The sequence below is a fragment of the Vombatus ursinus genome, unplaced genomic scaffold, assembly GCF_900497805.2.
Source record: "Vombatus ursinus unplaced genomic scaffold, bare-nosed wombat genome assembly UNPS02014811.1, whole genome shotgun sequence".
In the NCBI taxonomy this organism is placed as follows: domain Eukaryota; kingdom Metazoa; phylum Chordata; class Mammalia; order Diprotodontia; family Vombatidae; genus Vombatus; species Vombatus ursinus.
Window position 1 is genome coordinate 3,840,512 of NW_020954589.1, and position 72,089 is coordinate 3,912,600.

At 41.6% G+C, this 72,089-nt stretch overlaps 1 long non-coding RNA gene across 2 annotated transcripts; it reads left to right on the forward strand.

Annotated features, from left to right (window-relative positions):
- Positions 1-26,203: 26,203 nt before the first annotated feature.
- On the forward strand, positions 26,204-38,092 carry LOC114053637. 2 transcript variants are annotated; one of them, XR_003570392.1, is made up of 4 exons: positions 26,204-26,254; positions 31,645-31,754; positions 36,115-36,226; positions 36,757-37,298. It is a non-coding gene; the product is annotated as an uncharacterized LOC114053637 (long non-coding RNA). The 2 variants fall into 2 exon arrangements; XR_003570391.1 differs by lacking the exons at positions 36,115-36,226; positions 36,757-37,298 and adding an exon at positions 37,994-38,092.
- The last annotated feature ends 33,997 nt before the right edge of the window (positions 38,093-72,089 follow it).

The following is a 72,089-nucleotide window of genomic DNA, read 5'->3' on the forward strand; positions in this document are numbered from 1 at the left end:
GTGACCCAGCATTTTGGGGTTGGAATATGGTGAGATACTGGCTCCCCAGTAAAAGGGACCATGCTCACACAGCCATGTTGGGTGGTAGTATGAAGCATGGGACTGAGGGAAAGAAAGCAAATATCTCTCGTCTGGTTATTTTCCTCCCTCATATTTCTCAGTCATTCCTTCTCTTCCATTCCCTACAACCCTGCCTCTCTTGAATCAAGGCCTAGATCATTGCCATTAGATCCTTGTCTCTAGTCACTCTCAATATCCAATCTGTCCAGAAACCCACAAACAATAAGGACATAATAAATGCTTTTTCATTCATTTTTTCATTCGCTATATGACCCAGCTGCTTGTCCCCTCTCCCAAAAGAAATTACTTTGCATTCAATTTGAATGTATTTCTATTTGGGTAAATGTATAAGTTAAGAAGATCATAGAATCATAGATTTAGACCTAGAAGAGACCTTAGAAGCCACTGAGTCTAACTCTCTTACTCTACAAATGAAGAAATGAGGTTAAGAAGTTAAATGAGTTGTCCATGGTCACATAGTTATTAAGTATCTGAGACAGGATTTGAACTCGGTTCTTCTAAACAAGAGGTATCAAACTCCAAGACCACGACCACCTGTGGCCAGCAAACTCCTTCATTCATCTAGAATCACATTAAAATGTAATTGGAAAAAGCTTAACAAAATAAATTAAAATGCAATATAACATGTGTTGCTGTCCCTCATTCTTTTTCAGTTACGTCTGACTGTTTCTGACCCCATTTAGAGTTTTCTTGGCAGAGATACTGGAGTGGTTTACCTTTTCCTTCTCCAGTTCATTTTGCAGGTGAAGAAACTGAGGCAAACAGGCTTAAATGACTTGCCTTAAGTGACTTGTCACATAGCTAATAAGTGTCTGAGGCCAGTTTTGAACTCAGGAAGAGGAGTCTTCTTGACTCCAGGCCTGGTCCTCTACCCACTGACAATACAACTTTGATAATGTTAATTTGTAGTTTTCTAAGGCAATAGGCAGGTAACCTGTAGGGATCAGTTTCTAACTGAATTTGACACCACTGTTGCAGACTCCCAGTCCAGCACTCTGGAAACTATTGCGTTTTTCTGCCTTTGTCTGGAAAGACTTACATGAACTGATGCATAGTGAAGTAAACAGAACCAGAACGTTATTACACAGTAACAACAATACTGTTCAATGAAGAATTGTGAATGACTTATCTATTCTTAGCAATACAATGATCCAAGACAATCCCAAAGAACGAATGATGAAACATACTAACCACCTCCAGAGAAAGAACTGATATTGATTGAATACAGACTGAAGCATGCTATTTTTCACTCTTTCATTTTTTTCTTTTATTTGAGTCTTGTACAAAATGACTAATAAGGAAATGTTTTACGTAATTGCATATATATAACCTATATCTGATTGCTTGCCATTTCAGGGAGAGGGGAGGGGTGGGAGGGAAGGAGGAATAAAATTTGGAACCCAAAACTTTAAATAAAAATGTTTTAAAAATTTTAAGAGGAAAAAAATAATTCAGTGGGTAGCATTCAAACTATTCATCAGTTATCTTACATTCTTACTACATGACATATCTATATCCTTTTCCAATCATACACCTCCTGGATAACGTATTTTACACCATTTCTTGAAGGCTCATTGTCCATCTACAGTATCAGTAGAGTACAGTATCATCATATACAGGTACTATATATATGTATGTGTATGTATATGTGTATATGTATAATATACAATAATATATAAGATAATATAGTTATATATTATATATACACAAATGCAGGTACTGTATATATACACATATATTAATATATATACATTAATGGACTATCTCATAGGTAGGCCATTCTTCATCCATTTGGTTTTTCCTGTATGGCTTGTTAAGACAAGCTTTTCTGAGGGATCATGAAACTGAAGAGATTCTATAGTACTGGGGAGCTTGATGCAATCAGCATGTCCTTGCAAAGAGGAGTCTGTGAAGGCCTTCACCACTTTAAATGATTCTTTTTTCCACTTGTACTCTACACATTATACAATTCTTCCACCTCTTCATCTACTACTCAAAGAAAAACAGACATCCTCAGGATACCTAAGTCTCTATTTTGTGCCTTGATTGATATTGATAGATAATCATGATCTGCTATGATCCTAACATTTGCATGGGCGACATTGTCGCTTTTTCCAATTACAGGTTGGAGAAAAGTCTTTTAAGGATGAATTTTATTCTGTCAAAACATCTTTTTTAAATCAACAAACAATAAATGCAGCAGGGTCTTGCATTTTTTGCGCCTTTCAGTCAATTGTGTGACTGTGAAGATGTGATCAGCTATAGAAAATTATTTCTGAAAGTTGGCCTGCTCCCTTCTCCTATTTCTCATGCTGTTAGTGCATATGTTACACTCATATATATAACATACACATAACATGCTAGTGCACAGATAGAGTGGATGTAAGCCTTAGCCATTTAATGAGTTATATGACTCCTAGGCAAGTCATTTAACCTCTCTCAGCCTCAGTTTCTTCATCTTTAAGATGGGAATAATAACACATTCCTCCCAGGGTGGTTGTTGGATTCAAGTAAAATATTACATATAAAGCACTTTGTAAAACTTAAAGGGCTACATAAATGCTGGCAATTATTATTTTCATCAAATATATGGATATGTGTATATGTGTATACTCTCTTAATATTATAGAAGAGGAACTGGGCATATGCATTATTAGTTATTGATCACAGGATCACAGATTTAGAGCTGGTATCTTCTTGACTGCCTTTTTTATTTTGTCAATAACAACCTTATGGTTTTTTCCCAGTTTTTTTTTTTTTGGTATCTTCCTCTCTTTTTAATAGCCTGAAAAAAATTTTTGACCCCTCAAGATTTTCAAACTGTGGTGTTGGCAGAACTGACACAGTCTGTGTGGATTCTGCCTGCTCTAGCTGCTCTTCCTGACTTTGTTTCCTTCAGTGCCATTTTAACATCCTCACGTTCCACATCAGGAACAGAAATTGTCAAATGTTTCCCTTTTCATTTATTTGTGGTCCCGCTTGAAGTTTAATCAATATGTTGCTCAGACAGGTCTCTTACCAGTCTTTCTAAAGACTCAGTTTCTTTGCTATTCTATGAAGTGATACTGTAGCACTTATCCCCGAAGTCAGTTGAAAGGATCAAATAAGATAATACATTATAAAATCACTTACAAATTTTATCAACGCAATTGTTTCTATTATTACTATTTCCCATAACATTTTGTAAATTTTTGCTCTCTAAACTGACATTGCTTTGGCCGCCATCAACCTCTACTTGGTAAGGGTAGGGAGGGTAGAAGGGGAAGGGAATAAGTATTTATTCAGTACTTACACCAGGCACTGTGCCAAGTGCTTTATAATAGGATCTTGTTTGATCCTCACAACAACCTTGGAAGTTAGGTGGTATTATTATTCCCATTTTACACTTAAGGAAACTGAGGCAGAAGTTAAATGACTTTCACAGAAGTGTCTGAGGTCACATTTAAACTCAGATCTTCCTGACTCCAGGTCCAGTGGTCCATCCACTAAGCCACCTAGCTGTTTCTTAGGAGATCAAGTGTATGTTGGTTGAAGTTATTTATGGGCTCTTTGGACCTCCTCCTTCTGGTATTTGCTTTACAATTCAACTTCCATGGAAATGGTAATAATCTGAGTTGGTCTCTTTTCCTTTATCCATTTCTCATTTTTCTTTGTTAGTAGTTTATTTGAATGGGTTAGGTTGGAACTGCAATTGACTATGGTTTCATCTTCTTTCTTTCTTCTCTTGATGTTGATTTTAATTGTCATATTGGTAAATAGTCATTTCCTGTGTATAAAGATGTAGTCAATTTCATATTTTTGTGTTATTCCTTGCTTACTATGTCCAGTCCTTCCCAATTCTTTTATTAAAGAAAAAGGTCATGGTATAGAGCAGCAATCCTCAAACTGTGACCCGAGGACTCCAAGGGGTCCCCAAGACCCTTTAAGGGACTCTAAGAGGTCAAAACTATTTTCATAATAATTCTAAGAGGTTATTTGCTTATTAAAATATTCCTCCTTTTTCCAACTACATATCTGTATGAGGCTGGATTCTCTTCCTATATGTCAAGCCAAACAATATATGGAAATGGAATGAACGCAGAAGCAGACAGAAGAATCCAGCTATCTTCTGTTATCAGATATTAAAGAGATTTATACAAAAATATAAAACAATGTTACTTTCTCACTAATTCTTTTTGTTTTAGAAAAGTTATTTTTCATAAAAATATATTGCTGTGATTTATTTATTATTATTTAATTAATATTTGAAAATTTTATCAGTTTTAATTTTTAATATTGATAATATAACCCACATAATCAAAAGCTCTTTGGGGTCCTCAATAATTTTGAAGAATATAAAAGGATTCTGAGACCAAAAAATTTGAGAACTGCTAGTATAGAGAGATAAGGTATATGATCTGCCTTCTTGTTCTTAATCTTTTTTTTTTTGAGGCAATAGGGTGAAGTGACTTGCCCAAGGTCACTAGTGTCTGAAGTCGAATTTGAACTCAGGTCCTTTTGACTCCAGGGCCAGTTCTTGTTCTTCATCTTGAAACATAATTTCCAACATAGTTTTCATTGTTCCTCCTTGTACCAACCTTCACTCTGAAGGCATCGTATATCAATGTATGCATTTTAACTTGGCTTGAAGGATTTTTGTTAAGTTCTTTATAGAATTCCTCTACCTTTTCACTTTCTGTAATGAATGTCGACCATTATTATCTTCAGGGTAGTCTTCTGGCTCATATTCATTGGAAGCATTGCAAAGCAAATGCCCAAGTAGACCATGAAATGATATTTCTTGTTGCCTTCAAATGAATGGTGAAAACAACTCAACCAATTCCTTTATTTGCTTCTCTGTGGATAATCAGGGAGCCATCCCTCCATTTAGCCACAACTCTCTTATGTCTCCTGCTTTCATGTATAGTGTGAATGTTGATGCACATAAGGTCCAGTTCTTTCAGGAATATAACAACTCAACGGTCACTTAACCTGCCTGGGCATCAGTTTACTCATTTGTAAAATTAAAGCATTGAGCTAGATGGCCTCAGAGGTCCCTTCCAGCCCCAGATCTCTGATCCTCTGTTGCAGGATATTTTGCTGAGCTCTATGACCTTGGGTAAGTCATTTCCCCTCTTTAAGCTTTCATATTTTCACCTATAAAGTAGAGATAATATACTCCCACCTGACATATATGTATATACATATATGTATGTGCATACATATGTGTATATATATATATGTAAAACCATTCTATAAATACTTTAATTTATTAGTTCTTTCTCTGGATGCAGATAGCACCTGGAATAGCAAGTTGTACATAATATATGTAATTTATACCCCCATTTTACAGCTGAGGGAAATGAGGCTAAGGTAAGTAAAACGACTTGCCTAGGATCACATTGCTACTAAATATCTGAGGCAAGATTTGAACTAAGTTCTTCCAGACTCCAAGTGTACCATGCTATCCACTACACCCCCTAGTTATCTCTAAATGAATAGTTTTAAGAACAAGGAGTAGACCAGTCTTGCAGGGACAAAGGTTTCACTGCAGGCGGTTGGTGAGAAATAAGGCTAGAAAGATAAGTTGAAACTGTGTCTTAGCATGCTTTGATTGCCAAGTGAAGGAATTTGGAAACCCTAGTCCTTCTGGCTTGTCGAAGATGTCCCTGAGTAAAGCAGAAGCCCTTCAGCAATCAGGAAGGTGAGTCCAGGAGAAATGGGGGTGTGGTGGGGGTAGGGGTGCAGTTCAGATGCTCTGCCAAGCAGTCCTACCTTCATGTGGCCTCTTTTGCCTGCCCAGCTGCCCAGGCTTCCCTGGGTCCCCAGGGTCATGACTTCCCCATTACAGGGTGAGAATTATCATGGGCAGGTGTGCTGTAGGACGGTATATTATCCAGGATTATGAACTGTAACAGGATAATCTCTCTAATGTAATTCAAGCTCTCGACATGGCTTATGGCTCCTTAATGTACCTCAGACTGAAGAATTACAAGAACATTCCCCCCATAGCCTCGCCACCCCCTATCCCCCTCCCTATCTTGTCAGGCCATAAATGATTTAGGCAATTGCCTGAAGCCAGATCTTGGCTTTTAGTCATAATTCAGCACAGTTCAGTAAATACAATGGGCATGGAGTTTTCCCTTGTCTTCCTCCTCTCCCCCAGTGGTTCTCCTTCTGCACTGCAGCCCACCCCCACAAGACATGGGGTACATTAGCCAATGACTTCTCTAGTTTATATCAGCTTTACAATTCAGCAAGGGCTTTTCACACCCAGTCTCTCATCTGATCCTCCCAACAACCCCTGGAGGGAGGCTGAGCAGAGGTTGTTGCTCCCATTTAGCAGACGAAGAAACAAACAGAGAGGAAGTAACTTTTCCAGGGTCACAAAGCTTATTACAGAGAGGTGGGACGGCGGAGGTGGAGGGGAAATGAACTTGCTTCCAGAGGACCCAGGTTTGGAATACAGACCTCATATACTTACTAGGTGTGTGACCTTAAGCAAGTTCTGAGCTTCAGTTTTCTCATTTTTAAAATGAGACTATATCAGTTAATCAACCAACAAGCATTTAAGTGCTAGCCTATACAGCAACAACAAGGCCAGCCACTGGGAATACAAAGACAATAAATGAAATAATCCATACTCATGAGGATCTTATATTCTAACGAAAGGAGACAAAAAAGACATATATAGTATGTCCCAAAATTCTTAGTGCGTTTTCAAGGATGGACCAATGGGAGGTGGAGGAGCAAAGGGGTCTTTATGCTACTGTTTGCCCAGTAATATATTTTTCAAAAAGAATTTGTATTATTTTTCATACAGGAGCTGTAGGGGTAAGAGGCAGCTAGGAGATGTTGTTTTGAAGGGAGAAGGGGTATCTTGTTCTTTCATTTGGGGGCCATTTTTTTTCCTACTCTGCCTCAGTTGAGCTTACAGGAAAGTATTAAAACCGTGACACATTTCTCAGTGCATTTTCTCTGAAAGGAAAAAAAAATACAAAACCTAGAAATGGGATATTTCTTTAAGGAGGTGGGAAGTGTGCCTTCCAGACCTATGATAACATACAATAAAATCCATACTCTCCTCCCACCAATAAATGAATGAATGAATGAATAGATAGATAAATTAATGAATGAATGAATGTATAAATAAATACATTTTTTAAAACTGAAAATGGCACTAAGAATTTTGGGACACCCTGTGTAAATATATACAGAATAAAAAGAAATACAATAAATACAAAATAACTGAATGCACTTTACTTCACAAGGCTGTTAAGAGGAAAGTTCTTTGTAAATTGCTAAGTGTCATATAAATCTAATACTATTTTTTGTAGAGCTTGGCCTAGAATCTGTCTTTCAATACCAATCAATCAATCAAGAAGCATTTATTAAGTGTTCCTGATGTACCAGGTATTGGGCTAGGTACCCAATACCTAATCTAGGTCTCCTTCTATAAAACTACAGTGAGACTAGCAAACGTTATTAGCTAGGGCCAAATTGGTCTCTCCTGGAGTCATGATTTTAATCTCTCTCCTTGCCCCACCCCCACCTTTAGCCTTAACATACCATTATCCAGAGATTCCTTTCCTGACACCAACCTTCCTTCAGAATAGATATCTCTCCTGCCCATGGATGTATCTGAGAAGAAATTATGTTTCCTGGATTAATGCAGATATAATATGCAGAAATAGGAACATGGGATTTAGAGGTGGAGGAACCTTAGAGACAACCTCATTTTATATAGCAGACAACTGATAGGCCTAGAGGACAGTTAACAAAGTCAGAAGTGCCTAAGGTCATACAGAAAATCTGATAGGTTCTAATCAATAGAACTAAGACTGGAACATAGGTCCCCTGGTACCAAACCCAGTGTTCTTTCCAACATGCCACACTGCATGTATGACTTGGTTGTTCCCATCAGTCCTGAGGAATGTACCAGCCTCTTTCCAAAGGTTCTTTAACTGAGATAGGAGAATCTGCCCTGCTACTATATTCGTGATATTTATAACTTTCATTTTTCATAAAGTTGATACTTTGGATAGGGTTTGCACTAGGTAATCCCTGAGGCACCTTCTAGCTCTGTGATTCTACAAATCTAACCCAGATAGTAAGAGTTGGGCTACTTAAAATCTATCCTTAAATACTTGACCCTATTAAAATCCAATCTCTCTGGAGAGATCCTGCTAATTGCCCCCAAATTACTAGAAGAAAGTTTCTTTGTGGCCACTGGTGACTATGAAAATGGTCAGGGAAGTTTTGTAGCTAAGAGAAGGATGAAAACAAATTTCCCAGCTGATGAGCTGGGTAGGTAGGCAGCTCAGTGACACAGTGGATAGCATGCTGCGCCTGGAGTCAGGAAGATTCATCTTCCTGAGTTCAAATCTGGCCTCAGACACTTACTAGCTGTGTGATCCTGGGCAAGTCACTTCATCCTGTTTGCCTCAGTTTTCTCATCTGTAAAATGAGCTGGAGAAGGAAATGGCAAACCACTCCAGTATCTTTACCAAAAACAAACAAACAAAAAAACCAAATGGGGTCACAAAGAGTGGGACACAACTGAACAACAACAAAAAATACCTATAGATGTGGAGCAAGAAGGTAGATGTTCAGGTCTTCTGGATCAAATGTTGAATACTTTTGGTTAAACTCACCCAAGATTCTTTCTGCAGAAGACACCATAGGAAATTCCCTAATCCTGGTCAAAGCCACCCTGGACCTATTTCTAGATAACAGAAAATTCCTTTCTATGGAGTAAATGCAAGGGATGTAAAGGGCAGACACCACTGCTAAAATGGAGGGGAATGGACCAAGACTGAAGAAAACCAAAAGACCTGCACAAGGGGAGGCTAAGGAAGTGGAGGGAGACCCAGAGGATTTCCAAGCCAACTCCATGATCCACAGGTGCAGCAGGTCTAATAGGAAGAACTAATGGACAGCCAAGTCCATTTATTTCCAGAGCTCCATCCAGGTGTCAGTGTTATATATTCCTGGATACTCAGTTATCTTCCTTCCACTGAAACTCATTCGTTCTGTACCCTCATTCTCCTGCAGGCTTGGGTTTTGGAGTCCTGCAAGATGATAAGCCCTGCTCATCTGACAAACTAATTATAAAATCATAGAATGTCAGAGCTGGAAGGGACCTGAGGAATCATGTAAATCAGAGTTCATAACCTGGGGTCTGTGAAATTTTTTTAAATTTTTGGTATTTTTATCATTGCATTTCAATATAATTGGTTTCCTTTATAATTCTATGCTTTTATTTTATGCTTGTAAGATATTTTTTCTGAGAAGGGGTCCATAAGCTTCACCAACTGCCAAAAGAGCACATGACACACACAAAAAAGTTAATAACCTCTGATCTAGACCAACTCCTTCAGTTTAGAAATGATAAAACTAAGGCCCAAGAAAAGGACATACATGAGAGGCAGTATGGTACAAGGGTTAGAGGCTGATTTTGGAGTTTAAGTCCTGAGTTCAAATTCTGCCTCTGGGTGATCATGAATAATTCACTTAACATTTCAGTGGCCCAAGCTATGAGTTGCAAAGAAGATGCTGATCTGAAATGAGGAAAGAAAGCCCTCACCAGGAACTCCCTATACTGACAACATCGTAAGTCTCATTAAAAATATATATGTTTGCATATGTTTGTATCTGTGATTTCATCATAGAGGGGAGCTCCCGCCATAGATTCAGACCAACAATTCTAATTTACTGTCTTTAAGAATTGTCTGAGCATTTCAGTGATTTGTCGCTCTTTCTCAGCTATCATACATCAAAGGGAGAACTTGAACCCAGGTCTTGACCCCAAGGTCATCCCTCTATCCACTATGTGATACTTGCTTCTCACAGCTAATTATAATAGCTATTCTCTCCGCTAGGTGGCAAAGTGACTCTGAGCCTGGAGTTGAGAAGACCTGAGTTCAAAACTGACCCAGCTATGTGACCTGGGCAAGTCACTTCACCTCATTCTGCCTCAGTTTCCTTAACTGTAAGATGGAGATAATGATAGCATCTACTTCACAGGGTTGTTGTGAGGATCAAATGAGATATTTGTAAAAATGCCTAGCACATAATAGGTGCTTAATAAATGTTTGTTCCCTCCCTCTCATTTGACCTTGACAATAACCATGCAAGATAACTATTACTATCTCTGTTTTACAAATGGGGAAACTAAGACTTAAAGAGTTTACATGACTTGATCATGGTTTGTTCATTGTTGTTCAGTCATATCTGACTCTTCATGACCCCATATGGGGTTTTCTTGGCAAAGGTACTGGAGTGGTTTGCCATTTCCTTCTCTAGTAAATTAGGCAAAGAGAGGTTAAGTGACTTGCCCAGGGTCAAATAGCTAGTAAGTGCCTGAGGCTGGATTTGAACTCAGTCTTCCTAACTCCAGGTCCAGAGCTCTATCCACTGAGCCACTGGGCTGCCTCCTATCATGGTTACACAGCTAGAATATCTCAAAGGTGGGATTCACACCCAGGTCTTTCTGATTCATGGTCCAGCACTTTATTCAGAGGATGTGGTAATGTTCCTAAGCTAAGACAAGTGATCCATTCAGTGACCAATCCTCTGTATGACACATTTGTAAATTCTCCTTCCACTTCCCACTTACCATAGTTTATTTTCACAAGGGACTTGGGGAGACTGAAGTAAAAAGTCTTTGTCATCAAATTTTCTGGGTCATTCTAAAGGTAAGAATTTCAGAGAAAATAAAAGAGAAGTAACACCTAATTTGGAGGTAGGTTAGGCCTTACTGCACCATTTAGATGTTACTATGTAGATAAGCGGCTATTTGCTCTGCTTATCTTGACCAGGTTATAAATCATCCATTTCCATTAGATAGCCATGATGCATAGTGGGAAGAGTCAAGTTAGAGGACCCAGGGTTTCAGAAACCTAGTTCTGGTACTTAACTAACTATATGACCTTTGACAAGGCATTTGTTCTCACTGGGATGCAGTGAGGCTCCTTACCTCCTGGGTAAGGTAAGGAGTTTGGACTAGACAACCTCTAAGATCCACTGAAATTTCAAATCTCATAATCCCATCTTCCCCAGTGTTCCCCAATGTTTTTTTCTGCCATCAGTCCCTCTTCTCCCCATTTTTCTCTCCAGTTACACGGATGTAATTGACTCCTTTGGACTGCCAGGACCAAAGAAAGTATATTGAACCCCAAGAGTCTTACTAGGTAGGGTTTCAACTGGGCCACTGAGAATGGGCCAGGTTGTTAGGCAAAAAGATATTCTTCAGAGGTGGTTCCTGGGCCAGGACAAGGCCTGATGGAAGGGAAGTCATGGAAGGAGACAGTAATAGACAAGAGGAAATGGAGAGAGGAAAAATTTCCTCCACTTTCCCCTGCCTCCCATCGCACCCCTAGATCTCTACCACCAAGTGTACAAAGTCAAACCATAGAGAAACAACTCATTTTGTGCCTAATTCTAACTCTAAAAATATTACCACTCTTTTTTTTTCTTTTTTAGGCTATTGGGGTTAAGTGACTTGCCCAGGGTCACACAGCTAGTGTCAAGTGTTTGATCTGAGGCCAGATTTGAACTTAGGTCTTCCTGACTTCAGGGCCGTGCTCCTTCCACTGTGCCACCTAGCTACCCCATATTACCACTCTTACCATACGCCCACAACACTTAGTGGCATTTATTGAGCATGCTCTGTAAAGAACCTTGGACAGGAAGAGGGATGGCACTTGAAGTTCAACCCCAGCCCCAGTCCCACCTGTCACACAGAGAATGGGACAATCCCCAGCCTAGGATAGAGCCCAGAGGAAAAGGTCAACACCACAATTTATTTTGAGAGAGTAAAGTAGGGGAAATAGCTTTAAAAGGTAAGACTAAGGGAAGTAGACAGAGAAAGAAAGACGTGGTCAGACACAACCAGAAACCAACACATCCCTAATGACAAAGACACAACTAGGCATTTATACACCCTTACAGAGACACAGACAGACACAACCAGACACCAATATGTCCACAGACAAATCCAGTCAAGTAAATACAACCAGAAACCAACACATACACACAGAGACAGAAACAGAGACAGAGGCAACCAAATATCAGCACATGCTCACAGTCAGAGAAAGACACAAATAACAAAACACCCACACACACAACCAGACACTAACACACACCCACAGATACTTCACTCAGTAGTTTACCCCTTAGTTGCTAAAATGATAGATCCCTCCTTTCCACAGTTACCATTTTATCTCTAGCCTTTGAAGATCCTAAATCTTCCCATGTATGACTGAACTGTGGACACACGCCATGCTTCCATTTAGTTCCGCTAAGACACCTGTTGAGATTTTTTTTTAAATAATTTTACTAGTATAATGCCAGCTTCAATATCCCCTTCCCATACATACTATGGATAATATTACTGTAGCTTTAAGAGGAAATAGAATCTTGGGAGAAAAATAGCTTAATTGTTATCTTAAAAACTAGCTGTCATGACTGGAAAGATACTGTGAGTTAGAGAAAGAACTAAAACAACTTCTTTCCTGAGAGACTGACAGAAGAGAGTTAATTGTCATTTTTGAGAAAGACTGAAGAGGTAGTTCCAGAGAACTGAATTTCACTTATGCTGTGGAGAAAGTATACTAACTAGAATTCTTGAGAGACTTTGACCACCATTCTGAGCTAGTAAAGTGGTGGGACTATATTTCCACAGTTGAGGAGAAGTAAGCAGTTGAGGTTGATGGTTAGAAGTGAATCTGACTGTAATACATTATAACTAATTTATGTCTTTGTTTTATAATTTGTTACTGTGAATAAGTTATATACCTGGTTAACACTGATATTCATTAAGCTTATGAATCTAAGAGATTATTAAAAGCTTATGGGAAAAGAGGGTTTTCCAGTTTATTTGATAAACTGGGATGGGGAAGCAAGAAGTAATCAATGAGAAATTCTACATTTCTATTCATTTGTGAGGTGATATCAGAACATATAGTTTGGTTACATTAAAACCTGGATGAGAATTAAGAAGGCAGTCAAATATCAGGTTGAGGGGGTGGAGGTTTGGTGTAGTTGTCAACTAACATAGGATATGCCATACCTCACATAGGCTACATGTAGAATCATCAGTCTCAAAACTATGCTACACAAACAACAAAGGAGAAAAGTTGAAATCATCTAGAATTGATGAGTTATAGAATACTCCCTCTTGTCCTAACATATCTCTAAACTGGCTACAGAGACAGGAACAGTTTGTGGATTTGATTTGTTCCTACCCCACTCCATTCCTGCCTCCATTTTTCTATTATGAAGGTCTATTCTTCCTTATAGAAGGAAATGGCAAACCACTCTAATATCTTTGCCAAGAAAACCCCAAATGGGGTCACGGCTCAGAGTCAGACACCACTGAAAATGACAGGAACAACAACAACAACAACAATTCTTCTTATACACCAACCCCTGTTCTCCCTGTAGACAGGGTTGGAGCTAGTGTCCTTCCCTAGCATAGAATGACAATTATGCGATGTTAGAGCTGGAAGGGATCTCAGAAACCACCTAATCCAACACTCTCATTTTATGCTCCAATAAAATGTATTTTCTTAATAATGTCTCAATGATGACAGTTAACTCCCTCCACAATGCAGATCACCACACATTCTTGTCTTTTCATCCTGTGCGAGTGACTCTTGTCCACGTCTTTCCAGAAACTCAACCCAGGAGATCCACCCAACATGGCAGGGTCTTCCTCTTGTTCTTTATACATTGCAATGATACCAATGGGACACATCATCTTTCCATCGGCTCTCACCATGTGATTGGCCCATCTTTTTTCTCTGGCCATAAATTTCATTGATAACATCTCTCACAATGTTTCCCTTGCCTTATTCCTTAGTTGTGATATTTTACAGCCTACGCAATATTCACTATGCATCTTTCCACTGACCTTTGGGTAATCCTCTCAATTGTGTAGGAACTGTAGCATTCCATGAGTACCTCCCTCATTTAACAGATAAAGAAACTCAGTCCTAGAGAGAAAAAGCATCTTGGCCAAGATCACAAAATTAGTTGGTAGCAGTCAGGATTTAAAAATAGGTCTTCAGTTTCCAATTCTAGTATTCTTTCCACTACAACATGCTTCCTTAATCCAGGTTTTTCTCTCTTGGCTTCAAAGTTGGCACCCCTCATTGAGAGATGGCATTGTATAGTGGAAAGAGTAATTGAATATGGGGCCAAAAGACCTGGATTTGCATCATAGCTCTGAAGTATCTTACTAACTATGTGAACTTAGGTGAGTCATATAAACTTTCTGAACTTCTGTCTTCTCATCTGTAAAATGAGGAGCACTTAGTAAATCTTAAAGCCATTTTCATGTGGCTCCTTTTATCTTTCAATTCAGTTTACTTTGTTGTTGTTGTTGTTGTTGTTGTGTTGTGTCCAACTCTTTGTGACCCCATGTGCGGTTTTCTTGGCAAAGATACTGGAGTGGTTTGCCATTTCCTTCTCCAGTTCATTTTACAGATGAGGAACTGAGGCAAACAGGATTGAGTGACTTGCACAGGGGATTTGAACTCAGGGAGATGAGCCTTCCTGACTCCAAGCCTGTCATTCTATCCATCGCACCACCCGGCTGCCCTCAGGTTACTTTAGGTAAAGGGTATGTAGCTGATTGGGGCAGCTAAGTGATGAAGTAGATAGAGCCCAGGAGTCAGGAGGACTTGAGTTCAATTTCAGCCTCAGATACCTACTAGCTTTGTGACTCTGGGTAAGTCATTTAACCTTGTTTGTCTCAGTTGCTCAATCTGTAAAATGAGCTGGAGAAGGAAATGGCAAACCACTCCAGTATCTTTGCCAAGAAAACCTCAAATGGGGTCACAAAGAGTCGGACACAACTGAACTAACTCACTGACAAACAACAAATGTAGCTGATGGCTTAAATAATTTGTGTACATTTCTATTATATCTATCATGGTGTAATGAAGACAGGACTTGGCTACCAAATCTTTTCCAGATCATCATAGGCTTATAATAATAATAGCCAACATTCCACAGCACTCCAAAGTTTTCAATATACTTTACATATATTACCTCATTAACCCTGTGAGATGAATGCTATAGAATCATAAAATTTGAGAGTTGGAAAGGGCCACAGAACCAATACAAATGGAATCCATCCTATAACGCACACAAGTCATCACTCAGCCTCTGATGGAAGACCTTCAAGGTGGGGAAGCAACCACTTTTAGAAGCTCTTCATTTCACTCTTAGAGTCCCAAATTATTACAAGTTTTTCCAGTCTAAATTGGCCCCTTTGCAATTTCCACCCATGTTTCCTGGTTCTGCCCTCTGGGACAAAACAGGGCAAGTCTCCTCCCTCCTCCACTGGACAGTCCTTTAAACATGTGAAGCCAGCTATTATTCCCACCCTTTTCCCCTAACCTTGAATCTTCTCTAGTCCCAAAATGCTCAGTCCCTTCAATGGATCCTCATATTTCCTGGACTCAAGTACCTACACTACCATGACGCTTTCCAGTTTAGCAATGTCCTTCTTAAACCGTGGTGTCTAAAACTAAACACAATACTCTAGATCAGGGGTGGGGAACCACAGCCTTGAGGCCACATATGGCCCTCTAGGTTCTCAAGTATGGCCCTTTAATGGAATTCTTGAAGTTTGAATTCAGTCAAAGGGCTGCACTTGAGGACCTAGATAGCCACATGTGGCCTCAAGGCCACATCTACTCTAGATGAAGTCTGATGAGGACAATGTATAGCAAGGGGGACTTCTTCCTCTCTGTTACTGAAAGCTGTACCCCTCTTAATGCAACCCAAGATCGTTAGCTGCCACATCACACTGCCAATTCATATTGAGTTAGTAGCCCACCGAAATCACTGGAACTTTTTCAGACAATTGCTATCTAACCATGTTTCCTCCTTCCATATTATACTTGTTAAGTTGATTTTTTTTAATACTAAAGTATAAGGGGCAGCAAGGTGGTGCAGTGGATAGAGCACCAGTCCTGGATTCAGGAGGACCTGAGTACAAATCCGGCCTCAAACACATAACACTTACTAGCCGTGTGACCCTGGGCAAGTCACTTAACCCCATTGCCTAGCCAAAAAAAAATACTAAAGTATAAGACTTTACTTTTATCCTTATTGAGTTTCATCTTACTATAGTCAATTCAATGCTCTAGCCTATCAAGATCCTTTTGAATCCTGGCTATGTCACCCACAGAAAAGAAAGACACTTTCCAAGGTTGTTAATTTTAAAGATATAGCCTCTTCTAACTACACAGCCAGAGGAAAAGGTGACTTCCACCCACAGGGGAATGCAAAACGTCTTCTCCCAAAATTAGTTCCTTGACAGTTCCCACTAGGGTGCCTCCATGTTAAGTGATCTGGGCATGTACAAAACCAAGCCCTGTTACACTCTCAAGAAAGGAAATAAAGTTAGTCTGGAATAATCTGCTCTTGATGAAGCCATGCTGGCTCTTTATCATCACTGCTGCTCTTTCTAGACATTTGCCATCCAACTCTTTAATGACCCATTCTAGGACCTTCCAAGGAATTAAAGTCAAATTCATTGGCCTATAGTTTGAAGATTCTGTTTTTCCATTTTTGAAAATTTAGACATTTGTCCTACAACCTTGAGTAACCTTCCCATTTTCCATAATCCTTCAAATATCACTGACAATATCTCAGCAATCATATCTGCCAGTTCTTTTAGGACTTGAAGATGTAGATATTATCATTCCCATTTTACAGATAAGAAAAGTGAGGCTTAGAGAGGATAAGTGATTTACCCATGGTCATCTAGTTAGTAGGTAGGATTTAGTATTTAGATAGTAAGTAGCCCAAGGTAGGATTTCAAACCCAGGTCTTTCTGATTCCATATTCAGTACTTTAGCCACTGTGCCATATTGCATACTCTTCAGTGCTAAAAGGAAGAGTGAATCCTTACCAGCTCCCCTTTTGACTCTCCATAATTCTCTACAATTCCAGGCAGTCTTCTCACCCTGGAAAGCCTTCCTTATATTGGTGAGTTCCTTCTAAAGCTGTGATTTTAAGGAAGTGCCCAGGCCAGCCCTGCTTTTTCATTCCTTTTCCAGTGCTGCTCATGACTCTTCCTTGTCTCCCATACCTTCCCAACCCCCAGGCTCTATGAATCCTTTTTCCTTGCATTTGTATCCTCAGGCATTAGCATAGTACCCACTACACTTAATAAATATCTGTTGACTTGACTTGACCCAAGCCAATTTTTCATATTATTACTAAATGCTGAGATCAGCCAAGACCAGAAAAGAGATAAGTGCCTCTGAAGAGTTTGAGAAAGGGTGTGGTTGACAGAGTTGACTCCTTCTCCCCCAAAATCTGATCATCTTCAATCTGTCCATAGGGTCACAGATCTGGAAGGGACTTCAAAGGGCATCTATTTCAACCTCCTCATTTTGCACATCAAGAAACTGTAGTCACTTAACCAAAGAGGTTGAGAGACTTGCCCAAGGTCACACGGGTAATAAGCATCACATTTTACTGGACTATACAACAGATTAAAAACTTTTCAAAATGGTTCAAATAGCAACACTCACGCAGCCCTGGACTGGGAGGGGAAAATGGGCTCTAGATACAGTTTATCCCCTAACCTTGGGCAAGTCATTTCTTTTCTCTGGGCCTCAGTTTACTAATCCACAAAAATATGTATATTGAACCACAGCTCGAGTTCTGACATATCATCCTAGGATCTGCCTAATTCACAATGCTGTCTAAGGCTATACCCCCCTTCCTTATATTCGTTCCTACTTCCTTTTGTTTTTTTCTCCCCTTCTGTTTCTCAGATATGGTCCTTAAGATGGAAAGGTCTGCTCTTCTGGTCAGGGCCACTAGGGGGAGCAGATATCCCTCTGCCCAAAGTTCTGCCTGGGTTTGGAATATGGGGGGAGAGTTGAAGAATCCTGGGGCTTGCCTCCCTTTACCCCACCCCACCCCAGCCCTAAATATGACTCTCCTCAGCCTGGAATGGAGCTCAGGAGAGGAGAGAGGTAGGAGCTTCATCTAGGCAGGGAAACTACAATTCAGAAATCTAAGAAGGAATGGAGGGCCAAAGGGGCAAGAAAAGTTGTGGATTTTTTTTTTTAAACAGATACTTAACCTTTTTTGTGTCATGGTCCCCTTTGAAATTTCGGTACAACCTAAGAACTTCTTGTCAGAATATTATTTTTATATATATAAAGTCAAATACAAAGGAAATCAATTATATTGAAAATATGTCCATATTGGTTACACTTAAAATATTTTTTAAAAACAAATTCATGGACCCCAGGTTAAGAAACCCTGCTCTAGAGTCAACAGAGAGGGAAAAAGATGAGAAAGATGCACTACAGCACAACCTTACACTAACAACATCCTCTACACAGAAATATACACAACCACTCTGGAGCACATTTCCAAAGACACAGAGATGACACATTCCACATAAACAAAACATAACCCAATACTATACACACCCATAGACCCACTGCCACAACGAGACACCAATACCACATACCTATAAAGACAGAGACACAAAAAGACAAAGACACGAATACTCTTTCAGAGAAATAGAGACACAAACCTTGCCTTTGCCTGGGATGTACCCCACCCCCATCTCTACTTCAGGTAATTCTACTCTTCTTTCAAGACTCAGCTTAAATGTTTTCTCCTTCCAGAAAACCCTCTTTGATAGAGGAACATAGGATTTAGTGCTGGGAAGGGACTTAGAAATCATCTTTTGCAACTATCTTATTTTCAGAGAAAGAAACTGAGGCCCAGGGAAAGGAAATGAACTGTTTCCTTAGTTGAAAAATTATTGCTTTTTTTGTTTTGTTTTGTTTGTCTTATGTTCATATTATATTCTATTTTGCCCTATAGAATCTGTGTATTTATTACATGGTATTGCATAATTTACATGTATCATATCCCTTCTTCAAGATTTTAAGCTCCATGAGGGCAAGACAACATCTTAATTATCTTTGTAGTTTTCCAAGCACAAAATAAAAGTTTGAGAAGTGGTTGAATAAACGTATGAATCAACTAGATATCAATAGACACATAGACACAATCAGACACCAACACATACCTACAGACAAATGTGATCTCAGATACTTTCTAGTTGTGTGACCCTGGGCAAGTCACTTAACCTCCATTTGCCTCAGTTTCCTCAAATGTAAAAGGGGAATAATAATAAAACCTACCTTCCAGGGTTGCTGTAAGGATTAAATGAAATAATTGTAAGGCACTAAGTACAGTGCCTGGCACATAGTAAACACTTGGCAAAGAAATGGAAATCGAGGGGATGCCTATTAACTGGGGAATGGCTGAACAAGTTGTGGTATATGATTGTAATGGAATACCATTGTTCTATAAGAAATTATGAACAGGATGGTTTCAGAAAACCTTGGGAATTCTTATATGAGTCGATGCAAAGTTAAGTGAGCAGAATCAGGAGAACACTGTAAACAGAACAGCAATACTGTAACGATGATCAACTGTGAAAGACTTAGCTCTTCTGATTAAGACAGTGATCTAAGGCAATTCCAAAAGACCAATGATGAAAAATGATATCCACCTCCAGAGAGAGAACTGATGAACTCTGATTGCAGATTAACATATACTTTTAAAAACTTTTTTCCATATTTTTTTTGTTTTCTTTTGCAACATGGCTAATATAGAAATATGTTTTGCATGATTTCATATGTATAATCAATATCATATTGCTTGCCCTCTCAAGGGGTAGAGGAGAGGCAGAAGGAAGAGAGGTAGAGAATTTGGAACTCAAAATTTTAAAAAATGAATGTTTAAAAAATAGTATGTAATTGGGAAATATTTAATGAAATAAATAAAACTATATTTAAAAAGCAAATGTTATTATATATGTGTATATCCCATACACACACTGAGGCCATGGAGGCGGAAGACACGGGCTGAAATCTGACCTCTGACATTGTATAAGTGACTTTGAACAAGCCTTTGGACATGTTCAGTTCTCTTGGCCTCAGTTTCCTCCTCATTTGTGAAATAAGGAGACTGGACTGGCTAATCTCTAAAGTTTCCTCCTGTTCTAACCCCTTCTTGGATTCCAGAGGAAGTACGGGAGTAGCGCATCTCTCTCTTTTCCATGGGTTACCCATAATGGGGGGTTTGGGGGCACCAGGCAAAGAAACAGCTAAAACATCAGACTTAGTGCTTTACTGGGGATATAGGGTCTGAGCCACTGCCCAGTGGTCTCATCCCCACCTCCTCCAACTCTGCTTAGCACAGTGCCTGGCACACAATAACCACTTAATGCGTTTTTTGTCGATTAATTCCTATCGTCTTTTTCTCCCACCCCAAGCTCCACAGATGTCATAGGACATAGGAAGGGACCTCCACAGATCTAGAGGCCCAAGAGTCATCAGATCTCACCTTTTCATTTTACAGTTGAGACTGAGGCCTAGGGAGAATCAGTGATTTGCCCAAGGTCACCCAGTTCAGTCTGGCTATCCTTGGGATCCCTGTCCTCAATATCTCTCTTTAGCCCTGTGCCTTCAATAGTGACAGGTGTTTATGATTCAGGTGACAAGGTCTTCTGCCTTGGCCCTTGATTTGGAAAGAAGATGGAAGAAGGAACTACTCAGGACTCAATTCAAGGCATAATCTGACACCCCATCCCCCAATCCAACTTCATACTTAGAATTCGAGGGCTGGAAGGAACCTTAGAATGGAGAATAGTAGAACACAGAACATAGAATGTCAGAGCTGAGAGGAACTGAAGAAATCATCTGAGTCTAATCTCATCATGTTACAGAGGAGGCAACTGAGGCCCCAAAATAGGAAGCCACCTGATCAAGATTATGTGGCTAGCTAGCAGAAGAAGTGCAATGAAGACATTTGTCTTTTTTTTTTAAAAAAAAAAAAGGAAAAAATACCTTCGCTTTAAAATCTCTGCTACATAAAGACATCATTTGTGCCACCATGAGATTTGACACAGGTGCCAACTAACAAAGGATGGCCAACAAGAAAAATAAACACAATTGAAAATAAAACCCTGAAGGAAGAGTAGAAATAAAACCTTCAGAGTTTTTTCTCCCTCCCTCCTGACACCCTACAATAACTGTACAATATTATAGTCCTAGATACATTTAAAAATAATTGATTATCAAAAGGTAGATTCAAATGGAAACAACTTTTTGGCTTCTTAAATTGTGATAGAAACATATAATACATATGTAATGTATATATCCTGTGTGTGTGCACATAGATTTTTTAAAAAACAAAATATCTCCTTCTCCCTGTCCTTTTGATATCTGGTACCAGGGTGAAAAGAAGGGGAGAGGAGAGGCCAAGTCAATATGACATTCCCCCCCCCACAGCCTCCCCAAGGTCATCTTTGTTTTCAAGACACCTATAACTACATTAAGAACATCTTGTCCTTAATAACTTAGCCTTGTAATTAAAAACTGGCCTGAGCCAAGAACAAACACTGATGTCACTTCACTGCTTGTGACCTAAGGCTCAAAAGTCATAGTAGTAACCTATATCCTCAGAGGGCTACATTAATTGTTAAGAACTCCTGTTTGATATGGGCTCCTACCCATCTACCATATAGTATTATTATATTTATACCCACTTGACACTTCCTACTCCCAGCAAAAATTAAGACATTTGTCTCTTGACATGTGCTAGTGAACAAAGGTACAGAAAATCATGCAAAGGTTCTGACTAGGTTTTTTACAAATCTATGTTACACAACCTCAGTGATACTCCCTTATCAACTCACTAAGCGCCACACCACAGTGGCTCTTCCAAACTTTTTCATCCCTCCTCAAACCTCCCATGGCTCCCTCTTCCACGCTCTCAGATGAGAAAATTGCTTATTTTACAGAAAAAAATGGAAACCTTTCACTATGAGTTCTTTCTTCTCCCCTCTTCCTTATCTCAGATCACTCAGATGCCTTCTGCCACAATTTCTTCCTTCACCTGTCTCATATAAAAACGTGGTTCTACCCCTTGCCAAGGCAAATTACTCTCCCTACAAAAGCAATCCCATTCCATTCTATCTCCTGCAATAAATGGTCCTCTCTATCATACCCACTTTATCACTTATCTTCAATTTCTCTCTATTGGCTCATTCCCTACTGCCTACAAATATGCCTATATCTCCTTTATCCTCAAAGAAAAAACCCTCTCACTTGATCCTTCCATCCTCCCTGTTGGTCTATATCTCTTCTGCCCTTTATGGCTCAACTCTTTGAGAAAAGGCTGTCTACAATAGGCACCTCAACTTCCTCTCCTCTTACTCCCTTCTCAACAATCCAGTTGATAATCCTGCTTCCAACCTCATCTTTCCAGCAAAATTTCTCTCTCCAAAGTTACCAGTGATCCATTAACTGCCAAATCAAATGGCCTTTTCTCAGTCTTCACTCTTCTTGACCTCTCCACAGCCTTTGACACTGTTGATCACCCACTTCTCCTTGATGCTTTCTTCTCTCTAGGTTTTCGGGACACCCATCTCTCCTGGTTCTCCTACCAATCTGAGCACTCCTCAGTTTCCTTTGCTAGGTTCTCATCCAAGTCAGGATACTTTGGGTATCCTACAGGACTCTGTTCTGGGTCCTCTTCTCCTTCTATACTACTTCACTTGGTGATCTCATCAGCTCCCACGGATTTAATTACCATCTCCAAACTGACGGGTCTCAAATCTGCCTATCCAGCCCTAAATTCCCTGCTGACCTCTAATCTTGCATCTCCAATTGCCTTTCAGACATCTCTAACTATCCTATAGACATCTTAAACTCAACATGTCCAAAACTGAACTCATTACCTTCCCTCCTAAATCCTCACCCCTCCCAATCTCCCTATTACTGTTGATGGCACCACCATCCTCCCAGTCCCCTGGCCTTGCAACCTAGGAATCCTTCTTGAGTCCTCACCATCTCTAACACACCATATCCAATCTGTTGTCAAGGTCTATAGATTTCACCTTTGCAACAATTCTCTAATATGCCCCCTTTTCTCTTCTGATACCCGCCACTACTCTGGTACTGGCGTTCATCACATCAAGCTTAGACTATAGTAATAGCCTGCTGCTGGATCTGTCTGTCTCGAGTCTCTCCCCATCCAACCCACCCTCCATTCAGCCACGAAAAATGATTTTCCTTTTTAAAAATTTGGTTTGACCATGTCACCCTCCCCCTTCCCCAACTCAATGAACTCCAGCGGGTCCCTATCTCCAGAATCAAATATGAAATCTTCTGTTTGGCATTTGAAACCCTTCATAACCTAATCTCTCCTTTTCTGGTCCTTACTCCCCAACATATACTTTGTGATCCAGTGAAACTGGCCTCATTGCTGTTTCATAAACAAGACACTCCATCACTTGAATCTGAGTATTTTCTGTAGCTGTCCCCCATGCCTGAAATGCTCTTCTTCCGTCTTCTGGCATTCTTCAATTCCCAACTAAAATCCTACCTTCTACAGGAAGCCTTTCCCAATCTTTCTTAACTCTAATGCCTTCCCTCTGTTATTCCTATTTACTCTGAATATGGTTTTTTTGGGGGGTACATATTTGCTTGTTGTCTCTCATATTATATCATGAGCTGTTAGAGAGTAGTGACTGTTTTTTGCCTCTGTTTGTATCCCCAGTCCTTAACACAGTGCCTGGTACATAGTAGGAGCTTAATAAATGCCTTATTGACTGACTTGCCCAGTAGTTTCTACTGCACCAAGTTACTCATCCACAAGTATGCTCCAGATGCAGGAAACACCACACACGGCCCTTTCTCTCCCCACCCACCAACTACTCATCCACATCAGAATAAAGGTAGAGTTCTGAAAGGTGGGGTTTAGGAGGGCTGGAGTACAGCCCTTCTAGGTTAGGGGAACAGTGGAATCCCTCAACTAGTTTACAAACCTCAACTCTTGTGCAGCAAACAAGAGGTGAACTGCAAGGAAATATGGTAATCAGACTCTGTGGTTAGGGCAGTGGTCCCAAGTCCAAGACAGAGCGGTCTCTCCAAGCCCTCAAGGTGTCAGGGCCCGGGTGGGGAGAAGTCCAGAGGGCTGGATGGGCCGAGGCACTGGGCAGTAGTATAGTTGTCCCGGGTTTGGGGTGGGGACGTCTCTCTTAGTAAATCAGAGGCTGGGAGGAGCTGTGGCGGGCGGGCAGGCAGGCGGGCAGGCAGGGAAAGGGTCCCAGAGGAGATCTGGATTTCTTCTCTTGCAACTCTTTTTGACTCGTTTCCTTAAGCTGCAGTCAGATATTTATTTAACCTTGCAGCTTAGCCGCCGGCGTGAGGGGGGCGGAGAGGGGAAAGGGAATGAGTGGAGCTGGGGAGAAGCAGAGGGAGATTAGGGGATCTTGCGCGAGAAAGTTTCTCTCCTCACTCAAAACATGAATTGCACACGATGGAGGCACGGGCGGGAAGACTTCCATTTATACCCTTGGGTTTCCACTACTTTATTGCCCTGCTGTGTATCAGCTGTATATCGGAAGACGAATGAGACCAGCTTGGGGAGAAGAGATGGGGGTGGGAAGCTGATAGAAGAGAGAGAGAAAGGGAGACCAAGGGAGACCATCGAGAGTTCAGCTGGTATCCCTTGGCAGTTACTCCCGGGGTGGAACCTCCCTTGTCCAGTGCACAGGCCGGGAGTTCAATGGTCAGGGTGCATAATGTGGAACTACTCGTCCTAGTCTCTTGTACCGCCGGACAGGGAGGGTGAAGAGTTTCTCTATCTCGGGCCCTTCAGAAGGGAGTCTAGTAGAGTGGGAGAGGGGCGGGGGGGGGGGGCCGGGCGGGGGGCCCCCCCCCGCGACTCCAGGAGTCGGCAACTTCACTTCCCCCTACCCCCGCCCTACCCCGGGGCAGGTGAAGAGGCAAACAGGCTTTGCTCCAGGTGGTGGAGGAGGGAAAGGGGTGGGGGAAAGCCCAAGCAACAATAGCACTTTTATTTGCGTCTGTTTGGTATAGAGCTGGTGGGCGGGGGAGGAGGCGGGCCGGCGGACGGTAGTGGGGGGTGGTAGGAGGAGGGTGGTCATCGGCATCTGGCTGCACACCTGCTCCTGCTTAACCCTGCATATGCGGGGTGGGGGTGTTGGCGGGGGGGGGTATTGGGAGGGCACGAGGGGAATCTTGGCACTGGAACTGAGTTGTTGGTGACAGAATAACAAACGGAGTCTTAGAGATTCTTTGATGGAAAGATCCTTGGACTGGGTCCTGTCAGGATCTGCTACTAATTCTCTGGATGACCCTGGGCTTCCCCTCTCTGTACCACTCAGGTTCCTTGTTTGCAAAATGAGCTCTGACGTTCTCCGTTCTGTACTTCAACGTTCCATGTTTCGACATTTCATAGAATTATAGAATTTAGAAGCAGAAGGGACTCTAGTGTCCCACACTCTCATTTTCCAGATGAAGAAACTCGAGACCAGTGGCTCGCAAGTTCTAAGGCCCCTTCCAGCTTTAGTATTCATTGTTCGGGTCTTCCAACTGGTTTATATTATAAGGTCCCTTAGGATGCTGAAATTGTGTCTTCAGTATTTTGATGTTCCATGTTCTAAGCTCCCAACATTCTGTGTACTATGTAATGATATCCTATTTTTTGTGTTCCAATATTCTATGTTCGAAAGACTTCCCGCCTCGACAATTTATGTACTGTTTTCTGACATTCTTGGTTCCTGAGGTCCCTTTAGGCCCTGGCATTCTGTGATTCTAAAGGACAAAAACTCAAGTGTCCTGTCAACCTGAGTACTGGAAGCTTAAGAAGCTAATTAAGCTGCTTCTGGGGTTCCCTTGGCCAGTCTCCAGGATTGTTTGGGCGCTTTGGGTTCCCTGTAGGAATCTCTCTCCAGTTTAACTCTGCTAATTTGGCCTCCCTTTCACCTCTAAAGCAATCTCCGGGGGAGGGGGACAGCATAGCGCTACTGTCCCCTAAGGCACGGGGAAGAGGGGGAAGAGGGGGGAGGGAAGGGTAGAGTCCTGGGCTTTGCGCCCCAGCGCGGATTCCCCGACGCCCTCGGGCCGTTCCGGGAAGCCGGCCTTCCGGAGGCGGCGCGGCGCGGCTGGCCCCAGTGCCAGAGAGGTGGGGAGCCCGCCAGGGCTGGGCGGGGAAGAAGGGGGGAGCGGTGGGGAGGGAGTCAGGGAGAGGCCGGACTGGGCGTTCCCTCTCTACCAGCTAACAGCTTCCAGGCTGAGCTGGGGCCCAGTTACTGCAGGTGAGCCCAAGGGATGGGGGTTGGTTGGGGGCTGGGGGCGGAAAGATGCACAGTCTTGGTTTCAAGACGCTGTTCTTGGCCGGAGACTTGACCCATCTTAGGTCCGCTCGACAGCCTTAAGCTGTTACTGGACCTCCTGGCTTTTCCACGGAACCCTCGCCCCTCCCTTAGGCAGGGGTGGGGGTGAAGAATGAGTGGAGCCCAGCGCCTTGCTAAGGCCCCGCCGCTGCACCTGCCCAGGCCGGGCCCAGCTCTGGCGGCCGTCGGGGCCTGCAAGCACAATGAGGCTTGTTCGTGGGCGGAGGAGCTGCGCCAGCCCGCTGATCCCATAAAATATTATTTGTGTTTAAAAATTCCAGTAATTGACTATGCAGCCGCTTTTTCCGAGCCCTGTGCCAAAGGCAGTAAAATAGCGGCCCGAGCCCGGGTTATTTTCATCATGCAAATTCCCATTCCTGTAAACAGGGTTAAGCGTCCCCGGGAGGGGGCCAAGAGCTAGGAGCGAAGGGGAGGGGAAAATAGCGTGTTAGCAGTGGCAGTAAGACAAGGAGACCGGTCTGCTGGGCTGCAATTACCTATATAACCAGTGCTCGAATTACTCAGATAATAGTTCCCTTTTTCTGTAGCGCTTTAAAACTTACAAAGCGCTATTCTCACGATAGCCTTGTGAGGAATGTAGTGCAAAACACCCACACCCATTTTACCAACAAGGAAAACTGAGCTCGAGAGGCCAAATGATTTGTCCAGGCTCACTCAGGTAGCAATTATTGGCGTATTACTCAAGGATTACACAACGATTCCAGTCTTAGGACTAAATGCCTTTCAAGTTCGTTTCTAGCATGAACCTATAGGTGTATCCTAGCTGGACCCACACCCACACGCCGTCCCTATTCATCTATTGCTTTTCTTCTAGCTGAGTTGACTTCCCGCAGCAGAAGTAATGGGGAGATGCTGAGCTCATTTTGGCAAACTATTTCCAGTAGGGCTTGTGATGGAAAAGGCAGAGGACTCAGTTCATTGAACTGGGGCATCACAAGTACTAAGCCTGGGCACTGGAATGCCTAAGAAGTTTGTTCCTTCATCCTTACCTCCACCCCTTATTATAGTCCATTCCTAATAGACTTCAGAGGCCCAGAGGGTAGGCCTACATGTCAGACAATCTGGAGGATCAGGGAAATCTTGAGTAAAAGGGAGAAGTTAATTCTCTGCCCTCCTCAGTTGTCTCAAATCAACAGCGGGAAACCCAGGCTAGAGAGACCCAGACACTTCTGAAAGGTGAGTTTACAGGAAATGCTTGTGGCAGGATTCATAGAATTTTTCAGCTGGAAGGGATATTGGAGATGTAGTCCACTCCCCTCGTTTTGATAACAGCTTACTTTGAAATTAATAATAAAGCTTGTGAATTGCTTCACATCTTATTCAACAACCCTGTGAAGTAGGTACTATTATTGTCTACATTTACAGGGGAGAAAACTGAGGCCACGAGAAGCAAATTGACTTCCGCACTTGCTTACAACTAGTAAAGCAAAAAGCCTGACCCAGGGACAGCTGGGTGGCGCAGTAGATAGAGCTCCAGCCTTGGAGTCAGGAGGACCTGAGTTCCAATGCCGCCTCAGACACATGACACTTACCAGCTGTGTGACCCTGGGCAAGTCATTTAATCCAGAGTGCCTCATCAAAAAGCAAAAAAAAAAAAAAAAAAAAAAAAAGAAATCCTGACCCAAGTCCAGGCTCCCAATGGTCTAACAACTATCCTGTGATTCTTAAAAAATTGTTAGGGGGCAGAATAAGGAATTTTTAGAGATAGGAGAGAACCCCTCCTACTTCTCCACTGACAAACTCCCTCAGGCTGCATGTCTAAGCTGAGGGAAATGTAGAGAGTATATATCTGAGGCAAGAGAATGGCTAGCATGACCTTGACTGCCCATGTGGTTTGGGGAGTCTTGGACTACACTTTGGAGTAGGCTCTCTGGTTAGCTCCCAGTCCTTTTTCCTTCTCAGTGCTGAGGAAAAGAAATAAAAGATGAGGTAGAGGCTTCAATGCCTCCAAAAAGTTTTGACTGTGTTCTCTAATCTCAACTGATCACTGCCATAAGGCAATCCTTGTATTGTTCTGTGTTCTATCAGATTCAGAGGATGTTCCAGATTTTCTCCTCTCCTCAAACCTCCTATTACACCCCCTCCCCTTAACTATCACCAGAGAACCAAATCTCTTACTTTCTCCCTTCTCTTTATCTCAAAATCCCTTGTAGTCATCATCTTTCATTTTTTGCATTACTCCAGTCTTGGTAACTCTTCTCAAGGTCATTCCCTCTAATTATACCCTTGATCCCATCGCTTCCCCTCTCCCCAGCAGATTGCCTTCCTTCGTTAACCATCCCTTCTCTTTAACCTTCATTCCCTCTATATCTACTGCTCTTTATTGCCTACAAACAGGCCCAAGTCACCTCTCTCATTCTTTAAAAAAAAACCTCTTCATTTGATGTTTTCATACCCTCATACTTTCGTCCTATATCTCTCATCCCTTTCACAGTTACACCTAGAAAAAAGCTGTCTACACTTATCACCTCCACTTTCTCTTTTACTGTCTTCTCAACGCTTTGCAATCTTGCATCCCGTCTCATCACTCAACTGAAATTGCTCTCTCTAGGGTTATCCATGATCTTTTAATCAACAAATCCAATGGCCTTATCTCTATCCTCATCCTTTTTGACTTCTCTGAAATATTTGACACTATTGAAAATCCTCCCCTCCTGGATGATACCTTGTATCCTTTCTGGTTTTTCCTAATGATGCTCTTTGGTTCTCTTCCTACCTTTCAGTTAATCCTTCTCAATCTTCTTTGCCCTGTCATCATCCATGTCCTGCCCCGGGATTCCTATATACCTCAGGGCTCTGATCTGGGCTGTCTTCTCTCTTTACATACTTAAAATGATATTCATCAGCACCTCCTGTGTTCAGTTATCTCTGTGCACATGACATACACACACATACAACACACACACACACACATCAGTGCACACTCATCTCACCCTATCTCTAAGTTCCTTCCCTTATACACAATCACCTATGGGACACTTCCAACAAGATGTCTTGTAGGCATCTCTAACTCAATAAAGCCAAAAGAAAAATTATCATTCTCCTACAAACCCACCCCCCTTTTTGCTAACTTTCCTAAATCTGCTGAAGGCATCACTATCCTCCTAATCATTTTGAATGGTAACCTTTTTCTTCCTTTATTTTCTGACTTTTCCTCCCCTCCCCCTGCATGTGGCTCGGTGGATAGCATTCTGGATCTGAAGTCAGGAAGATCAGAGTTCAAATCTTGTCTCAGATACCTGATAGCTGTATCATCCTATGCACATCACCTAACCTCTGTCTGTCTCAGTTTCCTCATATGTAAAGTGAGAAGGCTGGATTAAAAGGCTTCTAAGGTCTGTTCTGGCTCTGTAAGCTCCTTGAGGATTCCAATGCCTAGCACACAGTAGACACTTAATAAATGTCTGTTGATGGATTAGTTGGGGATGGGATCCAGTGTCTTTGAATCAGAGGTGTCCCAGGCCCATTTCTCCTGATCTCACCCTGTAGTGTGCCTCACTATACCCTCTTTTATGTATATTTTCCAACAGACTCCTGTACCCTAGCCAAGCACACTTGCTGTCCATCCACCATTTTATTATTCACCTGACCCCAGTGTGGTATGATGGAAAGGGCACCAGGAGCCAGAAGACCTAGGTTCAGGTCCTAGCTCCACTAGTGACTAAGCTGTATGATCTTAGAAAGATCATGTAACTGAATAAAAAATGCTTCTACTTCAGCTGAATTCTATGTGAAATAGTATGTCACATTATGGAAGCTTCTTCCTACCTGAGATCTTTTCCCCCTCCTCTCCTTGAATCCATGAGCCTTATTTTCAAAACCCAATCCAAACTATATTAGAGCTTATGGTATTTTCTTTTTCTCTTTTCAATTTCCCTTTTTATTATGAACATGAATACTAACAAACATGAACATTTATTTACATATACAAAGAAGATCACGAAATAGGATTGCATGTGAAGCTGTGAGCTTTTGTTATGTGCAATTTGGAACTTTTTAAAAGCATATATTAAATCTAACATGCTGGCCTATGGTAATTTCCAGAGTTGAATGAGACATTTTAGGTTGTAGATTATCTTTTGGGAACAAACCTTAGGGAACATCTAATTCCAACCCCCTCATTTTGCAATTTAAAAACAAAACAAAAACAAATCTAAGGACCAGAAATGTTTTTGAGACTTGCCCAAGATCACACAGCTAGTGAGTAGAAAAACTGGATTTGGAATCAGGTCTTCTGGCTCCCAAACCCAGTGCTTTTTCCACTATACCATTATCATTAGAAACAGGTGCTGGGAGGAGCTCAGAGTATCCCCATGAAGGCAAGAGGTGATGATGAGCTCTCCAGAGTAGGTAAAGTAAGTCCCCATCATGCTATGGGACAAAGAATTCAGAGGAAGTCATGGCTGCTCTCTTCCTACATTCTCAAAATCTGACAATTACAGAAAGTAAAAAACCATCAAGACAAATGATGCGCACAGGAGAATTCCTCCCCCCACCCCCTCCCTGCTTCACATACGGGCGAGCGAACATGCACAAATTTCAGTGAAACAGACAGTAATAGGGTCTTCAAGGCTGTCAGCCCCACTCCTGGATTTCATGAGTTCGTTTTAGAGGTAGCTTACTTCTAACAAATACCAATGCAGTCAACGACAAGTGTGGAATAATGGAAGTTATTTTACCTATCTCTGGGCCTCTGCTTCTTTATCTATAAAACAAGAAAATTGAACTAGTTTACCTCCAACTCCAAATCTATGATCCTATGTATTCTTTATGATCTACACAAATGCAGTGGCATTAGAGACATCCATAGTCTAGCAAAGTTCTATTTAATGAGCATTTATTAAATATCTGCTACCTAGAGGGGAAGTGCTAGATAGACAAAGGGGGAAAATAGCCCCTCATCTCAGAGAGCTTACATTCAATGTTTATAATTGGTTTGAGAATGCATCTTGGTACTTGCAAGTGATGAGATAACCTGAGATAATGAAAAGAGAAATGATTTTAGAGTTTGAATGTCAGCTTCACTGTTTACTACCTATGTGACCCTGGGCAAGATTCTTCCCTTTTCTGATTCTTGTCCCATCTGTCAAAAAGATGAGATTGAGCCAGATGGTCTCTAAAGTTCCTTCTAGCTTTAAATTCTAGACATGACAGTCTATCCCAATGAGTAATAAAACAGAACCTTATTTCTATTCATTTTAATGAATATTAAGGGAGTTTTGTGAGATAAGGGTAGTTCTTTTTCATGACACCCCAATATGTGTTCTCTCTCCTCTCTCTCTCTCACATAGATTTTTAATTGCAAAAAACCTTGGAGTATATCTTGTCCAGCTGCCTCTCATCCTACAAATAAGGAAACTGGAGCTCAGAGACATTAGGTGACTTTCTCAAGATCATGCATGTAAGTAAGAAGCCAAGAAAAAGTTTGAACCTGGCTCCTCTGACTCCAAAGGCATTGCTTTTTCCACCATACCTGCCCCCCTTCCTCTCTTTGCATTCCTCTTGCTTCTTTCTCTTTTTAGTCACTTCCATCCCATCCCACCCCCAAAGATGTGTAGGGTTGGGCTGGCTCAGTCCTCATTCATTCATTCATTCATTCATTCCTTCATGCGTTCATTTGTTCATTTATTCAGCCAGCTAATGTTTACTGAGAACCTGCTGTGGGCTCAGTAATGAGGTCTAAACTTTGTAGAATATTTTGAGGACATTTAAGACAAGGTCTCTGCTGCTCTCAGGGAGTTTTTAATCTATTTGAAAAGATAACTCCAGTGTTTCATCCCTCCAGAAGCCTTTTCTGATTCTCTGGTTGTTAGCAATCTTCCTCTTCCTCAGACTGTCATGTATATATTTATGTATTCATGTCAGATCCACCTTTCTATGGACTCCTTTGAAGGTAAGGACAATTTTTTTATTGATATCTTTTGTTTTTACATCACCTTCATTTCTACATAGATAGATAGAAATATAAAGATAGGTATATAGATATACACATACACATTTTTTCTTGTTGTTCAGTCATTTCAGTCATGTCCAATTCTTTGTGACTTCACTTGAGGTTTTCTTTCTTTCTTTCTTTTTTTTTTTTTGCAGGGGCAATTGAGGTAAGTGACTTGCCCAGAATCACACAGCTAGTGAGTGTTATGTGTCTGAGGCTGGATTTGAACTCAGGTCCTCCTGACTCCAGAGCCAGTGCTCTATCCATTACACCACCTAGCTGCCCCTTGAGGTTTTCTTGACAAAGATACTGGAGTGGTTTGCCATTTCCTTCTCCAGCCCATTTTACAGATGAGGAAACTGAGCCAAACAGGATTAAGTGACTTGCCCAAGGTCACACAGCTAGTAAGTATCTGAAATCCTGAGATTTCAACTCAGGAAGATGAGTCTTCCTGACTTCAGGTCCAGCACTCTATCCACTGTGCCACCTAGCTGCCTGTATACATACATACATACATACATACATACATACATACATACATACATACACATATACATACATACATACATACATACATATATTTAAAGAGGAGAGTATATAGATACACTTCTTTCTATATATGCATGTGTATGTATTTTTGTATTTATACATGTATGTCTATGTGTGTCTATGTCAACCAAGTCTGACTGTATCTGCAATGTTCCATACCCATAATCCTCTACTTCTGCAAAGAAGGAAGGGAGGTGAATTTTCTTTTTTTTTCTTTTTTTTCTTAATTTATTTTCATTTATCAACCATCACTTCCATAAGCTTTTGAGTTTAAAATTTTTCTCCCCCTTCCTCCCCACCACCCTCCCCCAGAATGGTGCACAAGCTGATATATGCTATACATATACATTCCTATTAAACATATTTTCACATTAGTGATGTTGTAAGTAAGAATTAGAACCAATAGGAAGAACCACCAGAAAGAGGAAACAAAACTCAACAGAAGAAAATAAATAGCAAATACTATGCTTTGATCTGCATTCAAACTCCATAGTTCTTTCTTGGGATGTGGATAGCATTTTCCATCACGAGGCCTTTGGAGATGTCTTAGATCCTTGAATTGCTGAGAAGGGTTAAGTTTATCAATATTAGTCATCGCACAACGTGGCTGTTATTGTATACAACGTTCTCTTGGTTCTGCTCACTTCACTCAGCATCAGACCATACAAGTCTTTCCAGATTTTTCTGAAATCAGCCTGTTCATCATTTCTTATAGCACAATAGTATTCCATCATATTCATATACCACAACTTGTTTAGCCATTCCCCAATTGATGAGCATCCTCTCAATTTCCAATTCTTTGCCACCACAAAAAGAGCTGCTATAAATATTTTTGTGCATGTGGGTCCTTTTCCCATTTGTATGATCTCTTTGGGATATAGCCTTAGAAGTGCTATTGCTGGGTCAAAGGTTATGCACATTTTTATAGCCTTTTGGGCATAGTTCCAAAATTGCTCTCCAGAATGGTTGGATCATTTCACAACTCCACCAACAATGCATTAGTGTTCCAATTTTCCCACATCTTCTCCAACATTTATCATTTTCTTGTTTTGTCATCTTGGCCAATATGATAGATGTGATGTGGTAGAAGGTGAATTTTCTCAACTCTTCTCCAGAGCCAAGCTTAGTCACTTTAATTACACAGGGTTCATTTTCTTTGTTGTTGCTGTGGTCTCCATTTACACCTTGGGTTCTTAACATTTTTTGTGTCATATACTTTGGTAGTCTTGTGAAACCTAAGAACCCCTTGACAGAATATTGTTTTTAAATGCATAAAATATATAGGATCACAAAGGAAAACAATTATATGGAAACCAAGTTATTAAAATATTTTTATAAACAAGTTCACAGATGACAAGTTGAGAATACCTCATTCAGGGGGCAGCTAGGTGGTGCAGTGAATAGAGCACTGGCCCTGGAGCCAGGAGGACCTGAGTTCTAATGCGGTCTCAGACACTTGACACTTACTAGCTGTGACCCTGAGCAAGTCACTTAACCCCATTGCCTAGCCAAAAAAAAAAAAAGAAAGAAAGAAAAAAAAAAGAACACCTCATTCAGATTGTAATTATATATTGTTTTCCTGGTTCTACTTACTTTACTCTGTATCAGTTCATAAATTTTCCCATGCTTCTTTGTATTCATCATGTTCATCTCTCTCTCTCTCTCTCAAGAGGCAATGGGGGTTAAATGACCAGGGTCACACAGCTACTAAGTGTTTGAGGCTGGATTTGAACTCTGGTCCTCTTGACTCTAGAGCTGGTGCTCTATCCACTGTACTACCTAGATGCCCCCATCATGTTCATCTTTTCTTATATCACAACACATCTTATGGCATTCTATTATATTCATGTACCACAATTTGTTTATCCATTTGATGGACATCTGTTTTGTTTCCAGTGTTTTGCTCCAACAAAAAGTGCAGCTATGAATATTTTGGTATATCTGAGACCCTTTAGTCTGTGACTTCTTTAGGGGTACATATGCCTAGCAGTGACAAGGACTGGTTTTCATTTTGTCTTTGTATCCCCAGCACCAAGCACAGAAATTTGCACAAAGTGGGCATGTGTAGTTTTGCACCTAACAAATGTTTATTTGTTGGGTTGGGTTGGATGTGGTTGGATATGTAGTTAAGAGCCCCCAGGACTTACTGTGTGACTTTGAGTAAGCCACTTCACCTCTCTCAGCCTCAGTGATCCTCCTTGTCTGCTCTGCAGAGATAACAATCATTGCACTGCCTACCTCATAGGGCTGTTGTGAGGCAATCATTTTGCAAACCATAAATATGACATCTAAGGAAGAAACACACAAATACCATCTGAATTTAGGGGGGTGGGAAGAACCTTTCTGGCTGGGGGTATCCAGGAAGGTTTCATGGGGCTAGGATGATCTAGGCCTTTGAAACTTCTCACAAAGAGAGAGAGAGAAGAAAGGCTTTCAAGACAGCATGAATAGGAACACCAAGCCAGAAAAGAACAAAGTTAATACATCTGGTGAATAGATTAGTCCCACAGAATAGGAGAATACAGAGAACTGGTCAAGAAGCAGTGGGGGTGAATGGTGGGCTCAAGGGAAAGGGGAAGGTGCCAGAAAGATGGAGAGTTTTGGACCAATCAAGAGTCCTCCTTTCCTTCTTCCCAGGGTTCAAAATCAATCAATCAATCAAAATAAGCATTTATTAAACACCTATTATGTGCTAGGCACTAGGGATAAAAAGGCAAATGATGGAACAATCCCTAGTCTGATGGAGCTTACTTTCTAACAAGAACATATATAAGCATACATAGCATGTGCAGAATAAATATAAAAAATAAATAAATACAAGTTTTATAAAACAAGGTAATTATAGAGGGAGGGCACTAGCAGTTGTGGGAGGATCCAGAAAGACTTCATGTAAAACTGAATTCTTAATCTAAGGTCTATGAACAATACCTCCACCCCCCAGATGTCAGGGGGTCCATAAACTTGGATGAAAAAAATTACATCTTTATTTCAATGTTATTCCTTTATAATCCTATGTATTTTATTTTATGCATTTAAAACCATGAGATGGATATAACAAGAACCTCACTAGCCTGCCAAAGGGGGTCAAGACACAGAAAAGCTTAAGAATCCCTAATGTGAACGGTTGTACTTGGGATGAATTTTGAAGGAAGAGAGTCTGTGGAGAAGCCTGTGCAAAGCCCAGAGATGGGAGATGAAGAAGAGTAGGTCAGGAACCCCTCCATTTTAGCCCTACTCTCCACTTCCAATCTTCTAACCATTAGCACTCCTCTCCCAGCTCAATCTCTCTCTTAAGAGAAAATGAGTGGGGACCATGGTAGGCAACAACTTCCTCTTGACTATGGGCTCCTGCTGGAGGAAGATGTCCCAATAGCCCGGAAGAGCTCAAGGTATGTATGGACAGCTCAAGGTACATATGGACAGCCGGTTCTCCAGCTCACTCTCATTCCTTCTGTCTGCTTCTACTGGTAGAGAGAATTTCCTCACCCCTAAGATATGGAAAACCTGTGTAAAATATTTTGGCCCTCCCTTCATACCAGAGAAGAAGTCTGATTTTTTTCTTTTTCTTTATGGGATGTTTACAGTACCTTATTGTAAAATTGGGGTTGATATTATACAATACCATACATATATTTATGCATTTCTGAGTTTCTAAACTTTTTCTTTGTCATCTGCTGGCCTTCATGTGTTATCTATGGCTTCCGCGTTTATTTAATTTCTTATTCTGACTTGTGATATGTCAAAACAATGGCATGGGTCCAAACTGCAATGGGGAGAGTCACAATGGGGAAGGGATAACTGTGCTAATAAAATCACCAATCCAGTCCTTATCATTATCCAGTCTTCTTACTTCTCTCCTTTTGTCTCAATGCAAATCTCACCTTTCTTCCTCCCTGCAATCCCATTTCATATTTCATAGGAGGAGATGGATACTTGAAGACTTGCAGCAAGAGCTCACAGAGCTGGGCATCCCCTTAGATAACCCACCAGGACTGGATCCAAGTGGGAAATCACAGGATGTTGGCTCTTTTCTACCATCTGTCTTTGCTCCCTGTTTTTATGGATGTGCCCTGAAATCAAAGTCTATGCCACACTCCCACCACCCTTCAGGCACTTCTGGAGCCACCACCTCAAAACTCCCTCCATCAACACCTAGGGAGGAGCCAGCATCAGCCCTGACCCAACCACCAAGTAGGCCTGCAACTCGATCCAGTTTTCACACAACACCCCACACTGGATCCCAAGCTCCTTCTTCTGGGAGGAGATCTCGAACTCTGGGCAACCCTCCACCTATAAGACAACTAGTCTCACTGCCTGTTTGGCCTCAACCCTTTCATTTCACCATCGCTAAAACCAAGCCTCAAAGAGTTCACAACCCTCCTGTTGAATGTCTAGGTCCCAGGTTCCCAAGATGGAGAGAGAAAAAACAGTCCTCTTTGCCTTCTTCTCCTCCTATCTCTACTCCCCTTAAAATAAAGTATAGTATTTGATTCAACATGTTTTATCTTTCTTTTGTGTCTAAGAAGAGCATAGTTGAATGCATCATATATAGAAAATGATGAAAATAATATTTTATATGCATTTAACACTTGCTGATTACAAACCAGTTATATTATTTGGTCATCACAGCTCGTTTGGTAGGGTAAATATTTTCATCTACATACTACATATGACTTACATTTAAAGTGATTTGCAAAAGTGATTCGCAAATGAAAACCCTGAGGCGTTGAGAATAATTATGACTTTGCCAAGGTCACACAGCTTAGGATCCCAAGACTTCAAGCTGGGTGGTCTTAAGAGTTCTAAATGATCAAATCCCCTCATTTTACAGATGTGGAAACTAAGCAAATAGTCTGCTTCCCTCTTAGATGAGGGAAAGGTTGAGCTGGAGAAGGAGTGGGAAAATGGCTTGAGCTGAAGAAAAGGGAACTGTGAAGGAAGTTTGGAGAGTTTGGGAATTGCAAAGAGAGCCCAGAGATTGAATTTAGTGAGGAAACTATGAGAGGGCTTGAGGAAAAATTGAAAAAAGGGGTGTACTCCTCCTCAAAGCTGAAAGAGTAGGATCTAGCACTGAAGGATCGCATGTTACAGGATCCTAGATTGACAGCTGGAAAAGAGCAAAATGGTTGTCTAGTCCAACTGCTTTCATTTTTCAGAGAAAACGAATTCTAAGAGAAAAACTCAAGCAGAAGGACCAGAAGAAGTGGAAAAAGGCAGAGCTGAAGGAGAAGGAAAAGGAGAAAGAGAAGGGAGTTGGTAAGGTAAGTACAATATAGGTGTGGCTATCATGAGTGATAAGGAACCAAGGATCTAGATCTTAGCACCTTTGGAGGGCAGCTAGAATTTGCAGTGACCTGAATAAAGTATGCAAATTTCATATTTCTGTCAAAACCAAGTGACTTATCTTTGCTCAAAGTATAAACTGGTTTCCCTCCTAGAAGAGAAGGTAGGAAAGCGGCTGGGGAACACCTCTCCACTCTTCAGATCATCATAGAGAATAAAGAATTCTCTTAAAGAAGGAGAGGGGGCAAGGGGGTAGGGAGGGAGAGACAGAGAGACAGAAGAGAGAGAGAAGAGGGGAGACAGAAGAGGAAAGACAGAGAAGAGGACAGAGCGACAGAAAAGAGGAATGAGTCAGAAAGAGAAGAGGAGAGACAGAGAGAAGGGAGAGAGAGAGAGAAGAGGAGAGAGACAGAAAAAGAGAGAAACAGAGACAGAAGAGTGAGGAAAGAGAGAAAGCGAGTGAAAGAGAGGCAGACAAGCGGGGAGAGAGACAGAAGAGGTGTGTGTGTGAGAGAGAGAGAGACAAAGAAGAAGAGAGAGAGACAAAGAAGAGGAGAGAGAGAGTGCAGAGGGGAGACAGAGACAAAGAGGAGAGATGGAAAGAGAAGAGGAGAGAGACAAAGAGAAAAAAGAGGAGAGAGATACAGAGAGAAACACAGAGAAGAGGAGAGAAAGAAACAGAAGGATTCCCCAAAAAAGGATCTGAGAAGTCAAAGAAATCATCTAACTTTTGTTGAAAGGTTAGAAAGTGGAACAAGAGGAGAAGGAAAGAATGAGCACCACTGAAATTTAACTCCTAAAGCTAAGTAGATTTGAGGCTTTCCCTGAAGAGGATGGAGCTAAACCCCATGAGGAAGAAGCAGCTGCCTCCATTTCAGTCAGTGATGTGGCTCTCACAGCAATGTCAGATAAGAGATCATTCGGTTAGGGTCAGGAGAAGACAGAGTAAATAGCAGTAATTGGTATCTCTACTGATAGGGGTAGGAGTATTAATATAAGTCATTTGTTGATCTAATAAGAACAGATGACTGCTCTTTTGAGGACATATATCCAGAATATGACAGAGAAGCTCCCAGGACTCCAAAGCAGATGACTACTACCCACTTACAGTGATTTTATGACTACAAATAATATTGCCAGAAGGAATCTAGAAAGTGCTGCTAATGATCATAAAGACCCTGAAAATCTTAGGAATGTAGTGTTTTCATCATTCTACCAGTCAGAGGCAGAGATTTTAGAGAAAGGAAGATTTGAAGTGTGAACAGCTAGTTAAAATGATGGTGTCCAAGGATAGACCAACAAACCACTAATCTAGGATGGAATGCACTTAACAAGGGCTGGTAAGAATGTATCTGTCTGACTAGATGTCTTGCAAATCTGATCAAAAGGGATTTAATCTGAAAAGGAAGAGAGAAGGAGAAAATTCCATCAAACTTCATACCATGAAAAGTAGCTAAAATATAATTCAAAGATTTAGCCATAAAGATACCTAAAAATTCGGAGAAGACAAAATCCAAAAAAAAAAAAGACCAGTAATAAAGCCTATGACCCCAGATTTTTGTTGTTGTTTAGTCATTTTTCAGTTGTGCCTGAGGCTTCATGACCCCATTTTGGGGTTTTCCTGACAAAGATACTAATTCGTTTTGCCATTGCCTTCTCCAGCTCATTTTACAGATGAGGAAACTGAGGCAAACAGAGTTACGTGACTTGCCTAGGGTCACACAGCTAGTTAGTGTCTGAGGCCAGATTGCAACTCAGGAAAATGAGTCTTCCTGACTCCAAGGCCAGCACTCTATCCACTCAGCCACTTAGCTGCCTATGACCTCAGATATCTATACACAAATGCACAAAGTATGCATAAGAAGCAAGGTGAACTAGAGCTCTTAGTGCAAGAAGGCAAATTTTACCTCATAAGTATCAATATCACTGAGACACAAGAATATGGTCATGAAAGATTATACCATATTCAAAAAGAACAAGATAGAGAAAGAGGATGGGGCATGGGGAGAACAGTAGTATTGTATATTAAGAAGATATGGAGGGGCAGCTAGGTGGCGCAGTGGATAGAGCTCTGGCCCTGGAGTCAGGAGAACCTGAGTTCAAATCTGGCCTCAGACACTTGACACTTACCAGCTGTGTGATCCTGAGCAAGTCACTTAACCCTGACTGCAAAAAAAAAAAAAAGCAAAAAAAAAGAAAGACATATATGTAAGACAGAAAGCAAGGATAAATAGTGGTAGATGAATACAAAAACATGGCATGGCCCTATGAGAAGATTATAAGTTGTGCTAAATCTCAGAAGGAGCTAAGCCTGAGGAGGAAAACTAAGAACAATAACAGTAACCAAAAATAATAAAGTGAGTGAAGGAGAGAACAACATTTATTAAGCACCTACTGTGTACCAGGCACTGTGCTAAGTACCTTATAACTAGTTCACAAGAACCCTATGAGGAAGGTACTATTACTATACCGATTTTATAGTTGGAATGTATCACAAAGCTGAGGCTGGTCAGAGGCTGGATTTGAACTCTGATCTTCCTGACTCCAGGCCAAGCACTCTATCAGCTGTGCTATCTAGCTAGAAGACAACCACATTAGAGAAAAGAGTAAGCTCAAAGAAAGGACAGGGCTGCTTCTGGGGGTGGAGAGGGTGGAGGAGATGATAACAAACCACTGAAAGAAGGCACAGCTGCTCAACTTTCATTTTGTACTTCTCAAGAAGAACGATCTTTGGACTGGAAAGGAGAGAACACAATTGGATAATAGGGAGCTGAAGCTTGAGATAAGTGGGGAGATAGTAAGAAAGTGCCTAGCTGCCCTTGGTGACCCCAAGTTACCAGGTTGAAATGAAACCCACCTCCACGTAAGCAAGAAGTAGAAGATGTGATTGTTGAGCCAGCCTGTGATCATTAAAAGAGGCCAGAGGGAAGGCCTAGAGAACTAGTGAAAGGCAAATGATGACCAGAAAAGGGGGGAGGAAGGGCATAAGCATTTATTAAGTGCCTACTGTGTGCCAAGCACTGTCTAGGCACTCCATTATAATGGAGTAAAGAGGAGTGATAAATTAGGAGCAAGGCAAGGACCTGTGGATAGAGGAGTTTCCACCCGGAGAAGTTTCTATCTACTACAACATGGTAGCCTCTGATAAGATGAAAATTTAATTGCAAATAAGATGAAATTTTAGTTGTAGCAGCATGTTCTGTTGGAAGAAATACTGGGTTCAAATCTCTTCTCTGATCCTAGCTGCATGACCATGAGCAAGTCATTTAACCCCTCTGAGTTGGTTTCTTCATCTATAAAATGGGGGTAACAAAATTTCTAGTACCCACATCACAGGATTGTCATTGTTTCTTGTTGTTCAGTCATTTCAGAATCTTCATGACCACATTTAGGGTTTTCTTGGCAAAGATACTGGAATGGTTTGCCATTCCCTTCTCCAGCTCTCTTTACAAATGAGGAAACTGAGGCAAACAGAGTTAAGTGACTTGCCCAGGGTCACACAGTAGTATCAGAGGCCAGATTTGAACTCAGGTCTTCCTGATTCCAGGCCCAGCACTCTATACATTGCACCACCTAGCCACCCATAATATTTAATTAGTCTTGGCTAATTATCTAATAATATAGGTGGACCCCTCAGCATCCTATTTTTAGTAAACTTTTTTTAATTTATAGAATAAAACAAGCATTTCCAAAACGTAGTATAATTTTTAAAGATGACTGCACATAAAAAACTACAAATCTATAATGCACAACTTGCTATTCCTTTTGAATATATAATAAAGTTATCATGCAAATTTCTTTTCCCTCCCGTTTTTTCTTCTTCCCTCTAGAAACATTTTTGAGTGCCTATTCTGTGCCAGGCACTGTGCTAGGCACTGAGTACATAAAGGCAAAAATAAAACAGCTCTTGCCCTGGTGGAACTTAGGTTCAATCAGAATGTTTTTCTCATTGACTTTAGAATGGCCATTTGATGATTTTTTTTTTTAAATCCAGGTTTGGGTTATCACTTTCAGAGCAAGTCACTTAACCTCCATCTGCCTCAGTTTCCTCATCTGTAAAATGGGGATAACAACAGCATCTACTTCACAGGGTTGTTGTAGGATCAAATGAGATACATTTGTAAAGGTCTCAGCACTATGTCTGGTGCAGAGTACATGCTTAATGAATACTTATTTCCTTCCTTTCTACTCAGTAAATTCTAGTGGTTCTCTAGGATCAAATATAGACTCTTCTATTTGTTGGAGTCTTTTTTACTCCCTTTATAATCTCACCCCCAACCTATCTTTACAGCTTCACTATATCTAATTCTCCCACATTATCCAGTCAATGGAAATTGGCCTTCCTCCTGTTCTTCACACGTGGCAATGGCATTCCATGGCTGTCTTGAGCCTTTGTAGTGGCTGCCCCTCACACCTGGAATGTACTCCTCTCTCATAGAGGCCTTCTTTTCCTATGGCACACAGCTAAAGTACAGTGCCTCTCCTGATCCCCCCAGCTGCTAATGCCATCCCTTCCTGACTACTCGAATTAATTCTTCATATGCTCATTTACATACATATTGTCTCCTTCGATAGAATGTAAGCTCTTTGAAAGTAGGAATTGTTTTATTTGATGCATTTGTTTCCCAGAGACAGGGAGGCTCATGGGTCAATCTAGGCCTGTACAACTGTCCCTAGATAGAATAAGTACGGGGCTTAAATGTCATTGAGTATGAAACTAGGTAGTTTTCTTTTCCCTGGACTTCTAATTACCCCACTCTTGTGTTATTTCTAAATTTGTATGTCCTCTATTCCCTTGCAAAATAACCCCTAGAAAATACACTTTTGTAGCCTGGATAGGTAGAAGAGAAATCAAGAATTGGGTACCAGAAACAGGCCCAAAATCATGGTGGCAATTGGAGAGGAAAGGGGACAGGTAATGAGGGAAACATTTTGACAGTTATCCAAAATCAGGAATCAAAAAAGTTCTTTCCTTCCTTCCTTCTTTTCTTCTTCCCTCCTTCCTTCTTCAATTCCTTCCTTCCCTTTTTCCTCCCTTCCCTTCTTGCTTCCCTCCTTCCTTTCTTCCCTCCATCTTTTCTTCCTTCTTCTATTCCTTCCTTCCTATCTTCCTTTCTTTCTTCCTTTCCTTCCTTGCTGTTTCTCCCACCTTTCCTCTCTCCCCAGAAGTGAAGCTTTGACCTGCTCCACTTCTGACCTGAGTGGTTTGTCCATTTTTAATCAGTCTAATGGCACCCTGCTCCTAGGGACTCATCATTTTGGTGCCACATATAGTGAAGATGCCTGAGTAAACATAGCCCACTGCAACTCAGAGCTCAGGAACTCAAGAGATCCTCTCCACCTCAGCCTCCCCAGTAGCTGGGATTATAAGCAGGCAAAGATAGGACAATGGGTGAAAACTACAGCAGATTTTTAGGGCAATTTAAGGGAAGAATGTCCTAAAAATTAGAGCTGTCCAAATGTGGAATGGCTGCCTTTGGTGGTTGGTTAGTACATTCTCCATCCCTGGAGGCCTTCAAGCAGAAGAAAGATTATGACATCTTCTAGAGGATGTGTAGAAGGAATTCCTACTTTGAGTAGAAACTAAACATCTATGGTCCCTTCCCAACTCCAAGATTCTGTGGTTCTGTGATTCTATGACCTTGTAAGGGTCATCCTCAATGTTTTCGTGAGTTTCTTGTTCCTCCCATTAGATTAAGAATTCTCAGAAGACAGAACCTTCTTTCCTTTATTTCCCCACAGTAGGACTCATGAGGGACATTCTATACATGGCCTCTTAGTGAAAAGGGAGACAAGAAAGGAGGCAGTGCCTAATTAGAAGGGGTCCAATTGAGTCCAAAGTGAAAAGAAATCAGGTCAAAGGCAAGGAATGTCTTCTTTACCCCTTAGTACATAATAGCACAAACCAGACTAAAGAAAAGATAGGGGAGGGGTCTGGTGATCTCACCTGTGAATTGGTGCCCTATCTATAGTATGGGCCCTTGATATCTGTTGAATTGAACTGAATTAGTGAAAAGAAGTTTTGTTTGTTTGTTTTTGTTTTGTTTAGTTTTTTAGGAGGAGGCAAGCAGAGAGGTCTGGGGTCTGTTTGCAGTGCTAATTCTTTACTCCTTTCTTACCTTGCCTCCTCCACAAATTTACTCCTTTCTTTTCGCTCTTGCCCTAGCCCACCCACCTCCCAATTACCAATGGGTACCAGAGAGCTCAATAGAACAGATATTTCTAGGAGCTCTTTCCCCTGACTTTTCTGTCAATTCCTCCTTCCACTTTTCCCCTCCCAATTGGATACTGACCTCCTACCATTTGTACCACTAAGGTAAGGAATTCAGGGACCTCTGCACCATTCAAAGCCTCCACTGCACTCCCCCTTCCCAACAATCATGAACCAGACTCTTCATCCCTCTGTTCCTTTCCCCCTGCTCTGATACACAGATACTGCCACTCACACCACTTTGATTAGCAGGGAGTCATCAATTACAGTCCTTCTGATAAGAACAAGGACCACCGGGTCTCACCATCTGCTTTGGTTTTGGCATCCTCCAGACCTCCCCTAGGCTATTGCCATCCAACCTGCTGGTGCAACTAAAGGATTCCTGGGCCTTGACATCCATCCTGCATTCTCTGAACTCTCCTACATGTGTTGTCTAAGGACTGTATCTCTTACTTCTTCACATCCCACAAGGCCTAAAGCAGTGTTGAGTGTTCTATAAATTTTTTATTTTGATGTTAACTTCCCCTCCCAACCCCATCCTTTCAGATCCACCTCCATCTTACTGTCACCTAACATCTCCATGGAACTCTTATCACTGTTTGTGTCACCTTGGACAAGTCACTTAACTTTAGTTAGCATTAGTTTCCTCATCTGTAATATAGGAAGTAGTAGAAAAAATCAGGAGACAGGAAGTGAAAATTAAACTGTGAACTCCTTGAGAGCAGGAACAGCCCCAATGTTCTATCTGTATTCCCAGTGCTGGACATTACATAGTACATGCTAAATTTCACTCATTTTTTTCTCAGAGATTTCCTCTCCCTTTCCCCTTTTTCAGACCATTCCTCCTAGATCTATTTCTTTCTCTTACTAATTTGCGTCTTGTGTTATCATCTGTCTATTTTCTGTCTCTTTACATTTCTTTATTTCAAACGAGAATACTTGTGAAACACTTAGCACAGTGCCTGGCACATGGTAGGCCCTTAATAAATGTTTATTCCCTATTCCCTTCCCTCACTTTTATTTTCCTTTCCTTTTGTGTCTCAGTCTCTTAGTTTTTACCTCTTGGACTCTCTATCTTAGAGCTCTCGGACTGGAGTGAAAGGAGGCATATACTTCTCCTTAGAGACTCTCCCGAGGAATGCCCCTTGCCATTTGCCCCAGGAGAGGTTCCAGGAACCATCAGTTACTTTAGCTCCTAAAGAACCAATCAGTATGGACAAAAGGGAGGGAAGCAACCAGACAGAGAGAACCTGTGGGCCCTGTTTGTTTTTGTCAGCATCAGTTTCCTATTGCTCAGGTAGCAGGAAGCTGGGACTAAATGCCTCTCACTTTTCTGGCATGGTTCCTCCTTCATGGAGGTAGAGTTGAGGAATAAGGCAAAGAAGCCAGAGGTGAGAATGGGAGAAGGAATCTGGAGAAAGGTTAAGGCAGCTTCTACCCCGCCCTTTACCTGTTTCCAAATCCCACTCATCCTTGCAGGCTTGGCTAGAATGAATGATTAGCCCTCCCTTGTAACTGTCCCTGACCACCTCAGCCCTCTCTCCTCTCAACTCCCACATCACAGTAGTCTGTACTACTCATCAGCACTGATCAGGTGCTGCTTAAAGGGGAGTGGATGTATATATGCCACCTGTCGGGGGCAATAAAAAGAGCACACTGCATTTGGAGTCAGAGAAGCTGGGGTTCACATCCTTTCCTCTGCCACTTGTCACCTGTGTGACCTCACAAGGACAGTGTGAGATAGTTACCGTGAGCTAGATAGGGCATGGGTGTCGGTATTACCATCTTACAGGTGAGGACAGCAGGCTCAGACAGTCAATGACTGACATTCAAAGTTATACAGCGAGTAAGTGGCAGGTGAAACTTAATCTTGCTGACCCTCGGTTTCCTCCTCTGTCATTCAGTCAACTAGTCAATTAGCATTTATTAGGTGCCTACTCTGTTCACTGTGCTAAATGAAAGAAAATGAGCATGAAGAGGGATGTTGCTCTAAATGATCCTAAATCATTACAGTTCTAAAGATTCTGTCCAAATGATTCTAAATCTAAAGATTCCATTTCTAATTTATGACCACTTGGAAGGCAAAGACTATGTCTCTTAGTTCTTGGTCTCCCACAAGACCTAAAGTGATGCTGGGTGCTCTATAACTGGATAGAGTGCTGGGTCTGGAGTCAGAAAGACCAGAATTCAAATCCAGCTTCAGACATTTACCAGTTGTGTGACCTTGGACAAGTCACTTAACCCTATTTACCTCAGTTTCTTCATTTGTAAAATAAGCTGGAGAAGGAAATGGAAAACCATTTCATTATCTCTGCCAAGAAAACTCCATATGGGGTCACTAAGAGTCAAACAACAAAAGCAACAATTTTTCTCCCATCCCCATCAATCTCACCTTCATCCTACCCTCAATCTAATATTTCCATGGATCAGTTTCAGGAGCTCTGTCACTGTTTGTAAGCCCTTAGATGAGTCATTTAACATTAATTAGCATTAATTTCTTCATCTGTGATGTGGGAGGAAGAAGAAATAACCAAAAGACTGTGAAAAATTGTAGTTTATGATGTTGATCAATTAAGTATGGACATTTTTTCTAAGTTTGTTCAGTAATAAGTTGATATGCACTATAAGCACATATCAAATAAGATGACAGATAAAGAACAGAGAAAGTTACCCAGTTGCAAGAAATGAAGTAGCTGGTTTGGCTCCTCTCCTGACCTTCCTCCACTTATGGTTTGGATGCCTACACAGCCCAGTCACTCACCTTGCCCTGGCCCAGAATTCTGGGCCCTCAGTTACCCCATGAGTGCTCTCTGCCTTCTTGTGCCTAGAATAATCACCAATTTGCAACCTATTCTCCACTCTCATATCTCACTCTGGCATAATGAGGTTATAGAGTCACGGGGTCATAGACCATAGAATACTGGAGTTCAGAGGGACCTCAAAACACAGAATGTTAGGATACATGACACAGACTGCCAGGACCCCATAGTTCCTTAGAATATAGGATGTCAAATCTTAGAAAATAGAATGTCAGACCTGGAAGAGATTTTAGGGGCCGCCATACATTGTATACAGCCTTGTACTTTATAAATTTAATGTCCGTTATCTAATTTGAAACTCACAATAACAGTAGGAGGTAATAATGATATCTAGCATTTATATAACATCTACTATGTGCCAGGCACTATGCTAAGCACTTAACAAATATTTTCTCATTTAATCCTTACAACAACCTTGTGAGATAAGTGCTGTTATTATCCCCAGTTTACAGTTGAGGAAACTGAGGCAGAGAGAGATTAAGTGACTATGCCCAAAGTTACACATAGTCAGTGGCAAGGCAGAGTTGGGATCCAAACTCAGTTGCCCAGCTCCAAATCCAGAGCTCTTTTCATTCAATTACACCTGACTTTAAAAAGCAACTGGTCACCAACAAAAACTACACCAAGGGGGAGGGGGGAGGAGGAGGAGGGGAAGGAGGAGGAAGAGGAGGAGAAGGAGGAAGAGAGACACCACAGGTGAAACTAAGAGGCTTGCTCTGGTGAAAAGAGCCCTAGGCCTAAGTTTGTGTCCTGGGCAGTGCCTATTACAGCTTTGGGCAAGTTACTAATATTTTCAAAGCACTTAGTACACTGCCTGGCACATAGTAGGTACTTTAAAAGTATTTGTTCCCCCTTCCTTTCCCTTTCAGGGCCCCCAGGAGCCTTGCACTCCTCCCAGTATCCCTTCCTTGACCAAATCTATGACTCCCCTTTCCTCCCCTTCTGCTCCCCCCTCCTTACATGCCCAGTTTCATTGGCAAGGTGAGTTTCCCAGTATCCACCCAGCCTTACTCTGCTCCAAGACCAGAGCCAGCAGGAGCAGCAGGACAGGGTCTCCTTTTTTGCAGCTGCTAATCCATCCCAGCAGCACGAGAGAAATAGGTATCATTATCTTCATTTTACTGATGAAGAAACTGATGTTAAGAGACACTGTGGCTTCCCATTCAAATTGCATTTGTGTTTATATCATTGATTTATTTGACTATCTAAATTTTTATTTCTTTTCATGAAGACTTGTTCATCTTCTTATATATTTAGATGAAAAAGGAAATAAAAGGAGGCAGCTAGGTGGCACAGTGGATAGAGCACCTGCCCTGAAGTCAGGAGGACCTGAGTTCAAATCCGGCCTCAGACCAAACACTTGACACGTACTAGCTCTGTGACCTTGGGCAAGTCACTTAACCCTGATTGCCTCACTAAAAAAAAAAAAAGGAAATAAAAGCTGAATAATCTGTGCATAGTGAAAAGATAGCTGAGTCTGGAATCAGAGCACCTGGGTTCCAATCCTGACTCTTCTGCCTTGCCTCAGTTGCTCCATCTGCAAATTGAGGAGGTTGGAGTAGATCAGTGACATCAAATTCAAAGAGAAAGGGGGCCACTGAACAGTACATGAGAATTCCTGCATCTGCACACTGTTTAGAACACCCCATAATGACATAATTTATGTCCTATTGTATTTTTATTTTGTTAAATATTTCCCAGTTATATTTTAATCTGGTTTGGGCAGCACTAGGAATTATTGCTAGCTGGGCTTCAAGCCATTTCTAGTTCCTAACCTATGATCACAAATTTTAAGCAACCCCAGGTAATCTGAGGGCCCTGGTTTAAGATCTCTATAACCTAATCCATTCTAGGGAAATTTCCAGTAGTCAAAATGCCCTTTTCACTAACTTTTGGGATGGGACTGGAGTGAAAAGAGCTTGCTCAGTCTTTCTAAAAATGAAGGAATCTGACATTATATTCAACCTTCCACATCTGTGGATTTCCGATCTCTATAAAGCATAAGGGGGAGGTGTCCTTCCATATCTTTTCTTTACAGGAAAGTTTGTTCTTTATAATTTCTCAGTATAAAGTTTTGATTGCTTTATGTTCTTTCCATTATTGTAACAAGTGTGTATTGTTAGGAAGGAAGGAAGGAAGGAAGGAAGGAAGGAAGGAAGGAAGGAAGGAAGAAGGATTGCATTTTCATGATCCTGCCTGCCACATAGCCCTTAATGAATGCTTTTTCACTTAGTGAATGCCTCCAACATTTGGGAAATATGGGCCAATATTCCATGTTTCCAAAAAGCACATAATGCTTGTTGACTGATGGAATACCCCCAACATTTGGAAAATATGGGTCAATAGTCAATGTATCCAAAAAACACTTGGGAACATAGGAACAGATGGTTTAAAATTAGGAAGTTCTCTGAAAGTGGCCTTCCCCTCCTTGGACCTGGATCCCTTGGGGATTTGGACAAAGATGGTAAGATCAATTCCTGAGACTGGTAGAAACCCTTGAGACCCCTATATTCTATCCTCTGCCAAGAAAGAACAAAATGCCAAGCTGGATTCCTGTGGAAGGTTAGGGCAGCTGACCTAGGTTCAGATCAGTCTAGAGCCTAAAACACTTTCCCAAATACTCCAGCTCAGTTCAACCAACATGTATTAAGTACCTACTATGAGCAGTACATTTGACTAGGTAGTGAATGAATGAAAAAAAATTATTAAGCACTTTTAATCTGCAAAGCACTGTTCTAAGGCTGGGGATACAACAAAAAAAAAAATTTAAGATAGTTCCTGCTCAGCAAATTTCAGGAAAACCTGGAAAGACTTACATGAACTGATGCTGAGTGAAGTGAGCAGAACCAGGAGGACATTGTACATAGTAACAGCTACATTGTGTGAGGACTTACTTTGATAGACTTAGCTCTTCTCAGCAAAGGATGATCTAAGACAATTCTGAAAAACTCAAGATGGAAAATGCTATCCACATACAGAGAAAGAACTATGGAGTCTGAATACAGATCGAAGCATACAATTTTCTTTTTCTTTCTTTCTTGTGGTTTTTCCCTTTTGTTCTGATTCTTCTTCCACAACATGACTAATGTGGAAATATGTTTAATATGATTGTACATGTATAGCCTATATCAGATTGCATGCCATCTTGGGGAGGGGGAAGGGGAAGGGGAGAGAAAAAAATGTGGGACTCAAAATCTTATAAAAGTGAATGTTGAAAACTATCTTTACATGTAATTGGAAATAAATACTATTAAGTGGAAAAAATTTTTAAAAGAATATAAAAAAGATAGTTCCTGCTCTCAAGGAGCCCACTTTCTAATAGGAGAGACAACACATAAAGGTTTCAGCTGCAAGTCAAATGGAAAGGTTCTTAGGGTCATTAGGGTACAGTGGCTAAGCATATGATGGTGCATCTTCTTTAAGTTATTTCAGGTATGTAGGGCAGTGGATAGAACACTGGTCCTGAGTCAATTCAAATCTAGCCTTAGATACTTAATAGCTGAGTGACCCTGTGCAAGTCACTTCACTGTTTGCCACAGTTTCTTCATCTCTAAAATGGTGATAATAATAGTACCTAAATCCCAAAGTTGTTGTGAGGATCAAATGAGATATTTGTAAAGCACAGTGCCTGACGTGTAGTACTGCTATAGAAAATGTTAGCTAGTATTATTATTATTTCCACTGATAAAAACAAATCAGTTTCTGAGAGTGAACCATTTGACAGTGCCAAGGACTTTGTTGACAGGAGCTTTCTTTCCTGGGTCTTCAGTAGCTGTAAGCGCAGCATCTTCAGAAGTAGTGGCCAGGCTGCATCTTCACAGGGGTTGCTTCCCAGGATGATGGCTGAGTGGGCTGGGCTGGAAGGATTGCCATTCCTGGGGCTCTAGGGTTCAGGGTCCTACTCTGTCTCCAGCTGAGAGATTCTCAGGGGTCTGATGGGAGATGGTGGGCAAAGTGGTGGTGGTGGTCTGACTTGCCTGGCACTTGTTACCTCCCAAATCTCCCTCCTGGTTCCTTGCTGCTTCAGCTAGGCTGGCTGGCCTGCTTTGTGTGGCTGTTGGTTGACAACTGGTAGAAATGAATAGTCCCTTGATAGTGGGAAACCCAAAGATAACTACAAAAACAACATGGTCTATCGGGGAAAGAAGACTAGCTCTGGAATCAGAGAACCTATATTTAAATTCCACCCCTGATGCTACCTCTGTAACCATGGACAAATCCCTTAACCTCCCTGGGCCTCAATTTCCTCATCTGTAAAATGAGGGAGGTTAGACTAGATGGCTTCTGGGGACCCTTCCAGTTCTAACTTTATGATCTTACAATCTTTCCTTTTAAGGAGGTTATATTCCAGTAGGAGGAAGGCATGTACACAAACAAATATATTAAAATTTCTATGTCATTTCTTCTGTCCATATCCCATTTTCAGCACCAATAACTTGTTTAAATAGGTCATGCTAGAGTTATTTTAATAGCATGCCATATGTTTTTCTCATTTTTGTTCTTTCTTATAGCTTTCTACTAATTTTTATCTTTGTTCTTACAAGTCAGGGATCTGACTGTACATAGAGAGCTGATTCAAGAATGACTCCCACATCAGTAAGAAAGTGTTCCCTATCTTAAAATAGAATGAAGGAATGAATTATTGAATGAATGAATTAGTTAAGAAAAGAATGAAAAGGGCATGTATTAAGTACCTAATTTGTGTCATGCACTTTGCTAGGTGCTGCTCATACCACACAATATTAAGGCAGTCCCTGCCAGCAAGAAGCTCACATTTTAACAACATATATTGGGGTTGGGGAGAAGTAGTGGCCATGGAAGGGAGCTTTAGTCTGAAAAGTCTCCCAGTTTATAAGCAGAGCCATAAGACAGATTATTTCCCCATCTTTTCCAGTAGCAATGGTAGGATTATTTTGATTACTATTATCAGAGCAAAAACAATGGAAAGGGTGTGAAGGGGAGTGGGGAGGGAGAGGAAGGAATGGATAATTGCGGCACAGTATAGTACCCTGTGGATCAGGCAGATGGCAAGATGCTCAGGTAAGCCTTGGTTTCACCTTAGATGGCTGGATGGGATATAAAATATAATCCACTACCAAGAGAGTTATATAATAAATTTCATCCATTTGGTGCTTGCCATATCTAGTAATTTGTTTCTTTTTTTCTTCAGTTATTTTTTGGGTCTCCTTTAGCAAGCTGTTGACTTGTTTTTCATGATTTTCTTGCATCACCCTCATTTCTCTTCCCAGTTTTTCCTCTACTTCTCTTACTTGCTTCTCAAAATCCTTTTTGAGCTCTTCCATGGCCTGGGACTGATTCACATTTTTCTTGGAGGCTTTGGATATAGGAGCTTTGACTTTGTTGTCTTCTTCTAGTTGTATGTTTTGATCTTCTTTGTCACCAAAGAAAGATTCTATGGTCTGACTTTTTTTGTGCTGTTTGCTCATGATCCCAGATAATTACTTGAGTTGTAAACGCTTTATTAAAGTAGGGGTCTGCTTCCAGTGTGGAGAATGTACTGTCCCAAGCTTCAAGGGTTTTGTGCAGCTGTTTTCAGAGATACTTCTAGGGACCTGTAAATTTTCAGTTTTTCTAAGGGGGTATGATCAAAGGCAAGGTGTTTATTCCTTTCCTGGCCCATGCTCTGGTCTATGAGTGACCACAAGCATTCTTTTCTGCCTTTGGACTGTGAGGAGGATTCCCTCTCCACTGCCACCACAAGCTCTACCATGCCAGCGCTCCTCTTCTCCCCAGGATTGCCACCCAGAACTGTGACCCATATCCAAGCACTGGCAAAACAAGAGAATCCTGCCTCAGCACCAGCAAAGAGACCCCTGCAATCCCCCTCTGATCAGCCACTTGATTCCCCCTCTGTCTGTGGGCTGAGAGTTCTGGAAGCAGTCACCACCCTAGGGCTGTGCCAGAACTGTGGCCAGACCAGGCTCCTCTCTCACCCAGGTCCGACAGATCTTTCCTACTGACTTCAAAGTTGTCTTTGGTGTTTGCGGGTTCAGAAGTCTGGAAACTGCCACAGCTTCCCGTGATTCAATCTCCTGAGGACTGTTCCAGGTTCACTGGGGCCTGGTCTTTGCCTGTGTGGCCCACACTGAATGGTGCTCCTCTCCCAGCCTGGCACAATAGACCTTTCCAATCAACCATCCAGGTTGTCTTGGGATGGAAATTTGTTTCACTTTGTCTTTTTGTGGGTTCTGCTGCTCCAGAATTTGTTTAGAGGTATTTGGAGGGGTTTGGGGGAGAGCTCAAGCAAGTCACTGCTTTTACTGTGCCGTGTTGGCTCCACCCTCAATCTGTTTCTTTTGACAAAGTATCCATGATGTATAGATATGAGGTCTAGTCCACAAATGTAGTCCATAAGGTCTTTGGCCTTTTTTATCCTTTATTCTTGATCCATAATTCACAATGTGTTTTTCACCACTAATTTTCACTTTTGCCTTGAAGTCACTCAAATGAAGTATTTTATTGAGTTCTTCATAGTACTTCTTCTTTATCACTGACACCAATTTCAATACTTTCATACAAAAGTTTAAACAATGTAAATAACTGCCATAGCAAGAAGACCAAAAGGGCCTAAAAAAACACTTTAGTAGACACTTTCCCCCCCATTTTAAAAATACTAAACTTAACAAAAGTCCACTAAAACCCACACTTCACATACATAGTAGAATGGAAAGAAAGGTTTGTACATGAAACTGTGAGTCTCTATTATGTATAGCAGTGGTGAAAACTCAAAAAAAATTAATCTAGTTATTACCTTTGAAAATCTTCAATTAACATTATGTTGTATTGTATTTTCATTTATTTTGTTAAACATTTAACCAGTTAAGTTACATTTTAATCTAGTCCCAGCCTCACTGGGGAGTTTTGTAGATATTTAGGGACAAGTCTGACACCTCTAATATACAGCTTTCTTTTCTTTTAAGTATATAATAAATTCAACATGTTACTTTTATCACTATCCTGCTTGTATGTGATTCTGTTCATTTCAAAAACATATTCCAATGGCCCTCTTAGCCTTCTCTTTTTTTTTTTTGGCAACTCTATCCTTAGATTCCCACTCTCCAAAATTGAGGAAGAAGGAAAAAACTTTTGTAAAGAATCTGTATAGTCAAGGAAACCAAATTCTCAAATTGGCTGTGTTCAAAAGTATAGGTCTTATTCTGCAGCTTAAATTCATCATCCCTCTATAAGAAGATGGGTAGAAAACTTTATCATTGGTCCTCCAAAGTCATTTTTGGTCACCAGGTGTTAGTCACTTTGGTTAGAGTTCTTAAATCTTTCAAAGTTGTTTACCTTTACAATATTGTAGTTATTACATAAATTGTCCTCTTGGTTCTGCTCACTTCACTCTACATGTCTTCCTAAGTTTCTCTGAAACTATTCCTTTAATCACTTCATATGGTACAATCATATTCCATTACATTCATATACCATTATTGTTCAACCATTTCCCAGTTTACGGGTAGTCCTTTGGCTTCCAGTTCTTAACCAGTAAACATTTCACATATCATATAAACATTTCAAATGTATATATAAATATATATGTATGTATGTATGTATGTATGTATGTATATATGGCAGCTGAGGGCAATATTAGTTCAGAATGTTAACTTATTTGTACAATCTTAAGAAGAATAATGAAAGATTAGGAGCAATGTTGCCTTCATAGAGGGAAAAGCCAGTTTAAAGAAAGCTTGACGGGCAGCTAGGTGGAGCAGTGGATAGAGCTCTGGCCTTGGAGTCAGGAAGACCTGAGTTCAAATCCAGCCTCAGACACATGATACTAGCTGCATGACTTTGGGCAAGACACTTAATCCCAACTGCCTCACCAAAAAGAAAAAAAAAAAGCTTGACTAGAGACCCACCTAATCAAAGTTATGTCAAGGACACAGTGGAAGCCTAAAGGAGGACAACAAACTTTTGTAAGATGGTAAATATCTGAAAAGATTTTTTAATAATTTTTCACCATCAGAGAAAGAGGAGATTCTCACTACACATGAACTGTAACATCACAGTCTTTGATGTGCTTATAAAGAAACGGCACTGAAGAAAACAAAGATGGGGAAAGCAGATGGATTAGACCAAGTATACACAAAGAAGATCCATGCTAAAGAAGGAAAACTATGAGGGTGTTGAGGGCTTCAATTCACTAAATAAAGGAAAGAGGGAAAGATATCAAAGGTATAGAAGAAAGTTTAGACCTTATATACACCAAATACAAGTGACTAGGGAACATCAATGGCTAACTTATATGGTTACCTTCCCATCCATGTAAAAATTTATTAAAATAATATACACACTCATTGAGGGCATCCTTGATGTATTATCCATAAAAGATAGACAGGCTTTCACAAATTATATTTCTCAGCAGACCACATTTTTACCATCACACAATGGACTAAAAGGTGTAGAGATATAAAATCTCACTGAGAGGTAGAACTATCCTGAGTGGCTTGTGAGTGAAAACTCACCTAACCTATTCTATTGGGCTTGGTGCAGACCATAGCTTATATCCCATCCAGACATTTGCCAAGAAACCAAGGCCTCCTCACCACAGGCATCTTAACATCTGCCCTGCCTCCCCATATATGCTTTCTCCAATCCATACTCCCTACCCCCTGTTTTCTACCTCTTTTTCTGACAAAATGAATCAAATCAATAAAATCATTCCTATCATTACTACTGAAAAATGCTTTACAGTCCATTGCCCTGTCATTACACTCAAAAATCCCTAACTCCACAATATCTGTTGTATCCTTCTATTTAAATGTAAGGCTTTTGGAATACTATTGTGCTATAAGAAATGATGAACAGGCTGACTTCAGAAAAACCTGGAAAGACTTGTATGGTCTGATGCTGAGTGAAGTGAGCAGAACCAGGAGAATGTACACAGTAACAGCCACTTTGTGCAATGACTAACATTGATAGACTTAGCCCTTCTCAGCAATACAAGGATCTAAGACATCTCCAAAGGCCTCATGATGAAAAATGCTATCCACAAAGAAGAAAGAACTATGGAGTTTGAACGCAGATTGAAGCATACTATTTGCTATTATTTTTTCTTCTGTTGTGTTTTGTTTCCTCTGTCTGGTGGTTCCTCCTATTGGTTCTAATTCTCACTTACAATATCACTAATGTGAAAATATGTTTAAAAGAAATATATATGTATAGCCTATATCAGATTACATGCTGTCTTGGGGAGGGAGGTGGGGAGAGAGGGGGAGAAAAATTTAAAACTCAAAAGCTTATGGAAGTGATTGTTGATAATTCAAAATGAATTAATTAAAAAAATAAATGTAAGGCTTTGAGGGCAGAGATCATCTTACTTTCATATTTGTATGTCCCCAGTTACCTAGCAGTACTTGGCGCACAGTAGGTGCTTACTAACTTTTTCACATGTTGATTCATTCACTATATTCTACTTTTAAAAATCTTTTGATTCACTAGAGAAAAATGTCACTTTAAGGTTGTCTTCCAACAAGGTGTTCCCCTGTGTGTACATTATGAAATGTTTCTTGAAAGCTATAATATGACCTGATATAACCTTATCTGACAGCCCTTTGATCATTCATATCAGGTGAGACAAAAAACAAGGTGTCATATGCTCACCAAAGGAGTTTACCATGGTCATGGAGTAGCATTCAAGTTGAAGAAGGATTCCCTTTGTATAGTGAGGTCCTTCAGATGCTCCTTTTGGCATGTGACCTTGTGCTGGTTAGAACCTTAGAACATTGTAGAGCCTTCCGGATGGGGCCGATTAACTATTCTAAAGAGTTTAGCCTACTCATCCATCCTGGAAAAAATCAAGTGGATGAATCCCCATCATCTAGATTATGACAAACAAGGAAAAGAAGGAACCTCCCTCTAACTGTAGGCCTCCCATCTCCTGCTGTGCATGTCCTCTCAGGGAAGGGAGCAAGTAGCTGAGCTGATTTACATCAGCACCAACATGACTTTCTCAGGCACATTAGACTTCTACCTCCTGCCCTGAGGGAAAAGGAAGGGGAAACACTTACTAGCTGTGTGACCCTGGACAAGTCACTTAACCTCATTGCCTAGCCAAAAAATAATAATAATAATAAAAAAGGAAAGGGAGCCCTTCTTCATCTCCTGATGTGCAGGTTCAACTTGGATATTCCACTCTCTCCTATGGTTTTCTGTCTCCTATGGATCTTCTACAGTCTCCTCTCTAATCTCCAACCTTCATTAAGAAGAGATGAAGTGAAACAGGGCCTCCCATCTGACTGGGTGCTTTCCATCTCTTACCGGATCTCCAGCCTCCTCTGGAAGGAAAAGTGGCACCTTCCACGTTTAGTGATGAACATACATGGTGGTAGCTGCTGAAGGCTGGAGTGGATGTGGCAATTTCATAAAATAAGACAATAATGAAGTTTGCCACATCCCAGTGACTCTGAACCCTGGTAGATCATCATCCAAACCCTATTTCCCACCCCTCACCACCTGATTCCTTATTCCCATCCCCCTCAATACTCCCACCCTAAAGTCTTAAATGTTACCCACCCTTTCCATTGTGCCCTCTGGAATGCCTATTCCATAGGCAACAAACTTGCCTTCATTCTAAATCTTTTCCTCTACCACTCTTTCCATCTTCTAGGAATCACTGAGACCTGGCTCCCTCCCTCGTCCCTCCCCACCCCAATGCCCACCCTTTCCAAGACTGACTGCAATTGCACTCATTCCTCTTGGCTCATTATGCAAGGCAAGGTGAGTGGGAACACTTCTTGTTTCCAAATGCTGCTTCTAGCTTCTCTCTCTATCTCTGTTACTCAGTAACCTTTCCTCCTTTAAGGTTCAGGCAATCCCTATCTACCACCCAGTCAAAACACTAGTAGCTGTTATCCACAGACATCCAAGTCATTCCCCTTCCTTCCTCAAGGAATTCAGTACTTGGATCATAATTTTCTCTTCTTTCCAACTCCTGTCCTCACACTAAGGGACTTCAGCATACAAAATGACTCTCTATTAAATACCCTAACTACTCAATTTCTCAACTTCACTTCCCATGACCTATTCCTCGAGGTAACCTCAGTCATACACATAGATGGTCATTCCCTTGATCTTGCCATCACCTATGAATGTATCAACTCCATGTTCAAGAATTCCAAATCCCTTTATCTATTGGCTTTCCACCTTCCCCTTTGCCTTTCCTTACCAAACTGTACTCTTTTTCCATATCGTTTCCAACTATGCCTTAACAGCCTCAGTTCTCTCCCTGAATATCACGTCTACATTAGCCACTCTTTCCCCTTTTCCCCATCTTGACACCTTGGTGAACCTGTTCAACTCCACAGGTATACCTCAGAGATATTGTAGGTTCAGTTCCAGACCACTGTGATAAAGCGAATATTGTAATAAAACAAGTACATGAATTTTTTTTTGTTGCCCAGGGCATATAAAAGTTATGTTTACATTATACTTAGTCTATTAAGTATGCAATAGTATTATGCCTAAAAAATGTACACACCTTAATTAAAAAATTCTTTGTTACTAAAAAATTCTAACCATCATCTGAGCCTTCATCGAGTTGGAATCTTTTGACTACTACAGGGTCTTGCCTCAATGTTGATGGCTGCTGACTGATCAGGGTAGTGGTTGTTGAAGGCTGGAGTGAATGTGGTAATTTCATAAAATAAGACAACAATGAAGTTTGCCACATAGATTTACTCTTCCTTTTATGAAAGATTTCTCTGCAGTATGAAAACCTACTTGACAGCATTTTACCCAGAGTAGAACTTCTTTCAAAATTGGAGTCAGTCCTCTCAAACCCTGTTGCTGTTTTATCAACTAAGATTATGTAATATTCTTCAATATTTTTGGTCTCATGGAATAGGGAGACCTGAGAAGAGGGAGAGAGATAGGGGTTGGTGGTGCAGTCAGAACACACACATTTATCGATTGAGATCGCCATTTTATAGGGACACCATTTGTGGCATCCCGAAACAATTACAATATCAAAGATCACCAATCATAAATCACCATAACAGATATAATAATAATGGAAAAGTTTGAAATATTGTAAGAATTGCCAAAATGTGACACAGAAACACAACATGAGCACATGCAGTTAGAAAAAATGGTGCGAATAGATTTGCTTGATATAGGGTTGTCACAAACTTTCAATTTGTAAAAAACAAAAAACAAACCCTATATTTGCAATGTGCAATAAAATGAAGAATGCTTGTATACTGTCTCTTCTCTTAAGTCCCTGGTCTCTTTTTCACATCACTTATCCCACCCTTCCAAGTCTTAGCCTTGGATCACTCCCACCATCCTCCATCTTCATGCTTACACATATGCTGAAGAAAGGTGGGGGGAAAAAAGTCACCCAACACTTTTGTCTAGGTCTCTTATACAACTTCAAATGGGCCTTCACTGCTGCTAGGCAATCCTTTTCTATTCCCCTTATCAACTCATTATCCCATTCTCCACAGTGGCTCTTCTAAACCTTTCCATCTCTCTTCAAACCTCCCATGGCTCCCTCAACCCTCAACCTCTTAGCCAAGAAACTTGCTTCATATTTTATAGAAAAAACTGGGGCCATTTGCTATGAGCTCCCTCTTCTCTTCTCCCCTCTTTCTCATATCATATCACTCCGATGCCTTCTGCCAGCATCTCCTCCTTCATCCCTGTTTCACACAAAGAGAAAACTCTACTCCTCAGCAAGGCTCATCTCTCCACCTGTACAAATGATCCTGATCTATTTTGTTTCCTCCAACAGACTGCCCCCTCTGTCCTCCCAACTCTATCATTTATCTTCAATTTCTCAATCTCTCCCTGTTCCTTCCCTAATCCCTACAAACATGCCCATGTCTCCCCTATCCTCAAAATACCCGTATTTGGTCCTTCCATCTCTACTGTTATCCTCTATCTCTTCTACTTTTTGTAGCTAAACTCCTTAAGAAGGCTATCTATAATAGTTGTCTTCACTTTCTTTTCACTCTTTTCTTAGCCTCTTACAATCTGGCTTCTGATCTCATCATTACAGAAAAACTATTCTCTCCAAAGTTACCAATGATCTCCAAATTGCCACATTCAAGGGCCTTTTCTCAATCCTCATTGTTCTTAACCTCTCTGTAGTCTTTGACATGGTTGATAATAATAGCTAAACTATATACAGTACTTACTATATGCCAAGGGCAGCTCAGTGGCACAGTGGATAGTGCTGCGCCTGGAGTCCAGAGGACCTGAGCTCAAATCCAGCCCCAGACACTTACTAGCTGTATAACCCTGGGGAAGTCACCTAACCCTGTTTGCCTCAGTTTCCTCATCTATAAAATGAGCTAGATAAGGAAATGGCAAACCACTCCAGTATCTTTGCCAAGAAAGTCCCAAATGGTATCAAGAAGAGTTGGACATTACTGAAACGACTGAACAACAACATATGCCAGACATTGTGTTAATTGCTTTACAATTATTATCTCATTTGATCCTTACGATAACCCTGGGAGCCGGGTGCTATTATTAGCCCACTTTACAGAAGAGGAAACTGAAGCAAACTAAGGTTAGATGACTTGCCCAGGGTCACACAACTAGTGTCTCAAGTCAGATTTGAACTCAACCACACTTCACCCACAACACCACCTAGCTGCCCCTCTATGGGACCCTCTTCTTGATACTCTTTTCTCTCCAGATTCTTGGGATACCACTCTCTCCTGGTTCTCCTCCTATCTATCTGAACACTCCTTCCCAAGCTCCCTTGTTGGACTGTTGTCTATTAATCTCTGGACTCTGTCCTCTTCTCCCTCTATATGACTTCACTTGGTGATATAATTGGCCTCCCATGGATTTAATCACCATCTCAATATTTATGAGTCTCAATTCTACCTATCCTACCATAGCCTCTCTGCCGACCTCCAATCTTGTATCTCCAACTGCCTTTCAAATATGTCTACTGGATGTCCAGTAGACATAATAAACTCAACATGACCAAAATTGAACCTATTATCTTTTCCCATAACTCATTCCCCCTCCCAACTTCTCTATTATTTTGAAGGGCACCACCACTGTCCAGTCCCCCAGGCTTGAAACGTAGGAGTCTTCCTGGATTCCTCACTATCTCTCACACCCCATATCTAATCTGTTGCCAAGGTCTGCCAATTTCACCTTTGCAACCTTCCGTTTGATATGCCCCATTGTCTCCTCTGATGCTGGTACCATACTGGTACAGGCCATATAAACTCATGCTTAGACCACTGCAATAGCCTGCTAGTGGGTCTGCCTGCCTCAAGCTTCTCCCTACTCCAATCCATCCTCTGTTCACTGGCCAAAGTGATTTTCCTAAAGCACAGGTACAATCATGCCACCCCCCAGTTCAATAAACTCCAGTGGCTCCCTATTATCTCCAGGATCAAAGACAAAATCTTCTGTTTAGCATTCAAAGCCCCTTACAATCTAATCCTCCCCCTAGCAAATCTCCACTTTTCTAGTTTTCTTCCACATTTTTCCCTGTTATATGCTCTTGGATCCAAGGACACTGGCCTCATTGCTGTTCCTCATATAAAACACTCCATCTCTCAGGTCCATGTAATTGTTCCGGATGTCCCTCAGGCCTGCAATGCTCTCCCTGTTCATCTGTACCTCATGGGTTCCCTGGCTTCCTTGGGTACCTCAGATGCCATTGAGTTTAATGCCCTCATTTTACGATTGAGGAAACTGACTTCTGAAGTTAAGAAGAAGCTAAGTGATTTGCCAAGTGTCACAGTAAGTGACTGAGGCAGGATTCAAACTCAGATCTTTCTGTCTTAGATCAATATTCTGTCTACTAGAACAGTTTGCTCATGTTGGATCATGTCAATTTAATGAAAATGACAAGATTATCTAAATTAATTGACTTATTCAGTGTTGTGCTTATCAAACTACCAAGGAGTTTCATTATAGAAATAGAAAATAGAATAACAAAATTCATCTGGGGAACAAAAAATCAAGAAACTCAAGGGAATTTTTTTTTAATGAGTAGGGAGTTTAGCAATACCAGATCTCAAAATATACTACAAAGCAGAAACCATCAAAACTATCTGGTACAGAAAAAATAGAAAAGTTGATCATATGTACACAACATAGAGAAGCAAATGAAGATAAATAAGCACAGTGTTCAATAAACTCAAAGACCCCAATTACTCGGCAATTTGACAAAAATTGCTAGAAAACTAGAAAACCAGAAAAACTGGAAGAAATTAGGTTTAGATCAGAATCTCATACCATATATCTGAATTAACTCCAAATGGTTAAAAAGCAATAATTAACTATAAATGGTCATATCACAAACAAAATAAAGGAGCAAGGGAGGAGATAGCTTTCCTAGCTGTGGAAGAATTCGAATTCAGCATCTCTCAGAGGGTAGTGGTAGATGTGAGTATCAAGTCTTGGAACAAAGAAAAGCCTCCTGACTTTCAGACTACCCTCTCCACAACTTCTACCCCCACATCTGAGACCATACCCTGGAGAGTATGGGGGTGTATGGTCTACTTACCTCCTTTCCAATTCTAGAACCATGTTCAAATGAATTCTGCCATTATTCCTGGTATGGCAATCTTCTCTCCAAGGGTACTCACCATCCTGTCACTGGGTCTGGATCAAAATGTCCATCCTTGGCCATCACTTTCTTCCATCAGAATGGAAGCTCTTTGAGGGCAGGGGTAATTGTTGCTATCATATCTGTATCCTCAATGTTTGGCATAATGCTTGCCGCAAAATAGACACTTAATAAATGCTTTTTCACACATTCAGAAGAGTTTGGTTTAATCATCCACAGTATACAAGGAAAATCAAGTAAATGTAGAAAGCCTATGTAGAAGAGCAGGATGCTTAGAGAAAATCCTGGAAAGATTTACATGAACTGATGCAAAGTGAAGTAAGTAGAACCAGAATATCATACACAATAACAACAATATCGTTGGATCATCAACTATGAATGTTTTAGCTATTCTCAGCAATAAAATGATCTAAAATAATTCTGTAAGTTTCATGATGAAAAATGCTATCCACCTCCAGAGGAAGAATTAATGGAGTCTGAGTGCATAATGAAGCATGTTTTTTTTTTTTCTTGATGTTTATATTGGGGAGTGGGGGGGAATCTGTGTTTTCTTTCACAACATGACTGAACATGTATAACCTATATCAAATTGCTTACCTTCTCAATCAGAAGGGAAGTGAGGAAGGCAGAGAACTTGAAACTCAAAGTAAAAAAAAAAAACTAATGTTAAAAATTGTTTTACATGTAATTAGAAAAAAATTTTAAAAGAATGTCTATTTATCTGTGAGCGGGCTACAACCATGACAAATAAGGAACTACAAAAAAGAACTTGAATAAAAGATATTTTCAATCAGTAAATCAATAAACATTTATTAAGTACTTACTATGTACCAGGCATTGTGCTAAGCACTAGTGATAGAAAAAGAGGTAAAATATAGTCCCTGCCCTCAAAGAACTCATAATCTAATGGAGGAGAAAACATGCAAATAACTACATACAAACAGGCTATATGCAGGACAAATAGGAAATAATTAGAAGGAAGGCACCAAAATTAAGAAGAGTGAGAAAGGCTTCCTGTAGAACATGAAATTTTGATTGGGACTTTAAGGAGGCCAGGGACGTCAGTAGGCAGGTCCTCCTAATTCCAAGCCCAATATTCTTTTCACTTTGGTGGGGCAGGCATGGGTGCATTTCAGTCTGCCTCATTGAAGGGCATATTCAAAATTGTGGAACTCAAAGATCTATTTGAGTACAAGTTAGAACAGAATAAGTTCCCAGGAGAGGTCAAAGAGAGAACAATAAAATATGGAGGAGGGAGGGATGACTTCTACCTTGGGGGATCCAAAAAGGCTTAATGGAGAAAGTGACAGCATATTTGCCTCAAACCAGGGGAGTATGGGAACAGCCACGACTCAGATCCCAGATCCAGAGGTTCACAGATTGAATAAGAATTAAGAAAGGGTATCAAAGACACCTATATAGCATCAAAATCCTCATTTCTGTACACACATAGACTAGCATACTCTCTAGTCTAGCATACTCTCATTCTACCCAGTATCCTTGGACATAATCCTTTCTACTATTCCCAACATAGGAACTCCACAAAGCTGCCCATACACACTCTCTTTACATCCCAGAGAAGTCCCCTACCCTAAACCCATACCAACATTCCTCTAAACCCAGAGGACACCCCCCTTAACTTAGGCATCTACTGGCCCTACCCCCTACCAAATTCCTACTGGATGTCCTCCATCCAGGGGACTCTGCAACCAATTCAAGGATTGCCATTTTATCCACCAGGGGGAGTCTCTCTGTCAGACCAAATCTTGGGTAGGGGTATGAGTGGCAGCCACTGAATGGTTAAAAGGTTTGCCCTTTCTTAGGACCTTTAGGGGCTTCCCTGGTTCTCTGGGAAGATGGATACCTCCTCCTTCATATAGATTCCCCCATCTCTAGTGGGGCAGACACACTTCCGTCTAACCAAATACCCTAAGGACCAGTCTGCCAAACCAGACAACCGAGTCATTTCCCAAATACAATCCACTTCCCCCACTCCCATTAGAGCCAGCCTTGCATGGAGGGGTGCTAGAAAGCAGAGTCAGCCTCACTGTTGAGGCAAGCCCTTCCAGAGTTAAGGAAAAAGATTGAAGAGCCAAGAGGTGTAAAGGATGGAGGATTTCAGAGGAAAGGAGATTGTTCCCTCTTACTGAGCTCCCCCAGGCCTGGAGTGGGGCAGGAGTTCTTAGTCTGGTTCACACATGTGCTAGGAAGATTTATCTCTAGGCCAATTCTCAGTCTCCTCCCCCAGCCTCCAGTGAGTGTACACACACAAACACACACACACACCACACACACACACACACACACACACACACACACACACATGCCTTTTAACCCTTGACCTGGGCTTTCAGGGTGGGGAAGCAGGCATAAATTTAGAGGCCGAAGTAGCCTGACCCTATGACTTTTGCCCCCTTTCCCCCACTCTCCTCCAGCCTAGCATTAAAGCAAAAGAATTTAAGCGGACTGGGGGTAGGGACGTGGAGAAAGGAAGCTGGTCACCAGCGGGGGATTGGTGGGGCCGCAGACAGTGATTGAAGGTTCGTTGACTGAAGGTAAAGGGGAGTCCACTGTCTGGCAGAAGGGGAACCCAAGCATGGGGTAAGTTCAGAAAAGAGAAAGGGTCTGTTGAAGAGTGGAAACACTCCAGTAGGTATGACTCGTGTAAGGAGTTCACTGGGGATGAAGACTGGGAGAAGGTGGGGGCGAGATGCGGAAATTGAGGGAATGGAAGAGAAAGGGGTATCTGATTATTGAGGATGGGGACAGGGGTGAGGGGTGCATTAGAGGAGCGGTCATCGAAGGGACCGGGAGAGAGCGCATAGGAACCGGGGATATGAGAGAAAGAGAGAGACAGAAGCAGAGAGACAGAGACAGAGAGACACAAAGAGACAGAGAGAGAACAGGTACACATTTCGCAGTGATGTAGGTGCTGAAGCACAGACCAGAGGCTCGCCCCTCCCCTCCGGCCTGAGCCTTAGGAGTTGCCCCGGGTGGGGCCGCGCCCGCAGGGAGATCCTTTGTGCCCAGCGATTCTTCAGTCGGAACTGGCCTCTCTCTAATCCGCCCACCTCCGGCTCTGGCCGCTGAAAGGGATTCCTCTCCCCCGCAGACCCCAGGGCAATGTCCATCGGGGAGGGGGACACGCGGCACCCCTTTGGCGGAGGGTCACCTGGTGCAGGGCTCTGACTGGAGTTCCTTTGCCGGCCTCCATCACCTCTCACCGTAGCCTAGTCAGAGAGAGATCAAGGGGCACCTGGCATAGGGACTTTCCTGTTTCCAGAGGGCCCCATTGATTTCTTAAGCATTTTCTTTCCCCTCTTCCCCCCAGGAATTTACCTCTGATATCCCCATCCCACCTACTTTTTCAGGGGAGTAGGAAGCCCGAGCCAACTCCCTGGAGTCGCTAGGTACTTAGCTAATCAGGCAGCATGGGGCCAGCAGAGGTCACTATGAGTACACACTCTATAGGGAGCTCCCTGGGGGCTTTGGGGTGACGGGAGGGTGAGGAGGAGGTGAAGTTCGGAGGTAATACTGTGTGGTCTTTGCTTCACCTGCTGATACACCCCAGTTCTTCTTGCTTCCACAGCTCCCACCCCATTACAACAGCCCTCCCTTACCCCCTCCGCCCCACTAGTATCCCTGGGAAGGATGGAGCATTGCCTCAAACCAACAGACTAGCGCCCAGGGTGGCAGAGGTGTCCTGGTGAGGGCAGGTTGCCAAGGACGGAAACATAAAAAAAAGGAAGGGAGGGGGAAGGAATTCACTCGTAGGAAAACACCGCAGCACCTGGAGAAACAGGAGTTGAGGGTGGGGGAAGAGCTGGGGAGGGTGGTCGCTCCAAATCTTGAAAGCCTGAACCCAAGAGAAGCAATAATTCACAGAAGTGTCTTGCTGCCTTCTGCCTTTTCCCCACCCCCCATTCCTCACAGCCTCTGGTTTCAAAGGCAGACAAACAGCGCACTGTACTGGTATGGCATCTCCCTCTCTAAATCTTCCTGTCTTCAAGTTCTTGTAACATGAGCCATTGGGGAGTTGACCCTCTCTCCCAGGGCTGAAGGGGGACAAGGCAGGGAAGAGAGAAAAGAGGGGGCGGGGGAAAGTGGATTCTTAGTGTCCCATCCCCATCTTCTCCCGTCTTTGCAGCCCTACTATTATCCGGCTGCCCCCTTCTCTCAACATCTTTCACCCACCCCCTGGAGGGGCTTTTTTTGTTCCACTCCATCCCCAAGAAAGCCCTGAAGGAAGTCAACCTTTGCCACCAATCTGGACAAAAAGGCAAAAGAATTGGGCTTTATTTAGCCTGTGCCAGGATGTATGTGTGTGCTAACACATGTGCATATATGTGTACCTGTCACCCTAGATGTGCATAGGTATGGGGGACAGCGCAATCAGACAAGTTCAGAAACTGTTTCCTTTTACTAGGGACATGACTGACAAGGGACCAAATTCACAAGAGAGCATCAGATTTTATCTGAAGGAAGCAAGGGATATTAAGATTGGTAGATGAAGGTAGAGGTAGAAGGTTAAGTTTGGGTTAAGTTAGGGATAGGGTTAGTGGTTGAGAGTGTGAATATGATAGGTTTAGGATTGGAAGTGAGAGTGAGCATAGAATTAGGGTGAGTAAAGGTAGGAATTGGATTGGATGAGTTATGATAGATTCATAATTGGGGTAAAAATTAGAGGTGTTGTAGATGATATTCTGATACAGTTAGGGGTGAGAGTAGAGAAAGTGGAGAGAGATTAAGGATTAAGTTAAAGGTGAGGGTGGGGATAGAATTTAGGTTAAGGATAGAGCTGAGAGCTGTGACTAACCAACAAACAAGTAGGGACCTAATTATTATATTAATATATGCCAAACACTGTGTTGAGTCCGGGGGAAACAAAGATACAAATAAAATAGTCCCAACTCTCAAGAAGCTCACATTCTAAGAAGTGGGTTGATGCAGACAAAATTGAGGTAAAAGTAAAATCTGGCTTTGGGATAAATGTAGCCACAGAGTGAAGGTGAAGGTTAGTCTAGAGATGTACCGGTATCCATCTTCCTACTAGGAATGCTGGTAGGAAAAGTGTGGTTAGGGGAGGGGGTTCATTCACTAAGAGCACCAAAGGGCACATATAGAAAGTCTCCTGGATTCGTTTTCTATCAGACAAGAGACTGTAGTGCTTCAGGAGAGATTCCAAACCCTCTCCTTAAGAATCTTGGTTCCTTGGTCTCCTCATTCCAAAGGCAGGAAGTTGACCAAGTCCTTTATCTTTAAGCATTGTCCTCCTCTCTTAAGAAGTAAAGAAGGAAGGAAGGGAAGAAGAAGGAAAAAAGGAAAGATAGAAGGGAGGGAGGCAAGGATAGAGGAAGGGAAAGAGCGAGAAAGAAAAAGGAAGGAGGAAGAGAAGGAAAAAAGAGAAAAGGGAAAGCGGGGGAAAAAAGACGGAAGGCTCTCTTTTCCTCTCTCTCTCTCTCTCTCTCTCTCTCTCTCTCTCTCTCTCTCTCTCGTCTCCTTTTATTCTCTCTCCCTCCTCTCCCCTTTCTCTTCTCTGTGAGAGCTGATGCAGTTAATTGGAGCTTCTTGAAAGTGCACATTAACACACAGAGAGCCAAGGAGACGTCTTGGCAGCGAAATATCATTATCACTTCTTGAGCTCCAGCCAAAATCCCCTCGCGGTCAAAACACAAGTCTTTAAACTAAACAATTAAAGATTTGTGCAAGTGTTGCTGCCATGAGGTATCAGCCTGGGAGCGACTCCCCCCGCCAGTGTCAGCATAAGTTAACAATCTGCTCGGCTGGGGGAGCCAGGTGATAGGCTGAGACCGACACCCCGTGAAGCTGCGGCCGAGGGAGTGGGAGAAAAGTCTCAGGCGGAACTGTGGCGTACAGGCTCTGGGGAGAGGCCTGCCGCCCCTATCACCCCCACTCCCTCTCCCCAGCGTCCCTCCTGGAGCAGCGGAGACAAGAAGCTGGTCTCCCCAAAAGAGGAAGGAAAGCCCCTGTGTCCCACCCCAATATCCTGGATTGGGTCAAAAAGATTCTCAGTGCTTCCTCATCCCCACCCAGACCTTGCCAGCTACCTATTAAATTGGCATACAGGTAGTTCCTATATATTACCAGGGTCCCCAAGATCAGCTAGTCTAACTAATCCTCCCCACTATCACCTTCACCATCCAAAGACTGGTAGGATTTTTGGTTTAAGTTTCAATTTTCCCCCTAATATCCAAATTTCATGGCCTTACACTAAATAGTAATTACAATGTGTACTTTATTTATTAATAAATAATGCTGAATACAAAAGAATACTAGCAGGATAGTGACTTGTCCCAGGATCATTTCTATCTGAACTCCATTAAAAAAAGAAAAAAGATGAAAAAAGAGATCATGACAATAATGATCACCCTTACAAATGCATAGGCATGGGTGGGGAACCTTCAGCCTCAAGGTCACATGTGGCCTTCTAGGTTCTTGGGTTTGACCTTTTGACTGAGTCCAAGTTTTACAGAACAAATCTTTTTAAGGGGATTTGTTCTGGATTCAGTCAAAGGGCTGAACTTGAGGACCTAGAGGGATGTGGCCTTGAGGCCACAGATTTCCCACCCCTGATATAGGGCTTTAGAATTTGTAAATTCTACTGCACTTTCATATAAGTTTGCTGATATAATAGGCTTGTAGCTCTGAAGCTGGAAGACACCTCAGAGGCCAACCAATACAACCACCTCATTTTATTGAGGAAAAATTCTGATCCTTGAAACAGCCCTGAGAGGCAAGAAGGGCAAGAATGTTTATCCTCATTTTACATATGATGAGCCTGGGATTCAGTAGAGTTAAGAGGTCTAGCAAGCAAGTGATAAAGCCTTTTCTTCTAACTCTTCACTGACTCTTTGCCATGGCACCACACTGCTTCTAAATCTAGGGAGAGGGCCAAATTATTGCCTGACACCTTTCCCTCAATTAATCCCAATGCATCCATAACCTTTATGCCAAGGTTCTTAGCCATCGGCTCTTTGCCAAGACCTACCCCAGCCCCACTCCCTTCCCTCACCTACCAAAACAGTTTTAGGAAAAGTGAGCTGAGCATTTCCACTTCATTATATTACTGGACAAATGGATTTTGGAAGCTGCCCTCACCTCGGTGATGGAAGTACCAAAGTCCCAAGCAGGGAAAGAAAAAGAAAGGAAGGGAGGGATGGAGAGAGGAAAGAAGAAAGGATGGAAGAAGGAAGGAAGGGAGGAAGGAGGGAAGGAAGGAAGGGAGGGAGGAAGGAAGGAAGAAAGGGAGGGAAGAAGGAAGAGAGGGGAGGAGGAAAGAAAGGAAAGGATGAAGGGAGGAAGAAAGGGAGACAGAAAAAAAGGAAGGAACAGAGGGAGGGAGAAAAGAAGGAAGAAAGAGAGGAAAGAAGAAAGGAAGAGAGGAAAGAAGGAAGAGAGGAAGGAACAGACAGAGGGAGGAAAGAAGGAAGGAAAAGAAGAGAAAGAGGAAGGAAAGAAAAGAAAGAGAGGATAGGAGGGGAGGAGACAGAAAAAGAAGAGGCAAAAAGGGGAAAAAGGGAATACATAAAGACAAGTGTCTATGTGCCTACTGTAGATAATTGTATATGGAAGTTCTCATTCTGATGAGCCTCTGTGTGTTTGTGAGAACTTGTAACAACAATAACAAAGACAGTAAGCTTCTCCTATCACACATCCAAACAATTCCCTATAGGTATAGGACGTTCCATCAGATCAATAGACGTTACTAGTGTTATGGAAGGAGGGTGTTTGTGTCACGGAGGACTAGGCAAATGACTGATTCCTGGAGTAAGCATTTTTTCTCAGTGTTTCAGGGTCTTCAAGAGAACTGAGCAGGCAGAGTTCTTGTCTCTGGCTTGTTCCCTCAAGGAAAGGCTCAGAATTTGCCTTAGGAACATTCCCACATTCCCTCTTAGGCACTTCCCCATGGGGCAGTGGGCAGAGGTTCTGAGCTTCCTACCTGTAGGGGTTCCCTAGTGGAAATCTCTTCCTTCTCCAAGCCCAAGCTGGATTCTGCCCAGATGCCTCTAGCATCCATTTACACTTCCAACTTGCCCCCCAAATCATTGTCCCTCACCAGTTCCCAAACACAGCTCTCCCCACTTTTCCATCACTCAGCCAAGGGCTGACAGCTTTCAGTTTGCCTGGTTGTTTCCGACAAGTGGTATTTACAATAAACTTTGTTTGAACTTTTGTCTAAGTGATAATAATAATAACACGATAATTATACAGAGTATAACGTACATCCAGCTGTACTTAATTAAGGCTGTAATTTCACTAAGGGTTTCTGGAAACAGAATAAACCGCAAGCATTGTACCACCAGTACCCTGCACAGGATTAGAAGCCGAACAGGAGCTAGGTTGGCTAGAGGAGAGGGCCCCCCAGCAGCAGAAGTCGCAAGGAGGGTCCATGAGGCTATAGCTTCTGGGGAATGGAGCTATCCCAATAGCTTAAGGACATGCAGGAGGTGTGGCTAATGTATCCAAAGCCTAGAGGAGAATGGGCAGCTGAGGTTAGGAGGTGAGCACCATTGCCAGAAGATGAAACTTTTCAGTAGATTGCTTAATAACTGCTTTTTTATTCATTCATTTATTCATTTAACAGATACAAAGATTTCTTCTGCACTTTGCAAAATTCAAAGGTTTCTCTAGTGCTGTGTGACCTTGGACAAGTCATTGTCCCTCACTGGGTCTTAGTTTCCTCCTCTATAAAATTAAAATGTTAAACTAGATGAGCTCTAAGATCCTTTCCAGCTGGAACATTCTAGGATTAGACTGTCTCCCAAGACTCCCTTTTATGAAGAGTCATCCCAAGCTAATACCACTGGGTGAAGAATCATAGACTTTAGAAATGGAAAGGTACCCAAAAATCTAGTCTGCCTCTTCCATATCCAATTTCTAGATGAAGAAAGTAAGGCTCAAAGACAGAAGTGAGGTAAGGTCATATAGCCAATAAAAGTGAGATCTAGGTTTTGAATCTATTACCCCTGACTCCGGATCTCAGGATCTTTCTCTCTCTGATAATAATCTCTCTTGGTTCCAAAACCAATCCCTTCTTTAGAGCTTGTGAAAGAGCAGGATTAGAAGGGTTAACAAAGGAACTGGTTTTAATTGTCAAAAAGGGATTGGGGGTAGAGGCAGGGAAGTTGAGGGAGAGAAGCCATCTAAAGAGATGCAGAAATATTCCTGGGTAATAAAATATCCCCTTTTCAGTGTCAAAGTTAATGTTCCAGGCCTCAGGTAAAACTGGGTTCTCATCAGCAAGCAACTATCCCTGGAGAGGTCTGGGCTGGGGATTGGAGATTGGAGTGGCTTCTCTCTTTTTTTTCTCTCTCTCTCTTTTTTTCATTTTTTTTTTCCTGGGAAAG